We start from the raw sequence: 72089 nt of genomic DNA, 5'->3' as shown, positions 1-72089 counted from the left end.
AGGGTTGCATCCCATGCGCTGATTACTACTCTTCATCCGTTTTGCCCTATAGTCCCAGACATTTCTACGGAATTCAGCTCGAGTGATTTAGTGGGCCAATCGCAGGATGCTTGTGTGTTCGTCCAAACAAGAAGTTATGAATGCTCTGCTGTGACTGTTGTCATCTCGGAATACGGAGTGTCCATAGCGTACTTCTCACAAAATTGTAGTAGTAGATATGTAGAAAGAATAAAGAAATAAATGTCCTGGTTCACAGTCACGGTAAGCTGAATCATTGGCAAAGTCATGGTACATTAAATACCTCCAAAACATCAAAGTACCATTCACTGCCTGAACTAAATCCTTCAAACATATTGAATTAAATCCCTAATTGTGCCATCGGTGTTTTCCATTGCGTAATTTAAAAGAAGTAAAACAGAGATTCGTTGGGCCACACTACACGTTCAGTATCAACTTGACCCACTGGAGACGGCAGAACAAGACAGTTTGAAGAAGTACCCCGCTTCAAATCTCCACTGCTCAATGACGGGCAGGTATCCTGATCTAATGTGCTACAGCACACTGTAAATAGGGCACTAACATTGTGGCATTTCTCTTCGAATGCGAGCGGTAAATTGCACATAAATTACGCTATTTCCAGTTGAATGCAATCCCACATCACTCTAAAATCAAGCAATTTATCTTCGGATGCGTGATGGAACGCAAATAAAGCAAACGAAAACGTGCTGTGAAGCACTCTCTGCACGATAACTGGAAACCAGTGTTAAGTGCTAAAATTATTGCTAACTCAGACGCAGAGCCTTTTTCCATTTGTGATGTGACGTCATCCCCTCTGGCACTACGAGTGCTAAGTTTTTCACAGCACTAACACGAGACATGCGCCACAGAGCACGTAAGAGCGTGTAGTTACATAAGCTATAGCAACACTCCTTTTGCCACCGTGCGACGTGACTCGACACAGCGATAAATCGAGACGCTTCGCGTCAAAGTCAGTGGCACCAGGGGGCATCGACAGCTGCTTTTGCGCGCGTACGGGACAGCAGCACTTCGAGGCTGCGGAAATTATTGTAAGAACGTTGTCAGTGACTGACGTCATCCAGTTAGCACGTTGCTGGTTTGGTAAACTTTCCTCCAGGAGTTGTTCTTACGAAACACTGACGTTTTCCGAAACTGTTTGGTGTTAGTCTGCCTCCGCTAAGAATGTTGTTGTGAACAATCTATTGTGTACTGCAAATTATGCGCTGACGACATTAAAGGACTTCGAAACATCACAATATTTAACGTTATGGGTTGCAGTAATGTGTGTGCACCACTTAATACTAAAACTAATAAAATTCCTTTATTGCACCATATTGTAGAAATTTTAATGGCCAACACATTATTTGTGGACTACACTGATAGACAAAAACACCTATTATCATCTCAGCTTTCGAAGAATTTTATATGATAGCGAAAAGGCTGAAGGACGGGTTTGAAGATATCGATACAAAAGTGATCATCGAAGGAACTGATTCAGGTTACAGAAAAGTAAAAGAACCGTTCCTGAAATTAAAAGCAAGGGTGGTAACACTAAGTATGCGATGTGGTATCCATTGTTAAAGACGAAGAGTGGATAGGTGGAGTGAGTACACTGAGAGTCTAAATGAGGGAGAGGACTTGCCTCACGACGTGATAGAAGCAACAATTCGAATTTTTATCGAAGATGTAGAAGCTCCAGTATTAGAGTCAGAATTTACAAGAGCTCTGGAAAACATGTGATGATATAATGCAGAAGGGATAGATGACCTTCTATCGGAATCGGGGTAGATGACCACAGTTAAGATGACGATCAGTTAGACTTTTGGAAGGGAAAGGCACTAGTGAGGCAATTCTGCGGTGGTCTCACGGTTCTAGACGCGCAGTCCGGAACCGTGCGACTGCTACGGTCGCAGGTTCGAATCCTGCCTCGGGCATGGATGTGTGTGATGTCCTTAGGTTAGTTAGGTTTAAGTAGTTCTAAGTTCTAGGGGACTAATGACCACCGCAGTTGAGTCCCATAGTGCTCAGAGCCATTTGAACCATTTGAGGCAATTCTGACTTTTCGCTTGCCATTCGAAGCAAGACTGAAGAAAAATCAAGAGTTGGTATACAATATTTGAAATTACAGAATTACAGAACTAATGAACGAAAAGAACAGTCTAATGTGTACAGAATATGGAATGAAAAAAAGGCAGGAAAAAGATGAAAGTGATGAGATGTAGCAGAAATAAAATTAGCGAGAAAATTAACGTCAAAACTGGTGATCACGAAACAGAAGAAAATATGGAATTCTATTACCCTAGAAGTGAAAAAAACCCAGGATTGACGAAGTAAGGAGGACATAAGAAGCAGACTAGAATAATCAACGAGGGCAATCATGTCCAATAGTAACAGACTGTTATCAAACATAATCTCAGGGGGAAATTTCGGAGAACGTACGTCTGGAGAGAGGTATTGTATCGTAGTGAAACGTCGATTGTGGAAAACCGGAACAGAAGAGAATGAAGCGTCTGAGATGTGCTGCTACACCAAAATGTTCAAAATTATGTGGACTGAGAAGAAAAGGAATGAGAAGGTTCTTCGCAGAATAGGCGAAGAAAGGAACGTATGGTAAACACTGACAAGATGAAGGGGTGGATGATACGACCCGTGTTAAGGCACAAGGGAACAGACTCCGTGGTACTATAGCGAGTTATAAGAGAATGAAAACTGGAGGGGAAGACAGAGATTAGAATACATCTAACAACTAAGTGATATTCTGAGATGAAGAGGTTGGTCCAGGAGAGGAATTTGTGCCGGGCCGCATCAAACTTGTTAGAACACTCACGACAGGGAAAAAAAATTCAACAAAAAGGAAAAATAAAACGGTGGCTCGTCTTATGTTTGGAAATCAAAGTTAGCAGCCAATAATTACAAACCGTGTTTCACAGCTTTCTCCATTCCATCTTTTTAAAAATTTTACAACAGGTTAATTCACGCCGGCAGCTCTGTCATCTATAACATCACCTAATAATGGAAGCAAGGCTAAAGAAAAATCAAGACACGTTCATAGGATTTGTCGACCTGGAAAAAGCGTTCGACAATATAAAATGGTGCAAGCTGTTCGAGTTTATGAAAAAAGTAGGGAAAAGCTATAGTGAGGGACGGGTCACATACAATGTGTACAACAACCAAGAGGGAATAATAAGAGTGGACGATCAAGAACGAAGTGCTCGTATTAAGAAGGATGTAAGACAAGGCTGTAGCCTTTCGGCCCTACTCTTCAATCTGTACATCGAGGAAGCAATGATGGAAATAAAAGATAGGTTCAGGAGTGGAATGAAAATACGAGGTGAAAGGATATCAATGATACGATTCGCTGATGACATTGCTATCCTGAGTGAAAGTGAAGAAGAATTAAATGATCTGCTGAACGGAATGAACAGTCTAATGAGTACATAGTATGGTTTGAGAGTAAATCGGAGAAAGACGAAGGTAATGAGAAGTAGTAGAAATGAGAACAGCGAGAAACTTAACATCAGAATTGATGGTCACAAAGTCAATGAAGTTAAGGAATTCTGCTACCTAGGCAGTAAAATAACCAATGACGGACAGAGCAAGGAGCACATCAAAAGCAGACTCGCTATGGCAAAAAAGGCATTTCTGGCCAAGAGAAATCTACTAATATCAAATACCGGCCTTAATTTGAGGAAGAAATTTATGAGGATATACGTCTGGAGTACAGCATTGTATAGTAGTGAAACAAGGACTGTGGAAAACCGGAACAGAAGAGAATCGAAGCATTTGAGATGTGGTGCTATAGGCGAATGTTGAAAATTAGGTGGACTGGTAAGGTAAGGAATTAGGAAGTTCTACGCAGAAACGGAGAGGAAAGGAATATGTGGAAAACACTGATAAGCAGAAGGGACAGGATGAAAGGACATCTGCTAAGACATGAGGGAATGACTTCCATGGTACTAGAGGGAGCTTTAGAGGGCAAAAACTGTAGAGGAAGACAGAGATTGGAATACGTCAAGCAAATAATTGAGGACGTAGGTTGCAAGTGCTACTCTGAGATGAAGAGGTTAGCACAGGAAAGGAATTCGTGGCGGGCCGCATCAAACCAGTCAGTAGACTGACGACAACAAAAAACTGTATCTTTATTACTGAGAGAGGCAACATAGTGGGTAGCACACTAAACTCATACTTAGGAGGAGGACCGTTCAGTTATCTCATTTGCTTTTCATCCTGTCTTTTATGACCATACTGCCGACAGGACGTGAACCCCTTATCATTTGTTTTCTCTTTGACTAACCACTTTAGACGGAACGCTACAGCCCACTCCTTTCAGGCACGTTTTCTTTTTTAAGGTGCTTGAGTGTATTACTGACAGGACTCGTATGCATAAGTTTCTTGAATCACTTAGGCAGTAAATTTCAGTTACAAGGAATAATCAAAGAAAGAAAGTGTCCTTAAATTTAAGTTCGTAATATTGTGAAGTTGGGTGAGGTCGGTTTGGTGGATGGAGCCGAAGGTGTGGTGGATGGCTTATGAGAGGAAGGGTGGGGGGGGGGGGGGTGAGGGGAAGGGTGTTGTGCTGGCTGGTGACCTCCGCTGAAAACGTCTTCAGAGGAGGAACATCTGTAAGTGTTTCTTACTTTTATCTGGAGTATGACGAGTTACGCGATGGTCTTTAGCAACTGATGCTGTCAGATGAATTACCTCATCAGCTTGCGATGGGTGTGCTCATGCTGCCGACTGCACCTGCGGAGTTCAGCGCCATGTTCTTCCTCACACCGTTATCTTGGCAGTCTGCGGCTTTGTCCGATGGCACGTAAATCCCCGAGACAATAATTCTTACTTCACTTCCACTCCACTGCTTCATTATTCTTGCGACTGACGTTGGTAATCAATGTCGTGAGAAATTATCTTACAGGTATGCCTGAGTACGGAACTGTGTTTGTAAATTTATACTGCGACGTTGAAACTTTCGTTTGAGGTAGAAAGAAGCATCTACGTTTGCAGATTTCTTACTGATTATTCAATTTTCGGTTTATTTCATTTTTTATTATCGTAAATAAATTTCCTGTGGGTCGACACTAAGGATAAACTGGAACAGGATAAAGGTGCTTTCAATTAAAAGAAACGGTTAACTGAAGTTTTATTTATCCAAAATCTGGGTACTGGAGGATGTAGCAGTCATCTTGCATGACAGATCTAGACATCTCGCCAATGAACGGATCTGCAATGCAGGTATATCTCTCCATGCTTCTTCACATTGCTTACGGTGTTAAATTCTCAAAAAAGTGCATTTGTTCGATCTATGAATCGATCAACACCGGTAACATTTCCAGTAGCAAAGCGTGACTGATGCCTCAACGTACTCGTTCCACATAGATTCTAAGGAACAAACAATAAAAGAGACACCACACAAACGAAATAACTTGGCACACAGTGTCATATACACATAAACCCACAGAGTTTTGAGCATGATAATGAAACAAAGTCTTGTGCTAGCAAATAAAACTGTAAATACGATGCAAACGTATTTAACAACCTCTACTCTAAAGAGTACCAAATTCTAGAAATGAAACATCTGTCAACTTGAAGGTCAAAGCTTCAATGCAGTGTATGATTGAATGACGAACAGGAATTTTAACACAAGATATAAAGCACACATCAGATGTTCGAACTGTGGCAGTAATTTCTCCATATCTGTGGGACATTTAAAGAAAGACATGAAAACCATTACAATAAATAATCCCAATAAATACGCCATACATATAGTACAGACCAAGCAACTGATCAATGACCACACTCCGATAAGCAGCAACTCACTAAAAAAACCTACCCAGAAAGCTGGCACATACACACACTCATCCTTTGATCTCAGGCAGCTCAATATACTACTGAAAAACAATGCCTCCGAATTTCTTATATGAAAACTCTTTAGGATTATTACATAAAAGAAACGTTTTTTAGCACACTACATCTTCATTTTCGTGTCTACATATTTGCAGCCCTCTGACGGTAGAGGGCTCCGAATTGTAGCCTGTATCATGGCTGTCTGTAAAGTAACTATGTCGGTGCGTGAGAAACGCAGTACTGTTATCGAGTTTCGAGTTCGAAGAGCTCTTCCACATATGGAACACACTCTCCTACAGGGCAACACCACACAATACACTAGCGGTGCGACATATTCAACAACCCAACTCCTTGTGTACGATGTCATTGATCATACTCCATACAATCCCAGCTTGGGCCCATATGATTATCGTCTGTTTCAAAACCTTAAACACCTTCGATAAGTTCACATTCACTGTGATGAAGCAGTGCAATTAGAATTGAAACTGTTGTCCGGTCAATAAAAAATATTCAGCAGTGATCTCTTCAACAAAATGGTCCCACGTTCAGAAATAAATAATCAGACATGAAGAATAACGATGTGGAATGTTAATAACGTTTGTTTTATTTATATAAATTTAAGATATTTGACATAAATACGCTCGTACATCTCACCGTTGGCAAAAGTCTATAATATGAGTGACATAGTGGAAGACGGTGTGTGCGGTTTGTTTCCTGCGCTGATGAATACAGTCAGTGGTCTTGAAATGATGTAAATACTGATGTAATGTTGTTCATCACACGGTACTCAGTCCCCAGAATATCATGGGGACTCAGTACAGCGTGATGAACAACATTACATCAGTATTTACGTGATCTGAAGATCAATAACTATAGTCATCAGTATTTTTTAGGGGTTTGGTAGGCTACCTACAAGCTCATCTGTCAAGGGCGAGCCATTGATCATTATTTTTGCCTTGCCAGCAGGCCAGGTGTGGAACTGTGGACGCAAGACATTTAGTCTATACTGATACCCATAGTCCTCTTAGTGGTACAGGTACGATTATGCAGGAAACATGAGGTAGTTAATTACATCACATATTCGCGGGAAGACGCAGAGAAAGAAACAACCAACACGTGTAGTGGGTAAACACTAAGGGACGAATGATCACAATATCTGCTCTTATACTACTAGCACCTTGGACATATTAGGCCACTGCTGATGTCCTCGGAAACTAAGGCGACACGCGTCTGATGAAACAAATATTGCCAATATTCAGTTGTAGGCAGAGCGTCCTTACCAAAATATCATTGGTTTAACACTAATAGCTTAGGTGCAAACGATTAACAATATTAAATGTCTTACTTAAGCTTTTCAAAACTCTATCCGTTGTGATGAACTGACATGCCAAGTCCTGTTCTATCACTGTCCGATTTACAACATGACAAAGGTAGTGAGGAAGAGCTCGGAGGGGAAGCACATTCAAATAAAAGGACTGAATTATATTCACTAAGGTCAGGAATGAATTTTGAATTTAAAGAGAAACAGCTGCCAAAAGGCATTCAATTAAAACAAAATGTGCTTGGAGGACAGTCAAAAGCTTTTGAAATATTAAAAGTTTTGACTGATTTCGTTGTCTATGCGCTGGGATACGTAGTTGCCGCATTAGAGGCCCAACACTGCTAAGTCTGCAGTATACGATAAGAATACTCACATTAATCGAATGGTCGATGGTTTCTATCACTCAGCAGTTGCGAATCATGAATGTAACATGTAAATTTATAAATGAAAGATTGCAATTAAATAAAATCTGCAGGTACTATCTTAACGACTTTAAATGATGAGTACGATAGTAGAAGTACTTTTGAAAATGCTGTATGTTTCTACTAAACACTTATTGGTGTCGATGATCCGGTTCAAATGGCTCTGGGCACTATGGGACTCAACATCTCTGGGCATCAGTCCCCTAGAACTTGGAACTACTTAAACCTAACTAACCTAAGGACATCACACACATCCATGCCCGGGGCAGGATTCGAACCTGCGACAGCAGTGTTCACACTGTTCTAGACCGATGCGCCTAGAACCGCACGGCCACACCAGCCGGCGTCGATGATCCAGAAATTAAATAAAATAAAAGTTGAATAACAGGGAAACTATAGACTCCTACTGCACGTAATTAGTTATGAAGAACAGCATAGCTCACTTCTAAACGCACACTACGTCTTCACTGTAGAAACCTCGGAAGTCTCACAAGTCCGCACTCTGAAGTATTTCTATCTCTCGCGACCACGCGTGATCAGATCCACATTCCAAGCCTCTCTCGCGACCGTGCGCCCGCCGAGCCGTCGCGTCCCCTTCTCTCTGTGTAGACGTCTCCTTCATTGACACAAAGCACCGTCCTTGTCACAGCAGAATTCCCAGCCACGCGGCCGGTGGACCACGTGCTGGGGCTGCCCCTCCTGCAACGGCCCATGTCCGGCAGCACGCGGCCGGTGGACCACGTGCTAGGGCTGCCCCTCCTGCAACGGCCCATGTCCGGCACCACGCGGCCGGCCTGCCGAACCCCCGCTACCCGAACGGCCCGAGCGGTGGCCGCCAACTCTGAATATTTTCAGGGCGCCATAACTCACCCGTTACTTCACACCACGAATTTGAATAGTGGTTTTCTTGCTACTCCCCCAATGATTTTACAAACTCTGATGGAATGCTATCTATCCCTTCTGCCTTATTTGATCGTAAGTCCTCCAAAGCTCTGTTAAATTCTAATTCTAATGCTGGATCTCCTATCTCATCTCAGTTGACTCCTGTTTCGAGGGTTTCGTAATTTTACGATTCTGGAGCTTAACCAACCTTAACATTAGGTCCCCTCAACTGAAATTGACAGGGAGGTTAAAAAACTAGGTCAGCTAATGTTGAATTATCAACGCAATAGTTTACAAATGTTTCGGACTGCAACATCTGAAAAATCGTTACAAAAACGTGTCTCTAGGTTGTCAAGAGTTTGTGCAGCTTTACTGAGGGCAAAGAGTGGATACTTGGAAGACGCTAAAATGTAAACCATATTGTTCTGTTCTTTGTAACAGAGAAAGATAATATTTATTTTGTTAGTCTAGTTAGTTTGTTCGGTGTAGTTGTACACTAAAATAAAGTGTGTAATTTTTATAATGGGTGATCGGGAACTTTGGCCGTTAGTGTACTATACAGGCTGATTCCGTGATGATGCTACAAACTCTCAAGGATGATGGAGAAGGAATATGTATCAATTTCTGGTAAGGGCTCTGGTCAGCAACCGACTGAGTGGACGTCTTCTATATACCTCTGGTAGTGGAATGGATGTACCGGTACCATTGTTGCTTAGGTAACTTTCGGAGGTTGTAATGTGGTCCAACATAACGAGTAAAAATCGTCTCTAAAATGCGTATCTTAAGAGCTATGAGCATTTGTTCAGTAGAAGATATGTTTTTCAATCGAAGTTGAGCATGTGCTCTTAGCTATTAAGGTATGAAGCTTAGAACCTATGTTCACTCGATGTTTTTCCTTGTTTTGGTTCATATTACCAACTCTGAATGTTGGCTACCCTACAATCTGAGAAACAACCATAGCGGTGCTCTGTCAGAGGTATCAAAACGATGTTCGCTGACAGCTTCGAACTCGATCGTTTCTGGACCAGTGGCCGTTACACCCAACTGATACAATTACACTTCTCCATCACCTCTAGAAGTATTTAACATCTTCTTGGAGTCACCCTGAATATTCCCTTCACAGTTCACTTTTCCTTTTCCTTGGGAAATACATCCCACTCATCAGCGTTCTTCATATTCATAGAGGTATATTTTCTTTTCTCCCAAGCTTTCGTAATGTTTTCCTATAGGTGACGTCTATTTCTCTTCTAGTAATGTTTGCCTTTACAGCTTTGTATGTCTCATATGGCAATTCCTGCTTTGACATTTTTCACTTCCTGTCGATTTCATTTTTCAGACGTCTGTATTCCTGCATGCTTCAGTTCCTGTTATTTTATCCTTTCGTATTATTCTTTTCATCTATTAAAATTGATATATTTTCTGTTGACCAGTGATTTCTATTGGACTGATTCTATTTCATCCTCTGCTGCCCTAACTATTTCATCTCTGTACAGTACCTGCCAGTCTTGTCCTGTATTCCTTTTCCCTGTGTCAGTCAACACTTGTTTAAAGCTTCGTTTGAAAATCTCCACAGTCAGCCGTTTTTTTTATTCAATTTATTCACCTCACCTATTTTTCTGGAATTTCTTCAATTTTAATTTTGCTATTGATAGTAATTAAATTATAGTGAGAATAGGCAAATGCTTTTCGATATGATATGAAGTTTAAAATCTGTTTTCGAAATCTGTGTCTTATCATCATGTATTTTATTTGAAGCCTTCATCTCCACGTCTCTTCCACGTACACCGCCTTCATTCATAATCCTTAGGCCAAGGATTAAACTATGTTCCGAGCAAGACTCTAATAGGCTGTTTAACTGTCTATCCCAATTCCCTAGTCCACGTTCTCCTATACTTCCTGCATCTCTCCTTTCTCCTAATGTCAAATTCCAAGCTACCCTCAAAAGTGCATTTTCGTCTGGTTCAACAATCTGAGTAATTTCATCTCAACATACATTCTTTAGCCCAACAATGGCGGGGAGAGCGCTGCGTTCCATGTTGCACCGAATGACGTCTTTGGCAGAGGATGATGTCATTGAGCGAGGGTGACATCACTGGCAGAGGATCACATGTTGGACGATCGGCTCCGATGGACCTGTCTAGAACCAGATTGCGGAACTTTATATTTTCTCTTAATTTCTGCCCAGCTGGTGTACTGTCATGGTTGGGAGTGGCTTCGTTTCTACCTTGACTAGCATAGTACATTGATGTGCAAAAATTAAAGAAAAATTTAAGAAGTAACGTGGCCCAATGGAACGTGGACTATACATAGGAAGAACTGCAGCAGTGTGGTACAGAACTGAAATAAATATATAGTAAGAAGGACAGAAGGGACACTTCTATTCAAAGACAGAAATTATCTTAAATAGACTCAGCTTCTAGCAGTAATTATTAAAGAACAAATCCCAAAACTCAACAAAATCAAACTAAAACAGAGATATAATGGCCTCTTGGCAATGCAAGGGGCGGGACACAGTTCTTAACGTGGTGTGTGAACACCACGGGCCAGAATGCATGCTCTGTAGTCTTCTTCCATTGTGGTCACAAGTTTGATATGTAGTTCTTGTGGTAGGGCGTTTCATACCTGCACTAGCACTTTTGACAAATGCCAGATGGTGGTGGTGCATCTGCACGAACTGTAATACTGTACATATCCCAATGCATCCCACGCTTCTCCATGGGATCTGAGTCACGGGAACAGGCAGGCCAGTCCATTCGCAGTATATATTCTCCCATTCCTAGACCCCTTCTACCTGCACAGTTCGATGTGGCAGTGCACTGCATCCTTAGTTATAAAGTCAGAGCCAGATGTACCCTGAAACGACATATGTAGGGAATGTGTGCAGTGTTGCAATAACATTGACCAGTGAATGTACCCTGTTTAAACAATTAGAGGTCAGTACGTCCTTGCAAGATTATGTCTCACCACACCATAACACTTGTATCCCCAAAACGATCATTATCGACAACGTTCCTGGGTGTAAGTGTTCCCACATCTCACCATACGATGATCGATGTAACCTCCCTATGCGTATCTTTTCAGGGGTACATTCGGCCCTGACATGAACTTAGTGGATCACAATGTGTGACAGCTTCCATGTGTGCAAGTGGAGAAAGTCTTGAAACTTCAGAACATTCGGTGAATGATCTAATCTGCCCGTCCCCCCTACTTAAAAACCCATCGAGCATGAATGCAATGACATAATGCAGCACATCCACATTCAGCAAAGACCATCCAGCGGCTGTCAACCGTGCTGGTGGAGGAATGGAACGCCCTATGATAAGAACTCCTTACAGACTTGTGGCCAGCAAGGGAGCACGTTACAGAGCGAGCATTACCGTCAGTGGTGATCAGGCACCCACGTCCCACCTTTTGTAATGTGCAAGGAACCCTCATAAACCGCGTAGACTTCAGTGTATAGCTGGCGCAGGATACGGTGGACGGAGACTTCATTCGTTTGTTGAGAAGGGGAGGCCGACAAGAGTTTGCCTCCTTTCGGACGGTCGACGATGACGAAACCGGCGCGCACGCTCTGCAATCTTTCTCAAACGATTTTACAGAAACTATTCAGTAAAACTGTTTTTTCTTTAATTGTAGCCAGGTTCATTATGATGTGCCCATCATTTCGTTAATGGTCGCACTTACTGGGATATTTACGTGTCAGTAAGACATTTTGGAAAATTTGAAAATGTTTGCAATGAAAAACAGAGGTCGCTATGATTTTGTGTTAGTGAATATTACATAATATGTTGTTGCGTATGAAATTTACCTAAGATACTGAGTTTTATTTAGACTTTGTTGAAGGTCTCTATCTGTCACCGATGTCGAGGAAATTTAACTGATTTAGCCCACTCATTTGCGATCGCACCGCACCAGCGACAAAGCCGAGGTGAAAGACGCACGACATTCCTCATATTTCATAAACGTAGAGATGTCGAAATGAGATTTTTGCAAATGACAGCACATGATGAAGAGAGTATTTTGCTATATGGTTATTACGCAAAACTTCATTAGCTACTGTGTTACTCCACAAACTACAGATTTTTCCCATGAAATAATGTAAGTTTTAAAGGTCATCGTCAGCTGGTGAAACGAGAAATGCTATGGCTTTGGGAACAACATAAGTGAAGTCATTATACTTTTATTTCGTACCGAGGGTGTCCTTTTTCATAAAATTCTGACCTTAATTTTCCTTAATAAACTTAATAAGTCACAGTTTCAGATTTATCTCTCAACTGCATCTGCACAACACGTTAGTGAGGTGAGACTCTGTAAAGTCCGCTGAGTTTTTGCAAGTTTTAACATGGCAACGATAGACATGTGTAGGTTTTACTCGTGGCTCTTCAGTGAAGAAAGAAAAAGTGCAAGTTATATGGGTAACCCTACATGTTTTTAGTAAAGACGTGTTCGTATCACAAATATATGCTGAATGTAAACAACCATGATATATTCAGGAATTATGTTAATTTCTTTTGGGAAAGCAACTTTTTAGAGAATGTGATTTGATTACAAAATCTCAAGGTGCTTACTCTGATGAAAGTAATTTGAATGTCATATTCTAAAGAATGCAACTGACTCAACATTTTTTACAAAAATGGACCCCAGTATTTTGGCCACAGATTAGCAGTTCTGTGTGGGATGAATTCGGTGACCCTAGATCAGAAAATAAATCACGAAGGATATATATTGAATATTGGAATTTCTTAGTTGCTAGAAGAGCCTTCTGAATGGCGCTCTACCTGGAAATTTACTCCATTGTTCATTCTTTGTAGTGCGCTTGGGAGAAACAAGAGAGAGATGAAATGACTTTCCGACGGCCTAGATTTCTGCAACGAATCTGCCACGTAAATTCAAAACACCGAATACCGCTACAGGCTGAGATATAACTTTTGAAAACAAGCCCTGGGCTGCACGAAGTAAATTCTCTGCGATGAATGTCCTTCTCAAGTGTTAGTACAGCAAGGAGCGCAACAGCGTGTCTGTGAGCATTCGAAGGGGAAAGGAAAATTTTACGAAAATTAAAGCACTGAAGGAAACTCGGTAGTCATAATAACTTAGTTGGCAAGAGCAGTCCTGAAGAAAAGTATCGTGCCGACTTCGAGTCCTGTCAGTATTAATCTTCCCCAACATTTCGAAACAGAGCACACTGAACTGCCATCATCGATTCATCATCCAAGAGACCGACACTCTTCCTACATACATCGGGTAAACTTCCATGAACCGTGTTAAAAACTAAGCGGCTATTTTTCACTGTTACCGATATATTCGTCTCGAGAGAAACAGCCACCATATTGATACTGAAAATAATTGTCATTTGTTGTTCACTCTCAGTTGCACATTTATCATTTTATGACATGTTTCAATAACTATGGATCATCTTCAGATTAAGTAGTTGCCTCGGCAGCCCGTCTCGTCTTTCCGGAAGTTTATTTCAGAGCAGTCTCAACATACACGATGCTGACGACGTTACTACTTAGATATGAAGATGGTCTACAGTGATCGAAACGTGTCATAAAATTAAAAATGTGCTGCTGAGATTGAACAATAAATGAAAATTATTTCAGTGGCTGTTGTTATAAACTTTATTGATCAAGTGACTGATATAGCGATCTTGCGTTAATTTCATTTTGCAGGAGCATCAGCCCTTTACGGCCCACCAGTGTGGTCTATACAAGCAGCGGCTGACGCCTGTAGTAGACATGTGACCCACCTGGCTGTTCTATGACCCCTTCATGCTTCAACGCCTTCAAGTTGTCACCGACCCTCTGCCCTGCTGATCATTAACAACATTCTGTGCCTTGATAGGATGGCCCTGTCAGCATGCTATCCTACTTTATTTCATTCATCTAAGAAGTAACAATGCTGGAAGATTGATTCGAAACTCGAAGAGTTTCGACACATGGGTGTGCATCCTTAGTACTACTAAAGTTGCTACAGTAAGGTACAAAGTTCCCCAGTGTCAATACTTTCGAAAAGAGAGCTGATGAAGGAGGGTAACTCTTGAAAGGAAACGGTAAGTGCTGTTTCTGATCTACTGTGTTAAGGTACATGGTTTAAGCAAACAGTAAAAGAGTTACTGTCTCAAAAGTCGATTTAAGTTTATTGTCTATTCTAAATGATTTTGTGCAATACGTATTTCTTACTCGGCACAAGACGGCTACTCAATTCTCGAAGATATTGCAGGTGACGCCTTATTAATGTCGACAGTTGACTCACGCGCTGTCGCTCGAATTCCTTATCTTTAGACTACTACACTACTTGTGCTCTATAAAGACACTTCGAGCTTTTTTGGGACTTAAAACGATTGGAAATTCTCTAACACATTAATACGGAAATAAAACAACACGTCGCTTTCGACTTATTCATTTGTGTAGTGACTGGACACCTATCAAGGCCACGGTATCATTGGAAGCTATTGTAGATATCTCTCGCGATCGTTTTCTGTTAGGAGAGGCACTGGCATCACGCTTGCCGCACTACGATAGCACGTACATCACCAACTTACAATCTGCTGATTCTTCTGTGCTGTTTACTGTCACCCTCCCGCTCCCTCCCCACCCGTTTACAAAACTTTGTTGCACACATTTGCAAGAACTACAGCCCTTTAACTAATTATGACACCGATATAGTGAATTTAAGAAAGGTTTTACTCCGACTGTTTCGGATATTTGAGAGGCGACACATCTGTCATTGTTTGTGGTCCGCACTCCCTACATATACACATTGTCGGCGCCGAACATTTGCCATGTCACAGAGCATTCGGCTGTCAGCTGTTTTTTCGACGGCCCCTGGCTTGTCTCATTATTTTTCTTCAGTATAATCTGTAGTTTATTGCTATTACTTTGATTCGTCTAAACCCTCTATATTTTCTGTAAAAATCTGCTTTCATATATAAATTTCCCTAATCGTCGCTTCGACGAAATACGAGGACATCCGACCGACGCCACAACAAAGATGCCGTATGTGCTGCCACCTTGAGCAGCCATTCGTTAACAACACAAAATTCAGAAAAGTTTCATTACATCGAAAAATATGGAGCATGACCATTACTAGAAATTTCACATGTGAGAAATCAGAAACGTACATTTCACTGAAATCCTACAGGAGAAGGCATTCTCAGCGAAGTAGCTTTGTAATTACGAAACGTTTCATAACTTCCGCCGGTAATGGTGATAACAGCAGCTTCATCAGATAACGCCTAGCACAATGTTCGAATACATCGCTGATGTATATAAAGTGTCGGAATATCACAAACCTTATCTCAGTGGAACCCTTGTGATTTGCAGGACGCTGGGGAACTCTCCGCAACAGTGAAACAGGATAACAACGCACCAGCTATGCATGTTCCAATCGCCGCTACGCTAGCAATCGTCGGGTCCATAACGCTCTGCAAGGTAATTATTGCTGACAATATATTCAGCGCAGCCTCTCTGAGCTGTTGCCGTTCCTTTTCAATAGTGATTCTCCAAGGGTTTTGTAACAGTGACCTTACACAGTATTCTAGCTTTTCTTTCACTGCAGTTCACACATCATCCGTAAGAGCCTCTTAAGAAATTCATTCATTCTGCATGGTGTAGAGACAATTTCTCACGTATTAAAACTACGTCGTGGAAATGGACAAATCTACATCTACATATATCCTCCGCAAGCCACCCTACGGTGTATGGTGGAGGGTGCTTTGTGTACAAACGTCATTTCCCCATTATCCTGTTCCAGTGAGGCCTCTCTGATGGCCCAAATCCCTCTAATTTTATCTTCACGTTCTTTTCACAAGATATGTGCAGGAGCACGCAGTATATTGGTTGGTTCTTCTACAAACATACTCTCTCAGAAATTTTACAGTAGATTATACTGTGACGCAGAATGCCTGTGATTCACCGCCTGCCACTGCAGCTGTTTGGCCATCACCGTGACGTTTCCGCGCTTATTAAATCAACCTGAAACAAAACGTGCTGTTCATCTGTCGTCATCTCTATTTACTCTATTACTCATGTCTAGTACGGTCCGCCCCAACAGCTGAATGGTCAGCATGACGGATTGCCGTCGTAAAGACTGCCGTCCTAAGGGGCCCAGGTTCCAGTCCCGGCAGGGTCAGGGATTTTCTCCGCTCAGGGACTGGGTGTTGTGTCGTCTTCATCAACATTTCATCCCCATCCTGCGCGCAGGTCGTCCAATGCGGCGTCGAATGTAATAAGACCTGCACCAAGGCGGCCAGTACTGTCCTGTAAGGGGCTTCCCAGCCAATGACGCAAAACGCTCATTTCCATTTCCATGTCTAGTACGGATCCCAGACTGACGAGCAATATTCAAGTATTGATCGAATGAATGTCATGTAAGCTACTTCCTTTGTTGATGAGGTACACTTTCTGAGAACTTTCCCAATGAATCTCCAGCATCTGACTTAACCGCGATTAATTTCAAATGGTCATTGCACTTCAGATCTCTCTGTACGCACGTTCACAGACATTTTATGGAAGCAACAGCTTCCAGTGATTGTATCTATCTTGTAGTCATACAATAGAGGGTCCTTTTGTCCATGTGTTCGCATTGATTTACAAGTGTATTTGTTGAGGGTTGGTTGCAAATACAAAGACAGAACTACTATATGAATACATAAATGCAGAACAATTACATCAAGCAAAAATCTAGGTAAATCTGCTGTAATCTCTCTCATATACTGAACAATCCAAAAATAGTATAGAGCAATAAGTGGGCCTTAATATAGCACACGCACCGGTGTCGAATGAAAGATTAGTTCTGAGTACCAACGGGTTCGAGTATGGCATTAGAAAATATTCAGATTACTCATTTGGTAAGAGCATCATCCGTCTGAGGCAAGCCGCACGTAACGCACCTTCACGTATAGTATTACAACTTTGCCAGAAGCGCAAAAATGTCAGCAACAGATCGTTCCCTACAGTCTTTATACGTCTCTTTCAAGTATTAATAAGTGACGTTCAGCTGAAAGTATCCTCCCAGCAGAACATTTACAGGCAAGTAACTGGACTGTTTCTCTTATATCATTCAATTTATGTTTAAAAGAGATACTATTTTCCGCGTCTTTACTAAACGTCATTGTTCATTAGCACTATCACTAATTTATCTTCTATACTCTACTCTATTTAGATGGCGGAAATAGTAAAGCAGAAATACCGAATACACCCTTTAGCAGCATGTAATGGCGCAAGATAGTGTTTTTCATAGTTACCATCGAATGGGTCAAGCAACTCATATTCTACTTTTCGGAATAGTGGCATCTGTTGCTTGTTTAGAGTCTCTGGAGAAATTTCTTCTTCTTATTCTATATGGCTTGGCTGTATCTGTTCTCAAGTAAATGTGCTTCCATGACTCAGATAATTGTTGCTGTTACCTACATTAAAATACTACAGAACGGTGCATTATTTTGAGATAAAAACAATTTTATGTAACTGGAGTGTTTCTTCACATAATTTAAACGATCGACGTCTGTATATGGCTAATCAAATTTAAGTCTTTTTGGCATCTCATGCTCGAAATTTAAATGATGCCGTTTTATCTCGACAATTGTTGTAATTCTTCATACACCCAGTGATTTATATGTAAGGTATTTAATATTACACAGCTAACGGGTTGCAAATAACTGTTGGTACACTGACCTATGTTTCCACTCCTCTAAGGTTGTCTCCTGCATAATGAATTTTTAAGAGACCCTGCAAAATAATACAGAGAAAAATACTTTTGACAAAATTATTAACCAAGATGACAATTGTCATAGCATGCAAAGGTTACTAATGTAAAGTTACACTGCGAGAAAGCAATGGGCCAACATTCGAGCTGATATTCTCAAGTCAAAAATTGAAATTAAACACTTTGAAGCCTTTGGCATGTATCCCTTGCTGGGAACAACATCAGACTGATCAGTCTAGTTGCTTACATTGTTGCTACGAACCCAATACAAGCGGCGCCCCCTATTGGGTGCTGACAGTGGAATATGCCCACCTGAGACATTATAACATATATAATTGAACTAAACAACAATTGACAGAGAAACCAGGTGCCAAGGAAAAGAGCTTAATATACTTTTGAAATTATAAAAAAGTAGAGCAAATAAAGTACACAGTCATCTATGAGGCTATAAAGGAATTATCGTTATGTAAAGCACAGGATATTACAGAATATTCATACAAATAGCTGCACAATCCGAAAAATATGTAGGTGAAGGCATCTTTAGTAGTACTCATCTATGAGATTCGAAGACTAAGATGCTTCGGAACTAGATGCAGGAAAACAGAGTAAAAAATAAAAGAATCGAAATTCCGCGAGTAGTGCAATAAAGTTATTAAGAAAAGAAATTATGTAATTGTACTAGTTCATAGACGATGAGACCATCGTCCTTAGAAATATGATAGATAACCTCCCACTCTTCGAATCTGTCGAGCTTATGATCCATTTCTTCCCTACGTCAAACGCAAATTTCTTCAACGCTTTTCGATTTGTGGCCGAAAATTAAAAGATAATGAGCAAAATAGGAATTCTTTACATTAGCGCCTCTTTTTCCCATTACATGTTCCTTGTATCTGACCCTGAAAGATCTTCCGATTCGTCCAATATAATAAATGAGACTGAAAGATCTTCAAGTTTGTCCTATATAACAAATGGCACATGTATCGCAAGTGATGTTATAAACCCCAGAACCCTTAGAAGATAGTGATTCACCATTAACAGAGATATTTTCTTTCATTTTAAAAACAATTATAGTATTTTTAGTTACAGTTTTTGTAGGTAATACCCCAGTTACATATTAGACACCCTTTTCTAAATATATTTCAGGGACATTGATCAGAACTATATGAACATTCCTACCAGTTACAAGATTAAATTTATTACAATATCATAACTAGACCTATTCTATTTTGTAGTTTATCCTATTGAAGCAATGCTCAGAATGAAGATAATGGAAGTCAATGGAACTGAAGATATGATGCTGCAGTAGATGTTTACATAAAATGAGAAAGAGAACTAGAAATTCATATATGTAGAGATCGAGCAATTTTTTATATGAACACAGGTTGTAATCAAACAGAAACACACATCGTCAGTTGGCTTGCGGAGTATGGATGTAGAAGTAGATCTGTTATATTCCTAAACAGTTGCAGCATTAGAAGCTAAGAGTGATGCATCATCAAAATAATAAATCTAAGAAACATTTACAATACTACTGCCTGAATTATTATTTACACAGTGCACATTCATCAAAACAGCCGAAAGTGATAACAACTGTTATTGAAAAAATATTGGTGATCTGCATTTAAAGATGTTAGTAAACATAATATGTCATGCACGTTGTAAAGCGATAAATGAATGTAAATAATGAACTCTTAAACGAAACAAGAGTGTGTCAAAGCCTACTTCTGATAGGGAAATCACTACCATATTATCTCTTTAATAACTTTCCTATTGCATTAACTTTATATAATGAAATAAACTTGTTGAATTTAAATAATTGAACAACATTTATACAAGTAAGAAAGAAAAATTCTATACTAAAGACATAAAACTTTATTCTCAGTGTCTGAACCTCCTAAGAACAATTTGAATGTTCCACAAAATTTTAGGTATACTACTCTTAGCGTTACTATTAATCTAATTACTGTTCCAGTTAACGCAACTGTAAAATAAATTATTTATAATAAATTATACTTATATAATGAAACCAAAGTACTTTGGGATCAAATTCATATAAGACAATAATTTTACATTCATTTAAATTTTACCCTTGTGATTGGTCCTTGACAAACAAAGGGCATCAACATTGTGGTGCAACAGAAATTTCAGAGTTAAACAGAGATGGTCGACCTGGCAGGTGGAATGAATGTCCTAAGGACGACTATGTGGTACGAGATTTTGTTTTCAGTTATGACTGAAGAAGAAGATATAAGAGACTTTTTATTGAAATAAGAATTTGAAAGTGGTTTGGAATCAAACTATATTGAGAAGACTAAAGCATGTTTGTCTGCTAGTGAGTAATGCATGTTTGTTTGTTTCGCAGATTTATTAAAAATTTGGAGCTGCTATTAAATAGCAACATTGCTAAATATTTTCGAGATCCTTGATCTAATGCCCCACTAGCATTCTGTTTGATGGTATTTGATACGTAACAGCATCTAAAATGGAAAACCAAAGAGCAGTATGCAGCAATAGCCAGACCAGTGAGAGCAGAGGAGGCGAGCCAACAGAGAATGCTATGGACACACAACTGGGCATTGTGGGAAGTGCTAATTCGTCAAGGTCCATGTCAGTGCAGCGAAACAGGAACAAAACGTGCTTCAGGTCAATAGTTCAGACTGTTGCTGATGCTGTCACTTCAGCAGTGTTGTGAAAAAGGTACCGAAGACACTGTAGGTGTATGTGATCCTTGTCTGTGCCCTGACCAAATAATTGAAGGGAACTGTGGATATGGCATGATTGCTCAAACGTAACAGAATAATGTTACGAGATGGATCACTATCAGATATCTTACACTGGTCGGAATTCCAGAGCACGGCAAGGTGAACTTCGAAAGTACGGTGATAAATCTTGCCTGGGAGAAGCTAGGGGTGCAGTGACAGAAAATGACGATAAAAATGAAAAAGCGGTGTAAACGAGGCAGTGCTCTACGAAACCTAGAGCTATAATAGTGAAATTTGTATCATATATGGAATGACGTTAAGAGAGGAGAATAAACTTGTTGAGTTAGCTCTGCCAATAGCTGGGAGTCTCCAGATGTGAATTAGATAACCCGTAATGGCACGATAATAGCGAAGAAAGCAGTTAAAAAATACAGTTTTCGTAGCAAATGAACTGAAAACCTAACAAGTAGAACCTAAAAACACGTCATTTCATGCAGCGACTATTTATATGTTTGTATGATATTATTTCCGTGCAATATATATGTGATTTACCCATTTCATACTGAACTACTTTACTTTTCCCCTGTACGGATTTAAATTTACCATGTTTTATTTAGAACCTTGTTACCAAATAATTGGTGTTACTTACAATTAGAGCTATTGACATTAAATCATCCGCTGTCATTTTTTATCCTGCATTTGGTACTGTTGTGAAAGAATTGTTTTTGGTCTACTCAGTAAATTTGACTTCCGACTACCTCTTCTATTCGTGTGACAGCTGTATAACCCAGCTGGCCTCGATCGCATAACTATCCTTCCTACTTTCTCCCAGTTTCCATACGCCTTCTGCACGTACTTAATGCTTTGACTCCGATGTGCTGCCTGGGCTTTTGGACATGTCTGAAACAACAAAAACCATGCATTTACATACCTGATTCGTCTTGATGAGCTATGATCCTGACACCGTCAGTACGAATGTACAATCACATTCGACCTCCTGCAGGAATCTCAAAGTAGCGAGCAAAGTGGACATAGATGGGCACTTTAGATAGGTGGTGGGAGGTGTGAATTTGGGTCAGCCGAGGACCATACCGAAGTAGTTTGCGTAATAGCAATAGAAACTGTGTCCAGATGGCGCACTGGTTAGCGCAATTGGCTTGTAAACAAGAGATCCTAGGTTTGAATCCCGGTCTAGCGCACATTTCCACTCGTCACACTGACTAAGGCATTCTCCTACATTAACTCACAAAGAATATAAACCGGACGTTGATAGTAAGAACTGCGTGTGCTGTATAAATGCAAAGTAAATATGTAGTTGACATAACTGCATCGATCAAGAAGTCACATTACTGGCAATTCTGTTAAAAAAAACTGTCATGCGTGTCACATCAGCATTACTGGACCCGTTAGGTCTCGGTCCTAATGACAGAGTTTTGTGGTGACCCAATACAACAGGTATTTTCAATCAGTCCTTCACAACTGGTTTCCCTGTTGCCTGGGAAGAAACATCTGTCAAACGACTACTACAGTATGTCCCGGACACAGCTCGCAGCCCTCTAACACCCCTTTTCATCCTCCACCCATGTGATAGGTCTTAGAATATGTAGTCTACCAGCAGATTACAAATTAATTAACAACAAACAATTTATTTGACAGATACCAATCAAACTAAGTGAAAACATGCTTGAAAACGGTAACTGTTTCCCGACACGCGTCGTGTGAAATACGAATAAAAGAAAATTGTGATTGGTAGTGGAAAAGTTATTTATAAACAAACCCATTGCTTTCACATTCAAAATAATCCATTTATAATTGACAAAATCACAAAACGTTTTGACAACTTTTGAAAATGAGTAATGTAAATAACGCATGCATATCCAAATATTCAAAAAGAACGTTAATGTCTCAAACGGTGACGTAAGGTCACTTTATTTTGATATGAATAAGAAGAGAAAAATGAATAGTGATCAAGTTTTGTTTTTAGATATCATCTGACGGCTGACGTATGGTACTACAGAATTACAAGACAAAATACATGTACCACTCAGTTCATAAAAGAGAAACTGGAGTCACCTTTCTCTCCATGCATCGTGTGGGACGAAAATGCTCGATAAATCTTATTCAGGACCAACTTTACCCCAGTATTATTCAGCTTTTCAGATTTGGATCAACCAGTCTAGCTCCTCCTATTCTCAGTCCAGTTGCAGCTCAAGAGTATCTCAAGTACTAGATGAACAACACATACTGGTAGGTTATCAAATCACTTTATACTCACTTCGAGCAGATGTCAGCGTAAGAATTCCTCCTTTCCAGTGAACTTCACTACTCATCTCTTGTTTGTTCCCTTTTCACTATGCAACTCGTCCCTGTCGGTGGGAGACACCATCAGCTAGGGAGCCAAGCCTATCGTCGAGTGCATTATTAAACCTCCTCGTCTTCACAGCTTTCGCCAATGTAATACATTATCTTATCCACTACTTCATTGTAAGCGACTGACAGTTCCCAAAGTGAACTAAGTAATGCATTTCAAACGATGTACGGTTCGTGATGGTATAACTACACTAAGGACAGATTCCTACCCACCACATGTAGGGGGCGTAGAGTCGCATATAGGTACAATGAAAAAAGGTGTTGAATATTTAAGCTTTTGGAAAAATTCCATGTTTCAAAATAGGAAACATCACACATTTACACATTTACCCAAGCACAACTCACATACACATGACCACTATATCCAGGAACTAATACATAAATGCTGCTGCATATCATGAACAGTAATCTGGCTGGGGCGAGGCTTTGGTATTAAGGCGGAAGGGGAGGGGAGGGACAGCAGAGTAGGACTGGGGACACTGCTAGTGCTGCCTGACGGAATGTGGAGGTTTTGGGGACAGGATAGGTCTGCTAAGTGCAGTGGCTGTGGTGAGGGTGCAGGGACGATTAAGGGGCTCAAGTTGAGAGGGGAAAGTACTAAGTGGGCGTGTAGGTGGGATACAAAGTATGTGTATCACTGGCGAAAGTTCGACCAGTCATGAAGGTAAGCAGCTTGTCAGTAGCTATGCACACATAGAATGCAGCACAATGATGGCAGCTGAGATGGATTGCTGCTTTCATAGGTGGCCCTGAATCTGATGAATTAGTGTAGAAGATGCCTGTGATAGGATTGGAGTATGTGGTATTGGTAAAATGTATAGAACAATTCTCGAATCTAGGTCTACTGTAGGGATACGAGACATGGAGCAAGGGGTTGATTGGAGGGTTAGCGTTCAGGCGCATGAGGATATTGTGTAGTTTAAGTGGGTGGGGGAATACAACTGTAGAAGGGTGGGGAGGATAATGGGGACGATATTATTCATTTCAGTGCATTATGAGGGGTATTCGAACCCTGGCAAAGAATGTGATTCATTTGCTAAAGTACTGGTGGACCTGAGTCAAGAGAGGAGTGGCTGGTCATAGGGTATGTGGGGTGGGGTGGGGGGAAGGTAGGTGATGTGGGGCAAGTCGCCTGTTCATGGACAAGTTGGGGAGTGCAATTTCGATCTGTTTAAGAGCCAGTGAAACACATGGCATATTTGAAGCATGACTGCTCGTCACTACAGATTCTTTTACTATAGATGTCGAGGTTGTATGGAAGGAACTTCTTAGTACTGGATGGGTGACAGCTGTTGAAGTGAAAGTGTAGATGGTGACAAATTTCTGTGCTGTTGATGGAGGTACCGATCTATCCATCGTTGTGGTGGAGGTAAACATAGAGGTGGTTTGTTTGGCAGAGGACGACCACATAAATTAAATGGGGAAAATACGTTTAGGTCTGAAGGAATGTGCATAGATTGGCCCCACCCTTAGTTCAGACCACGAAGACGTCCTCAATTTATCTAGATTCTGAGGGTTTAGAAAGGATTGTCCTAGATGATCCTCGAATCGACTGGCATAGGATGAGATGGCAATTCCTGTACTGCACATTTGTTTGTAGATGATGCCTTCAAAAGAGAATTAAATGAGGATGAGGATGTAGTTGATCATGCAGTCTGTTGGGAGTTGGGAAAAGTAATGTTCAGCAGCAGTACGGCCATGGTATAAGAAGATGCAGAGGGAGTGACTTCAACAGTGAAGAGCAGGGTGCTGGCCGGTAAACGAACAGGAAGTGTGAAGAGTCGATGAATGATATGGTAGTGACTTTGATATACAATGGTAGGTTGCGTGTAATGAGCTGAAGGTATTGTTATCTCAGAGTGGAGCTTCTGTCAGTGGTGGCACAGCAGTTAGCCACAATGGGGCATCCTTAGTAGATGTATGTATGAACTTTAGGAACAATGTTGGAGTGCACTGAGTGGTGGTGGCGAGAAGAGAGGTAGTCTGGGTGGAGGAGAGGGGAGGGAGGAATGGAGGGAGGAAGGTTCTTAAATTAACTTAAGGATTTAAGATCGTGCTGAATTTATGGATTGAGTTCACTTTGGCAGGGCTTTTAGGTGAACGCACCAGACAGCTGGTTGAGTCCCTCTACCACGTAAGCCCTGAGCGCAGGACACTCTGCAGCTCGTATCCACTGGTGGACGCAGAGTTAACAGGCAGCATTATGAGGTCGGCATCCCAACATTTAGAAGACGATTACCAACAGATTTAAAGTATTTTATGAAGTGCATGTCACACAGACGTCTCTTTATCCTATATTGTCACTACCGGTTTCGTATACCAGCCACCATCACAGTATAAAATATCATATCTTACTTACATTATGTCATATCGTATCCACATAGCGATTTTATTTACATAAGCCCTTGAGAGGTGCTGAGCATCTGTAGAAGAAAGAAGTGTCCGTACTCAGGATGTCGTGCATGATATATGAAAATATAACTATTGATGGGTCACCTCTTGATTGTGAATACCTGTTTGTTCTTTTAATGTCCAAATTTTCTGATGAGTTTGTGGTAATATCGTGGCCATATGAATATGACATGGCATTGTAAATAATAGTCTATACGAACGTTTTGCTATATTGTTTATTAGCTAACACCGATGGTGATGGCTGCGTGTCATGGACTTCATAAAATGCTTTTATAAGGCAATTTGTTCAAAATGTTACAGATATTTCACGTAAAAAGGGAACCGAAAATTTGTTGTATTACTCGAAAACTTTGTCGACAGTAATATCTGGGAAATATTCATAATTATGGGTATTTTCACAAACGCTAAAATCGCCACAATGGTGTTAAAACAGTTTATATGAAGTATGATAAATAGTGTAAAGAAACGCAGCGCAATGTCACGCCTTAACTATTTTTAATCGTCATAGACTTTACTCCTACGCGTGATTTTAATAACGCTTTAGCACTTGTACAAGAAATACCTTAAAAGTCTTCTAGAGAACGAATAGTAAGCTACCTGATAAGGTTGATGATAATATAGACATGTCGTGTCCCTGATTCTTTATTTGTTAAAGTAAAAGTTGTCTGCTATTGAAACCTTTTATGTAATGTATCCATATGCACATCGATAAACACTAGTGTGTCTCACAGAGCCTTAGTCAAACTGCTATATGGTAGAAGAACTTTACCTTTGGATGGAACTGAAACCCATGTTATGAGCAAATAGCTAAAATTGTGAGGTCATCAGAGAGGCTGGGTTAGCAAAGACCACATGGACTGTATACGAATAGACGCACTCTGTTCTTGCTGCAGCTTCGCCGTGTCAGCTTCTTTATTGTAGACGATTTGTCTTGGGAAAAGGAAATGGGCATTTTGGAGCTACATCGTCCATTAATACAGTAAGATGGTTCCTGCCTTGCACTGCTTTTGCGTATTTACGTTACGTTTACATTCAAAGGGCTTGCTGTTTTATTTCACATGGGTAATGTTACATGTTTGTCAGAGTTCACGTTTTTTATGAACAGGTGGAAATATCTAATTTCTATTGAGTTATCCGAGCCGGCTGATCTGATTGTGAGCGTTAATATGAATATGAGATTATTGTGTTGTCTTTTGAAAAAGTTTCGTCATGCAGAGTCGCGTGCTCCGTTGGATGGTACTTGTACGTAAGACACGAGATTTTGTATTCATTTTCTGCCCGGTACACGTAAATGTATTCAGGATTCGTATAATTTCATATTGTGACGAAGTTATTTCTACCCCATTGATCTTCACTCAAATCCTCACATTTGTTCACTTCAGAACTACTTTCTCGAACATATTACGTTCCTGTTCCAGTATCTTCAAAACAGAGAGAGACATGAAAAATGAATTGCCGTTAAGACGAAATTTTCAGCTATATACCCTATGATATGTAAGCAACACTATGCACTGGAGACAAAAATAATTACGAGAAGTAAAACGAACATTTCTCACTGAGCATAAGACCTAAGACTTCTCCTACTTACTACAGATCACTTCGATAGTATTCTGAATGTGAAAAATTGAGAGATAAAGTGTGCTTCTGGTTAAGAATAACGTGAGAGTGCATGTAAATTATCCGGAAATAAATACTCACTTGACAAAAAATGTGAAGTCAGCTGTAGTAGACACATGACCTACGGCCAATATGTAGATTTTTCACAGCACAGGGTAGCTAACTGAAGAAAGCAAAGTGACTGCAATTATGTGAGTGCCGAGTTCTTATTTTAAGCGGAATTAATTAAATTTATGTGATACACCAGACGCACTAATCTGTACGCCTAATTTTTGCGGCACGTAAACAACGCAAATCCGTGGATGAAATTTTCACTCTGTAGTGGAGTGAGCGCTGATATGAAACTTCCTGCCAGATTAAAACTGTGTGCCGAACCGAGACTGGAACTCTTCACCTTCGCCCTTCGTGAGAAAGTGCTCTACCACCTTTAATTCTTTCTTTCCTTTTTTCTCCAAATGATAAACAATTACGATTAAATAAGAGACCCTCCAGTTTAAGATTAATGATGTGCAATTAGCGTCAATAACAAATAAAACATAAGTATAACTAAAAACACGTTCTTGTGGAAACAAACAAAATTGCATCCGCCAGCAGCAAACTTGTGGGTAGATGCACTCAGAATCCCAAGTCACTCTGCCGTGTTACACTCACGTCTTCTCTAAGAATATTCCAATTTTCCGATACACTGATCGGAGTCCTGGTATTACACTCTCACATTGAAAGCACCTACTCACATTCTGAACACCTCAGATGTAGGTGGGGTGGGGGTGAAGATGGAACTATCCAAAAAGTTAGAATAGTATTGAAGGTATTGTAGATTATGGATGAGAAAGGTAAAACGACCTTGTAGGACGGTTAAAAATCCAAGGACACTCTTATCTCCTTCATGGAAGAAGGAAGATATTGATACGTCTTTCATCTAGTTCACCTCTTTAGTCTTCATATGTTTTAAATAAGTTTCATCTGCAGAAGATGCACACTTCAGTGGACGTTCATCAGTTGGGTAAAGCGACAAATCTGTGCTGGTAATGGCATGTAGATGAAGATCTGTCATGTATTTCCCATAACACTAGGTGCCAGGTCTCACTAGCGTTCCTGTCAAGGAAGACTAGTGCACAGAACGCCAGACCACGGGCCATGTGCCCGTAGGAATCGGCTTTCCACCACATTCCGAGTATCATATCTTATCATTGTGCCTTGCAGTGTATTCACAAATGTCACGTCTCGTAGGATTCCTGGTACAAGGCAAGTCGGTATGTACGTAACTGTATTCAGTGAAAGAAAGGTGGTGGCATGTGAGATGGGGGCAGAAACATGTGCTACTGCAACGGGCACCACTTGGGAGAGAAGGGCCAATTCATCAATCAGGCTGCCCCTTAACCTGGTTCGGTGAAGGGCCCATGTGGGCAATTGCTGACGGTACGCCACATTTTAACGTCCTCTCCGAATTTTAACACACTGCGCATTGATCTTGGCCTGCCATGTACTCTGGATGAAATTTTAGCGGATGACCCGGGAGCAGCTGCTCGCGTTCTTCGTTTTATCCACTTGATTAGCCTGTCTAAGGACGTTTGATCATGCTGTTTTCTTTTAATCCCTTGCCTGTAAATGTGCCTTTTATAGTGTTGTCCTTTTTAGTTGCTGTTTTAACATTGTGCCTTGCAATGCATTCAAAATTTAGTCAGGGTGCTAATGACCACTGCAGTTGTGCGCCCTAAAACCACAAAAAAAGATATGTGATTTAACCATCATAATTACGTAAACTGCAGCCGCTCTTCCATGGACATTAACAAGACCAAGGGCATTGTCTCGAGGAGGAAGAATTGGCCTGTCTAGCGATTCTGATGATAAGACCCAGACTTACAAAGTAGCCAAACGCCACCTGCGGTTTGTGTGCTTTTGCCTTTAACCTAATGAGCTACCCAAGCATGATTCACGACCAGTCCTCACGGTTTTACTTCCTCCAGTAACTTCAAAGAAGCTTTACTCCGAATTGCAATACTAGCACTGCCAGAGGAAAGGATACGACAGAGACATAGTTTATCCACAGTCTGTATATGTTTCCAAATAAAAGAGAACTTGACCACGAAAGGCAAAGGTCCAGAATTCAAGTTTCGCTCTGGCACACAGTTTTAATTTGCCAGGAAGATTCATATCAGCTCTCTCTTCATTACAGAGTGAAAATTTCATTCGCGAATCACCGTCATTCTGTAGCTAAGCAACGTCTCCGCAGGATCATTTCTTCCATGAGTTCTAGTGTTGCTACTTTCGCACAAGAGTTCCTGTGTGGTTTGGACGTTAGGAGACGATGTTCTGGCTTAGGTAAAGGTGTGAGGAAGGGTCGTGAGTCGTGATTGAGTAGCTCAGCCGGCAGAGCACTTGCCCGTGAAAGGCAAAGTTCCCGCGTTTGAGTCCCGGTCTGGCACACAGTTCCAATCTGCAGGAAGATCAATTCTGGAAACACCACCAGGCTGTGGCTAAGCCCGATCTCCGCAATATCATTTCTTCCAGGAGTGCTTGTAAGTTTGGCAGGAGATAGGGTACTGGTGGAAGTAAAATTGTGAGGACGGGTCATGAGTGCGTACTCGAGTATCTCAGTCGGTAGAGCACTTGCCCGAGAAAATCAAAGATCTCAACTTAGAGTAACTGCCAGGCACGCAGATTTAATTTCCAGAAAGATTCAACCAAAATTCGCGTTGTGTAAAGTGTGTTGAGTGATTTAATTCTATTTTTAAGCGTATATCTGTGTTGTTATTCAGACAACTGTGGCTTTTGCTGTAGGGTACGAGTACATTATGAGTTGGAAAGTCACGGTGGTCTAGAGTGGGGATCTGAAGTGGGAATTCAGCGAGGCTCTTTCAAAAAACTGAAACTCAGTAGAAAACAGTGAATAATCGCTGAAGAGTGGGGAAGGATTTGTGTTCTTCAGGCTGAATTAGACCACGTGAAATCTGAACGGGACAGCCGCGGTGGTCTCCCGGTCGCGCAGTCCGGAACCGTGCGACTGCTACGGTCGCAGGTTCGAATCCTGCCTCGGGCATGGATGTGTGTGATGTTCTTAGGTTAGTTAGGTTTAAGTAGTTCTAAGTTCTAGGGGACTGATGACCACAGCAGTTGAGTCCCATAGTGCTCAGAGCCATTTGAACCATTTTTTGAATCTGAACGAGATGGATTCAAGGTGGAAGAAGATCATGGAAACTATGTACAGGTTACAAGTAATGGGTATAGATGAAAGAGGAAGACCCCTTTAACTTTATCATTTACATCTGAGCTTACAGTATGGAAGAGACTTGACTTGCTACCTGAAGTAGGCTAGTAGCAGAAAAGCCTCATTCAGTTGAAGGTCACAATAGGGTTTAGCACATTTGTACCAAAGAAACCTACGATAAGTAGTTACCAAAGGAGCATAGGAGTAAAAGATTTCTTGCTTCTAGAATGCCGGCCGGCGTGGCCGTGCGGTTGTAGGCGCTTCAGTCTGGAACCGCGTAACCGCTACGGTCGCAGGTTCGAATCCTGCCTCGGGCATGGATGTGTGTGATGTCCTTAGGTTAGTTAGGTTTAAGTAGTTGTAAGTTCTAGGGGACTGATGACCACAGATGTTAAGTCCCATAGTGCTCAGAGCCATTTGAACCATTTTTGCTGCTAGGCTGTTGTTAGTGTAACGGTATAGGCCATATGGTACACTACAAATTAGAAACAGGGCACCTGGTCACAAGTAGTGTGATGCCAGGTGCTAGCCGGCCGCTGTGACAGAGCGGTTCTAGGCGCGTCAGTCCGAAACCGCGGTGCTGCTACGATCGCAGGTTCGAATCCTACCTCGGGCATGGGTGTGTGGGATGTCCTTAGGTTAGTTAGATTTAAGTGGTTCTAAGTCTAGAGGACTGATGACCTCAGATGTTAAGTCTCATAGTGCTTAGAGCCACATGAACCATTTTTGAACCTTTTTTTTTAACCAAGTCCACCCCTTAGCCAGGTAACAGAGGACATAGGGACAATGTGCAAGGATTTTGACAAAGTGGGTCACGTTACTGTGGTAGGTGGAGTTTAGAACAATCTGGCTAAGAAGAGAAATGAGGGCATTAGGGGTATTCTAGGTGAAATAGGAACAGCAATGACACACACAAATGTTTTTTGGAGGTCCTGCAGTGCCATCACTGGCCCTGGTTAAAATTGCTGTGAACTGTGTGAACACTGAGTTTAAGAGGCTGCTGCTGACTGAAACGAAATCTCATACGAGTGCAGTGCACGTTGCTGTAATTGGGAGACGGAAATACGCTAGACGTGACATCCATCTGAATGGCAGAAGGTTTGGTTGAGTTTCTTGCAGATAATACACTGGGTGGCGGCGGGGACCACACACATAATAACATTCCTGTGCTTACTGGTGTCAGAGAGGCCCCTGTTTCAGGTCAGAATCAGGATTCAGGCACCCTGTTTTGAAATAATTGTAAATAACAGGAGAGTCTCACAAAATGCTTAATAATGCACAGAAAATTGGGGTTAGATTATTTCATCAGAACATCGAAAGACTGAGTAAGAAGACAGAAGAGCTTCTTGCTATTTTGAAAATTTAGACAGCTATGAAAATGTAAACATCCTGTACCTGTCTGGGCACGACATAGCCACAGGGATAGATAAGTTACACAAAGTAACATTACATTATACCTTCTCAATCAGGCAGAAGTGATATGGGAAAATGAGGAGCTATTCTATATATTAAGACTGAAGACAAGCAAAAACTTGTAGACAAATAGGTTTTGTAATGATCATCACACATGAGTGGGTGCTTGTCAGTTAATATTGAAAAATGGTTGAGTTTGAATTGTAACTGGATATACACTCCTGGAAATGGAAAAAAGAACACATTGACACCGGTGTGTCAGACCCACCATACTTGCTCCGGACACTGCGAGAGGGCTGTACAAGCAATGATCACACGCACGGCACAGCGGACACACCAGGAACCGCGGTGTTAGCCGTCGAATGGCGCTAGCTGCGCAGCATTTGTGCACCGCCGCCGTCAGTGTCAGCCAGTTTGCCGTGGCATACGGAGCTCCATCGCAGTCTTTAACACTGGTAGCATGCCGCGACAGCGTGGACGTGAACCGTATGTGCAGTTGACGGACTTTGAGCGAGGGCGTATAATGGGCATGCGGGAGGCCGGGTGGACGTACCGCCGAATTGCTCAACACGTGGGGCGTGAGGTCTCCACAGTACATCGATGTTGTCGCCAGTGGTCGGCGGAAGGTGCACATGCCCGTCGACCTGGGACCGGACCGCAGCGACGTACGGATGCACGCCAAGACCGTAGGATCCTACGCAGTGCCGTAGGGGACCGCACCGCCACTTCCCAGCAAATTAGGGACACTGTTGCTCCTGGGGTATCGGCGAGGACTATTCGCAACCGTCTCCATGAAGCTGGGCTACGGTCCGGCACACCGTTAGGCCGTCTTCCGCTCACGCCCCAACATCGTGCAGCCCGCCTCCAGTGGTGTCGCGACAGGCGTGAATGGAGGGACGAATGGAGACGTGTCGTCTTCAGCGATGAGATTCGCTTCTGCCTTGGTGCCAATGATGGTGGTATGCGTGTTTGGCGCCGTGCAGGTGAGAGCCACAATCAGGACTGCATACGACCGAGGCACACAGGGCCAACACCCGGCATCATGGTGTGGGGAGCGATCTCCTACACTGGCCGTACACCTCTGGTGATCGTCGAGGGGACACTGAATAGTGCACGGTACATCCAAACCGTCATCGAACCCATCGTTCTACCATTCCCAGACCGGCAAGGGAACTTGCTGTTCCAACAGGACAATGCACGTCCGCATGTATCCCGTGCCACCCAACGTGCTCTAGAAGGTGTAAGTCAACTACCCTGACCAGCAAGATCTCCGGATCAGTCCCCCATTGAGCATGTTTGGGACTGGATGAAGCGTCGTCTCACGCGGTCTGCACGTCCAGCACGAACGGTGGTCCAACAAAGGCGCCAGGTGGAAATGGCAAGGCAAGCCGTTCCACAGGACTACATCCAGCACCTCTACGATCGTCTCCATGGGAGAATAGCAGCCTGCATTGCTGCGAGAGGTGGATATACATTGTACTAGTGCCGACATTTTGCATGCTCTGTTGCCTGTGTCTATGTGCCTGTGGTTCTGTCAGTGTGATCATGTGATTTATCTGCCCCCAGGAATGTGTCAATAAAGTTTCCCCTTCCTGGGACAATGAATTCACGGTGTTCTTATTTCAATTTCCAGGAGTGTAGATCCATACTTGGAAATTTTGAATTGTTTCTGAGAAATCTGGATTCCTTTCTCGCTATCAGTCAGCAGCAAGTAGCTAATAGTCTGCCAATATTTAGATTTTCTAAATGTTTCTGATAGGAAAAATGATGTAGAAACCTTATTTTGATTCTACAATTTCATCTCAGTAATTAACTATTCAACATGGGTGAATAAAGACTGTAGGACCCTAATTGGTAATATTTTCTTTGGTTAACCTCAAACGCAAAGCATGCTGTCCCTGATCATGACCCACAGTTATTTAGGATAAATACGATAGTGCCTTACAGTACTGATACTCCTCGGTGGAATTCAGAATAAGCTGTGACTCCACAAAAATGCTTTTTGAGAATAGTTTATAAGAAATGATCTGGGATGAAGTTTATAATGAACCAAATGCTAACATAATGTTTAATCTATTCCATGATAAATTCGTATTATTATCTGAAAATAGCTTACTACATAAGCTAATCAGAGAGGCCATCAAACAGCCACGTAAAAACTGTGGGACGCTAGAGACATACTTGTGCGAAGGAAATGGCGGAGTATCTGTTGGTGAGAACAAGTAGCGGCATAATACAAAAACTACTCAGGTATACTAAGAAAAGTCATTAAAAATTGAGGAACATGCACGCAGTATAAGAAGTCAGTAATTTCAGCATCAAACGTTAGGTTTTACCGAATGTCGTGAAACGAGAACTAGGAAAATCAGACACGGAGCAGCATAACGATGCTACTGAATTAAATAGAAGGGCTATAAATGATAAATAACAATAATATATTTAGTAATTATTTTTTTAAATATAATACGAAGTATAGTGACAAGCAGTTCAAGAGAAAAATCGCAGCAGTATGTTGAAAAAGCAAGTCTCGTCAAGCTTAGTGAAATGAACGACTCATAAACTTCTCCTTCTGAAATTTAGAGAATTATATATTCTGTCAAAAATAAAACTTCATCTGGATTTGATTGTACTTCCAACAGAATGCTAAAGATTTCTTCCTGTATGAAAGCCCTACTTCACGTGAAAAATGAAATTCATCACCGACTCAAGACATTTTCCACACCGACTGAAATATGTTGTTGTTAAACTCCTTTTTAAGAAATATAATTGGAGTGATGTCAATGGCTGCCGATCTGTTACACTACTGACATCATTTTTAAGAATGGGATGTGTTATAGAATAGCATATCACCGGTGAATAGTAATATCATCAGCAAATCTGACTTTGGATTAGAATATTGGCTCTACTCAGAATGCCATTTACATTTCACTAATCAAATTTTACAAGCATTTAATAATAAAACAGCGCTGTTTGGTATTTTATGCTACCTATATAAGGCACTTTACTGCGTGAATCATATTATCTCTTAGATAAACTGAAGTTTGATGGGATTAATGGTATAGCCTATCATTGGATAATGCCACACTCAACCAAAAGAATGTAGGAAGCTCTAGTTAGCGATTCAGCTCATACTGTCAAGAGATATTATTCTGACTAGGACCAACCATATGTGGTGTTACCCGCAGATCAGTCTAGGTCCGCTATTGTTGATCACACATCTCCATCTGATATACAATAACTAGGATTAGATCTTTTTTTGCAGATGACGCTAGTAACCAATACAATTATATATACAGCAACAAAAGGAATGATGAACAGTATTCTTAAAAGTATCATTGATCGGTCGTCAGGAAATGGTCTTATCCTCAGTTTTAAAAAGACGCTACACATTCAGCTCCGCACATGTAGGGGTACTACACGAATGATATGTCCGTACTGACGAGAATTTAAACTGAGAAAAGAACATTTTGGAATTCCTTAAACAGCTTATTTTTTGCACATTCACACTTGGAATCACTGCATGTCTTGAAGAGAGACAAATCAGTAAGTCGACATTTTTGCATATTTTACTTCAGTAAAGATATATGTAACAACGTCCTGGAGTAGCTCATTATTAGGAAACTTAGTCTACACCACTCAACATGTGGTGCTCTCCCAAGATCATCTTGTAGACATCTCTTTCAGGATTTAGGTATTCTGACTACTAATATGCAGTATATTTATTACATCAGGAACTTTGCTGTACATAATTCAGTGCATTTATAAAGAATCGACGATGTACATAACACCAGAAGATAAAATTACATTCATTACGTCAGTGTAACGTAGTCCTTAGCACAAAAATTGGTGCATAATGCTGTATTCAAAATTTTTGATCACTTACCTATATATATAAAATGCCTGACAGATAGCAAATTCAAATAAACTGAAAATGTTCTCCCTTGACAACTCCTCCTTTTACCAAGAAGAATTTCTACTAATGTGACGTGTAAAAGGTGGTGGGTGAGAGCCCTGTAATTGATCAGTGCCTTACAAAATAGTTCACGGTTGCAGGGACTGAGTCTCGGGCTTTCGGAGCACCTGATGATGACAGCGTCATCGTTTGACGGAACATTGAGCCCGTTGGACACTAGTTTGTCGACAGTTACGCTGGGAGACTGACGTTTATGCAGTACCACGGCTTTTTATGAAAATGATTTGGTTATCTGATCCATGCCATACCAAATTAATACAGATTTACTATGGTTTACTAAAATCATCCCTTCCAAAAGCTTGGTGTTCTGTGAAATTGATCACAGTGATTTATTTTCAGAATCCTTTTCGAAGTTATACAGCAATACGTTTGCAACGACGTAGATATCAACAGTATGTTAAGCCTTAACCTTTCACTGTTTCTTTACAGGGTTAGAGCACGGTTACAGAAATCTGGGACTTGTAAGGGTGCTGAGTAAATAATATTTCGAGTCGGAACGCATGTCTGGAAACGTACCGTTCCTTGCTACATCCATTTGAAAACGTATTGGTAACCAACCACTTTTACAAGTAATTTATTAAGCGTGACCCAGTACACTACTTGTTTTACAATCATGCTCGTTAAAAATCAAAGAAAGATAACTCGTTGACGGCTCGATTCAAAGCGATTTAGTACGGTTTCTTGCAGTTCAGAAGTGCGGCGTCTCCCTGGAGCACCACAGTCACGCCTGCTCACAGTAAAGGTACTTCTTTCTTGAAGCCGTTGCGTAATTACAACGAGAAGGATATGCAATGGAGTCGGACGTTGTGGATAACGATCTTGATAAAGGCGACGACCAGCTGTTTCATTACCGTGAGCTTCGCCGTACGGAAGGATCGTGTCGGTATAGTCTGCAAACGTGTACTCAACAACGTTGCCCTGACACTCACAGACACGAGACTGGAGCTCGAACCAGGTGGTAGAGGTAGCATAGACGTCAAATGACATCAGCCGATCCGACAGAAGCAGCACTCCTCCCTCCCTCCTACCCTGTGCCACCATTACAACCTAGTTGCATGTCTATCTAGCAGACAAGTTTACAACCGGCTGCAGTACGTAAACGGTACGTTTCAGGACATGGATTCCAGTTTATAATATTGCCTACTCAGTAACCTCTACAAGTCCTAGAAATTTGTAAGAGCATACTGTATAACAGATGGTCATGAAATATTTTTTGCTATTCCCTGCCCATTTCTCGGGGGTACAACTAACTGACTGTCTACGTTCAAATGTTCAAATGTGTGTGAAATCCTACGGGACTTAACTGCTAAGGTCATCAGTCCCTCAGCTTACAAACTACTTAACCTAAATTATCCTAAAGACAAACACACACATCCATGTCGAGGGAGGACTCGAACCTCCGCCGGGACCAGCCGCACAGTTCATGACTGCAGCGCCTAAGACCGATCGGCTAATCCAGCGCTGCCGTTGTCTACAGTTTGTGCCAACTTCATAATTGAAGATACCACACAGCTTCTTTTGTTTGCATCTGCACGTTAATTGTGGGTCAAATGGTCTATTACCCTAGATGTAAAGAAGAAAAGGGGAAAGACTGAGCAGCTGAATGTGTTTTTGGTGGCCACAGTATGTTATCCATATTTCATTTTAACATTTCATCAGGTTATTGGTACTTGTCGGAGTCCCACACGGATGTTTGATACATTTGAGTGCCATATTTCAATGTATCTGTTCTGTCCTCTACTTATCCGATCTGTTGAATGTATGAATGAGAGTGTGCAATGATTTCAGTGTGTAGATCCGTGGGAGCGTAGTAGTCTGCCAGTGTGTCAGAACCGCCAACTGTAGGAAACACTTACCAGGTAGTAAAGTGGTTTCTGTTTGCCTTGGACGAACCTTTTTTACTACAATAGGGGTTCCCCTTGCCACTTCCGTAACTACGGGGAGCGATTTTGGTTGGAGAGCGAAGGCACGTGGAGGGTTCCGTGGGACGTGAGACCTACTGGCGGTAATTGTACCTTTTCGATGAGAAGTTAATGTGGTGTTTTATGTAAGTTTTTCAAAGTTAGTCAGAGTAAATGATTCCTTTCATCGTTCATAGTTTATTATTATGTGTGGCAAATTTTACGACTGTTAAATGCGTTAAAATCCAGGGTTGGTGTAGGCTATTGTCCAGTTGAACTGTTAATCAAACACGTGTAGCCGTGTTGAGTTTATTGTGATTCAGTTAATTTTGTTTAGTATCCCTTTCGCGAGAGCATATATATTGCGTATGATTTCTGTGATTTTATGACTAAATCTTGTGCAATACGTCTCACTTGATAGCTTTCTTTGTGCACACTTTTGTTTGTGAGGACCACGTGGTCGTGATCTAAGGAGGACGTTTATGGTGCCAGGGCCATAGTGATCCTGCACTGTAGAAAATGTGAATTAATTATGATTCTTAATTAGGCTTAATTTTTACAGCAATACATTTCAAATAGAAATTTTATTAATTTATCCCGCATGTTGAAATCAATGGAACAGTCCTTCTTGCTGCCCACGTTTGCTATGGTGAAGGTTTTTAGTTCTTTTCCTTCCTGTTAGTCCCTCAGGTGTATGTGAATATAAGTGTTCGTAATTAAACCATCCTTTGAACATTCCTCTTCCATAGGTCATAGACCTTGCAGGGGACTCGAAGTAGTCATCATATTACTCACTATATTCGTTCATGTAACGAATTCATATTTTGGTAACGGAGATTTTTTATTTCATTTCCATACCCATGTGACACTCACTCTTGTTGCAGGGAGAAGATGTGCTGGTGACCGTTCAGCAGGGAACACTACGAGGAACCACAGCCACGAGCGTCTACAACACCTCTTACACGGCCTTTTTGGGTATCCCGTATGCCGTGCCGCCAACCGGGAAGCTGCGTTTCCTGGTGAGTTTTCAACTGTTAGTGAGTAAAGTTGGACAGCTGTCAGAAAGTGACTGGGCGCATAGTTTCTGAACTGCACTTGCTTCAGTCCACCGAGGAATCTTAACAAAAGTAACAACATAAAAGAAGAAAGCGTCGAAGAGTATATAAAATGTAGCAAAACCAGTATAATAGGGAGTAACAAACAGCGTTTCGGATAAATAACTCGTGTTGGAGTGTAGAAATAATTTGTAATTTATAAATGGGATGTCAGTTTGGCATAAAACAAGTAATATAAATGCGAACAATGATTATTACATGCTGTAAGATAAGATTCTTTTAAAGCCGACATGTGAGGCACCAATAGCGCCATTATTCTTGAGAAGAAACTTTCAGCTTGACGAGGATCTGAAGGATGCAGCAACTCGCCTTCCTGAAAGCCACCGAAGCATCTTATGTAACACTGACCTGCTGTTCTGCATGCGATTCGTAATTTATATAGCGTTCCAGGTAACTGAAGGTAAAGGAAAGAAAGAACAGATTCGGGTTTGACGCCTCGTCAGCGTCGACGTCTTTAGTGAGAGCACAAACTAGGATTTATTTAAGGATGAGGAAGGAACTCAGCCGTGCAGTTTCAAAGGAATCAACCCGGCATTTGTGCGGAGCAATGTAGGAAATCATGGAATGGCGGAGGATACCTCTTATCACAACTAGTTAATTTGTCTCCTGTTCCACTCGCAAATGGAGCACTAATTTCTCTTTATCTTCGTTTCATGCTCCTAACGTGAAGCGTCCATTGGTAGCAATACAATCTCTCTGCAGTCATCTTCAAATGCCCGTTGTTTAATTTTTCTCAGAATTATTTCACGAAATGAATGTCGTCTTCCCCCAGGGATTTCCATTTGAGTTCACAAAGGATGTCCATAATACTCCATGTTGATCAAACTACCGGTGCAGATCAAGCCTCATGCCTTTGAATTAGTTCGATGTCTGCCTTTAATCTGACCTGGTGGTGATCCAAACTACTCGAGCATTTCTCTAGAACGGATTGCACTTATTGTTCTATATACATTATCTCTCACACACAAGTTACACTTTCCTAAAATTATCCCAATACTAAAATTCTCGCTTTCCCCACTACCGACATGACTGTGTCAAGCAGCAATCTACCAATATTGCAATCGAAAATTGCAGGTTTGTTTTTCATACTCATCCACGTTAACTTACATTTTTCTGCATTTAGAATAAGTTTCCATTCATTACATTCGCTAGAAGTGATAACTTCTTGTACACTGCAACATAATCAACAAATATTCGTAGGTTCCTGCTCACCTGTCCCTCGGATTATTTATGTATTTAGAGAACCGAAGGTTTCTTAGTTGTTAGGTCCCTTGTACCACCGTTGGTCTTTTATTCTTCTGTAATTTCCCTTTTCCAAGGTCTCCGTTTGTCTTCAGCTGAACTGCCTGCATTGAAATTCATTATCGGAGTTTCTACCCCATTACATCTACATCTACATTATACTCCACGAGCCACGTAACGGTGTGTCGCGAAGGGTACTTAAGGTACCACTGTGATCCCTCCAACCCTGTTCCACTTGCGAATAGTGCGTGGGAAGAATGATTGTTGGTAATCCTCTGTATTGGCTCTAATTTTTCGAATCTTCTCCTCGTGGCCATGTACCGAAATTTCAATAGTAAATCAGAAAACCTCAAATGCGTCTCATCCTTCTTCAGTCAGTATCCTTTAACAAGCGGTACTAATTCTGTAAGACCTGTTCTATTTCAGGTATGTGAGGACAAATGTTCTGTTAGAATAATGTGATGATCTGTCTCAGTTTCGATATGCAGTTAATCACGGCTCTAAAACAGAATTCTTCTTACCTGCACAGAAACAGGGTGCACACCATACGTTCTACGTTGTCCTAGCAGTCACTTCCTGCGTGTCATGAAGACTAACCTGTTGAGGTGGGCACTACATTTTCCGCCCAGTAGCGAAAGTCGAGAACTCGCGTCCGACATCTTCGCAGAATCGTCGGAGACTGACACTTTCTCCACTCGGCTCGGAACCAGATGAACACGATCGACTGTGGATGCGGTGCGACAGTGAATTGAGGTGGCACGCCATGTGCGTTGGTAGCTGTTTCCATCAATTTAGCCAACCGCCGAAAGGAACCGAGCGTAGACTCGGAACCGAAGCGGCAGGTGCCATTCGTCCCGTGTCACGACTTGCAATCGGTTGTGCCAAGTGCTCTCAATAGCGGCCAGAGTAGATTCCTCCACATTTCGGATGAGATCTCCAGTCAAGCATACCGAGTGCTCAGTAGCCTTCTTTCACGGTCTGCCTGGTATTTCCCAGATGCTATGTTCGCCACGCTTGTTTCCTATTTTTCGGTTGCCTGCTCTGATGGTTTCCTGGTACGTTAAGCGTGAACTGCCACATCGTAAAAAAATTTGATAATTAACTAACGTGACCTTTGACTTAGACGCAGAAAAGCCAGATATTGCATTTAAACTCTCTTTTGGTATCTTTGCCAAGATGCATATATTTTAAAATTATTTACTTGTCTAAGATAAAAACTTGTAAAATATTTGATTATAAATGATTATGTTTTCATCGTGGCTGCTGTAAGGAGAGAACAGTTTAGGTACAGGATGAATGGGCGGTCGGAGGTCCTCGTTTCTCGGAGTCTCAGAGAACGCCAGGCAGAGTCGAAGAAAACAGCTACAACACGCGATGAAGACTCCGTCTCTCTTGGCAGCTAAAGTACTCCCAGATTTTCTGGAAACACTTTCAGAAGGGGGAGGTTGAACAACAGTTGCAGTGTGGTATCTTCTGACTAATAAACTGGTCGCTTAGGGAACGTCTTGAACACACAAGCTAACGGCGATATACTGCGCGTCGTTTGGACCGTGGCAGTAGAAGATTCGCCTAGTATTGTTAATTTCCGAAGAAATCACTATGCGCTGTGTTGCTAAACACACTAACAGTTTTATGAAGTTCCAGGGATCCAACATAGAATACTCGTAGCCATTCATTATCTCCAACAATTACAAAAAAAGGCCAGATGATTTTTTTACACCAAAGATCGTTGTTGCAGCAAAGAGCGTTGTCGTCTCAATTGCGGTAGTGCATCATCGCTGGTACTCGCAGCCGGAATATCGCAATAATATTACATTAGGTAAGAACAAAACCATGGACCTTTCGTTGATGAGGAGACTTGCGTGCCTCAGCGCTGCAGATACCCGTACCGAAGGTGCTACCACAAAGCAGGGGTATCTGTTGAGAGGCCAGACAAATGTGTGGTTCCTGAAGAGAGGCAGCAGCCTTTTCAGCAGTTGCAAGGGCAACAGTCTGGATGATTGAGTGATCTCTGGCCTTGTAACACTAACCAAAACGGCCTTGCTATGCTGGGACTGCGAACAGATGAAAGCAAGGGGAAGCTACGGCCATAATTTTTCCCGAGAACATGCAGCTTTCCTGTATGGTTGAATGATGATGGCGTCCTCTTGGGTAAAATATTCCGGACGTAAAATAGTCCCCCATTTGGACCTCCGGGAGGGGACTACTCAAGAGGATGTCGTTATCAAGAGAAAGAAAACTGACGTTCTACGGATTAGAGCGTGGAATGTCAGATCCCTTAATCGGGCAGGTAGATTAGAAAATTTAAAAAGGGAAATGGATGGGTTAATGTTAGATATAGTGGGAGTTAGTAAAGTTCGGTGGCAGGAGGAACAAGGCTTCCAGTAAGGTGACTACAGGGTCATAAACACCAAATCAAATAGGGGTAATGCAGGAGTTGGTTTAATAATGAATAGGAAAATAGCAATGCGGGTAAACTACTACACACAACATAGTGAACGCATTATTGTGGCAAAGATAGATACAAAGCTCACGCCTACTACAGTAGTACAAGTTTATATGCCAACTAGTTCATCAGGTGATGAAGAAATTGAAGCAATGTGAAATAATTCACATAGTGAAGGGTGACGAAAATTTAATAGTCATTGGCGACTGAAATTGGGTAGTACGAAAAGGGAGAGAAGGAAATGTAGTAGGTGAATATGGATTGGTGCTAAGAAATGAAAGAGGAAGCCGCCTGGTAGAATTTTGCACGGAGCAAAAGTTAATCATAGCTTACACTTGGTTCAAGAATCATAAAGGAAGGTTGTATACATGGAAGAATCCTGGAGATACTAAAAGGTATCAGATAGATTATATTATGGGAAGACAGAGATTTAGGAACCAGGTTTAAAATTGTAAGACGTTTCCAGGAGCAGATGTGGACTCTGACCACAAACTATTGGCTATGATCTGTAGATTGAAACTGAAGAAACTGCAAAAAGGTCGGAATTTAAGGAGATGGGACCTGGATAAACTGCCTAAACCAGAGGTCGTACAGAGTTACAGGGAGAGCATCAGGGAACAATTAACAGGAATGGGGGAAAGAAGTACAGTAGAAGAAGAATGGATAGCTCTGAGGGATGAAGTAGTGAAGGCAGCAGAGGATCAAGCAGGTAAAAATACGAGGGCTAGTAGAAATCCTTGGGTAACAGAAGATATATTGAATTTAATTGATGAAAGGAGAAAATATAAAAATGCAGTAAATGAAGCAGGCAAAAGAGAATACAAACGTCTCAAACATTAGATCGACAGGAATTGCTAAGCAGGATGGCTAGAGGACAAATGTAAGGATGTAGAAGCGAGTATCACTAGGGGTAAGATAGATACTGCCTACAGGAAAATTAAAGAGACCTTTGCAGATAAGAGAACCACTTGCATGAACATCAAGAGCTCAGATGGAAACCCAGTTCTAAGCAAAGAAGGGAAATCAGAAAGGTGGAAGGAGTATATAGCGGGTCTATACAAGGGCGATGTTCTTGAGGACAATATTATGGAAATGGAAGAGGATGTAGATGAAGATGAAATGGGAGATACGATACTGCGTGAAGAGTTTGACAGAGCACTGAAACACCTGAGACGAAACAAGGCCCCCTGGACTAGACAACATTCCATTAGAACTACTGACGGCCTTGGGAGAGCCAATCCTGACAAAACTCTACCATCTGGTGAGCAAGATGTATGAAACAGGCGAAATACCCTCAGACTTCAAGAAGAATATAATAATTCCAATCCCAAAGAAAGCAGGTGTTGACAGATGTGAAAATTACCGAACTATCAGTGTAATAAGTCAAAGCTGCAAAATACTCACGCGAATTCTTTACAGACGAATGGAAAAACTAGTAGAAGCCGACCTTGGGGAAGATCAGTTTGGATTCCGCAGAAATGTTGGAACACGTGAGGCAAAACACCCTACGACCTATCTTAGAAGCTAGATTAAGGAAGGGCAAACCTACGTTTCTAGCATTTGTAGCCTTAGAGAAAGCTTTTGACAATGTTGACTGGAATACTCTCTTTCAAATTCTGAAGATGTCAGGGGTAAAATACAGGGAGCGAAAGGCTATTTAAAATTTTTACAGAAACCAGATGGCAGTTATAAAAGTCGAGGTACATGAAAGGGAAGCAGTGGTTGGGAAGGGGGTGAGACAGGTTTGTAGTCTCTCCCCGATGTTATTCAAACTGTATATTGAGCAAGCAGTGAAGGAAACAATAGAAAAATTCGGAGTAGGTATTAAAATCCATGTAGAAGAAATAAAAACTTTGAGGTTCGCCCATGATATTGTAATTCTGTCAGAGACAGCAGAGGACCTGGAAGAGCAGTTGAACAGAATGGATTGTGTCTTGAAAGGAGGATATAAGAGCAACATCAACAAAAGCAAAACGAGGGTAATGGAATGTAGTAAAATCGGGTGATGCTGAGGGAATCATATTAGGAAATAAGACACTTAATGTAGTAAAGCAGATTTGCTATTTGGGGAGCAAAATAACTGATGATGGTCGAAGTAGAGAGGATGTAAAATGTAGACTGGCAATGGCAAGGAAAGCGTTTCTGAAGAAGAGAAATTTGTTAACATCGAGTATAGATTTAAGTGTCAGCAAATCATTTTTGAAAGTCTTTGTATGGAGTGTAGCCATGTATGGAAGTGAAACGTGGACAATAAATAGTTTGGACAAGAAGAGAATAGAAGTTTTTTGAAATGTGGTGCTACCGAAGAATGCTGAAGATTAGATGGGTAGATCACATAACTAATGAGGAAGTATTGAATAGGATTGGAGAGAAGAAAAGTTTGTGGCACAACTTGACTAGAAGAAGGGAGTGGTTGGTATGACATGTTCTGAGGCATCATGGGATCACCAATTTAGCATTGGAGGGCAGCATGGAGAGTGAAAATAGTAGAGGGAGACCAAGAGATGAATACACTAAGCGGATTCAGGAGGATGTGAGTTGCAGTAGGTACTGGGAGATGAAGAAGCTTGCTCGGGATAGAGTAGCATGGAGAGCTGCATCAAACCAGTCTCAGGACTGAAGACCACAACAATAACAATGATGTGTGAAGTACGCTAGCCCCCATCCTATACAGAACGGCGGAATATCTGTTTTGAAAAACCCATCCGCGCCAGGCGCTCGGGCACAACTCACGATCTTCCTCACGTGGCACCATGGAGTGGGCGACCCATTTACCAGAATGCACTGAAGCCCTCCTGTCGTCGCAAAAAGAAATCAAGAAGAAAGTGACCCCCTGCCGTTCCCTCTCAACACAATGGGCCACGACCAACCATCCTGCTCTGCGGGGCCAGACCAGCACACGGCCCTTAACAGCAACACTGGAACCAGATTGCACTGAAGGCCTCCCGTCCTCCCAAAAATAAACCACAAACAAATCGACCCCCCTCCCCCCGATGCAAAGGGGCAAAGGTCATCACCCTAGTGGAAGGGCTTAGTCGAATATTGTTGCAAAGATTGAATTGAACGCCTTCCTCCATGACCATCGAGTGGGTGTTTTACTGGTCACTTAAACACACTACAAACCGGCAGGCGATTTCCGCCTTTGCTACTTGGTGTGTTACCACCTCGACCACCATGGTGGAGGCACGGCACTGTTCTTCAACAAAACTCTTGTCCATACCCAAAATACTCTCCAGCCAATGGAACAGATAGTGGCCACAGTGGTTACTGTCTTCACACCCTTGCTGCCATTACCTTTGCAGCAGCGTATTTGAGCCTAAACAAGCCCCTGCTGGAAGTGGACCTCTGCACATAGGAGTCCTTTGACAGGCTCGTCATTGCGGTAGATCAATGCCAAGCACCCAAATTGGCATTCTCAGGCCTGTAACACCAAAGACGGGCTCCTTCTTGACCTAGAGGATATTTTAGCACTGTCGGTCTATGGCCCCCACGAACCTACCCATATCCTAGTCCATCCCAGCCACCTGTTCTGGATGTGGTCTTCAAACACATCACTGCTCAGGTTTCATTAGAAATTGTCCACGAACTGGCCTCTGGCTATAAGCCAGTACTCCTCCACTTAACCGAAGCTGCCCTTTCCTTTGATCGTTCCACTGTGATCCTCACCAATTAGGACAAATTTGCCAGGTTACTTAATACCACCACTCAATACGACCTTGACTTTACAATAATAGACAATATAGTCTGTGCCATGGATTACCTTACCGCCAAAATTCAGAAAGCAGTGAAACTCTCCACTTCCACTACACCTTGGGATTTCACCCCACTGGACCTTTTGCCTCCCCTGTTACAGGAGCTGAAGGTGCAAAAGAACAGCTACCTCCGGTGGTGGAAGCAGTTTCTCGATCCTCGGGACAAAAGCCAAATGAGACGTCTTAATCGCAAATTCTGCCACAGGCTCGCCAACTGGAAGTCCGAACAATGGGAGGACAGGACGTCCCCATCAACAACAGGCCCATCAGCCTCCGAAATATTACGGCAAAGGTCCTCTGACGGCAGCTGGGACGATCCATCCTGAACAGTTTGGATTCACTTTGCACCTCTCTGCTGAACATCAGGTCCTACGTATCACTAAAGAAGTCAGCAAAGGCTTCAACACCGCCAAGTTGACAGAAGCCCTTTTTCTGGACTTGCAGAACGCCTATGACAAGATCTGGCAAAACAACTTAGTACACAAGATGCTGACACAGACCTCTACACAGGATATTTATGTCAAGATTGTGGATGACTTCTTCTGCAGTAGGACTTTCCTAGTGGCTCAATGGGGAATGCGTTCTGGCATTCGCCAATTCTCGGCACGCACTCCATAAGAATTAGTGTTATCTCCCATCATTTTTAATATCTGTGTGAATGATACGCCAGTCATCCCTGAGTGCCACCTAGCACAATATGCTGACAACGCTTCGCTATATACCACTGGCCGCATTACTGACGCCATCACCGCCCACCTCCAACGACAGATGGATGCCATCATCATCTGGTGCTGAACAAGCAAAATAGCTCTAAATGCCGCCAAAGCTACAGAAGTCTATTTCACTAAACGGCGCCCAGTTCTCCACCTCAATATTTCGATTGCAGGTATGCAGGTGCCATATTCCCTGACCACGACCTATCTCAGGGTCGAGATGGGCCACAAGTTTCTCTTTCACTCTCATGCGGAGTATGTCGCCAAGAAGTGGCAAAAGCTGACCAGACCATTGTACCCACTCTTCTGCAGTAGGGAACTTAACATGCATACCACATCTACCATACATTTATCCTGCTTGCCCTCACGTATGGCTCTGCTGCGTGGGACACCAGGATGCGCCTGTAGAACAAGTTTATCAGGTGGAGCCTGCAAGCCATGCCACTCACGAGAATTGTCACTCTCCACGAGGAAGCGGGTATTGTGCCCCTCAAGACAACCATACTCAACAACACTCAGCAATTCTATGAGAAAGTGGATGACCTGCAGTACATTTTTTATGGGTTACGCCACGTTGGGACCACACTTCCACGCTGCTCGCATCGACATCCGGTTGCCCCTAACCATCCTAGTGGAATCGGATTCCGACTATGGCTAACGTAGGCCTGGCACTCCCACCACAGATGCGTCCTTTGACGAGACTAACCCCCCATTCTAAGTCCAATACTTTCCCACCATACCTGCCCGTGTTGGGCTAAATTTTCCTGTAGAATTACGTCTACCGTGGGCTCCAAGTTTTGTTTCTATAGCGTGTTGAAGAGTGATTTTGTAAGGGTTATTTTGTCTTGTAAAATCATGTAAGTGCGTTGTAGGGGAAGTGCTTAATAATGTGCAGCCTGTTTATGTAGCCCTGAAGAACGACTACAAAGGTCTGTGCAGCATTTTCGAAGGTAGCTTTGGAGATACTTCCTTTTCATATTTGCCGTGCTGACATCCCTAAAATAGCTCCAGCTATAAATAATCGCAGATAAAATCTGTAGTTTAGACAAGGCACAGACTTTAATAAGGGGGCCATCTGAATTATATCCAAGGCTGGTCTTGCTGCCCATTTTAATGCCACCCTGAATAAACATTTTTTGGTTAGGTATATTAATCTTCGGTTTTCGTTGAGTGTGTGTCCTAGTCGACGTCTTACCGCCCTGCGAGTTTTGAGAGTGGACACAGTAAATTTCTAAGCACCATTCTCTCGGAAAAAGCATTTTCAATGTTTTTCTCGCTCTCGGTAGTCTGTTGCGTGTTTGTAAACTTGATTCAGGTGCCAAGCCATGGTCAAAGTGTTTTAAACATTCATTGTAGATGGCACATGGTTCATGTGCCAAGCACTGCTTCCCTCTGTAGTTCGAAATGTCATGCTTCAGGGCCTCCTACACTTAGCCTAGGATGGTTTGAAGAGATTTCTCACACGTTTTGGGTGAGTGAGACAGCGTTCTGAGACGCGTAGAAATTTCACAGATGTAGAGAGACAGAGAACGGTAATCAAGGCTCTTGTTCCGCACGTTCTACACAATACTGTTGAGTCAGATAAAGCTATCCATCCATTCTATGTAATTCCATTGCTAACAAGTACCTTATTTGCTTTTTAAAGACACTGCTGCAACATTGTTGTCATTGCAGGCATCACCAAATGCTGTATGATCAAACTGTCTAATATTCATTCATCACAAACGGCTATTAAAAATTCTTACTCTGTCACAGAAGAATGGAAACAAACTTCTGTATTCAAATGAGAAGTGATCCGGAAGACTGGCCATGTTTATAAGCTGCAAAACAGAAAGACGTATTCACGATGTTGTCATTTGTTCCTGAACAGCATAGAGAGTTTCACAGTAAACTTTGTAACATCTGATCTCAAGAATGATATACACCAGTGGTCGACAGGCCTTTTTGCTCGAAGAGCCAAAACTGACATTGTAGGACGGTACGTTGGGCCTTATATGTACCGATTTTGTTTTTAATTGGCAATTTACGTAAACTGGTATCTTATGAGTCCTCAGTAGACTAGCTACAGTTAGGGCGCTCTGGTTGGTACAGGAGAGGAATTCGTGATGGGGAAGCATCCAAGCAGTCAGAAGCCTGATATTGCAAAATTTATTGCGAGCAGAGTTAGTAGCAAAGAAGTAATAAACTTAAGCGCCATGCATGATGTGGCAGTTTTCAATGCATCTCATTGGTTATGACATCATGTCCTCTGAAATGTTTCTTACTGTGATATAATTTTGCAAATTCATTTAGCGATATATGTTCATACCATATGCAAAATATTTCCCGAATGCAGTAATAAATTATAACGTCATGTCTCATGTGGTACTTCTACTGCATAAACAGCGGAAAAGTAGTAAGCGTTTATTTATTGGCTTTCATCATTTTGTAGGGGTTAGAAAGTAGACTCCTCATGAAAAAGGCCCAAAGGTACTGACCGGCCGCCGTGTCATCCTCAGCCCCTAGGCGTTACTGGATGCGGATATGGAGGGGTATGTGGTCAGCACACCGCTCTCCCGGCCGTATGTCAGTTCCTGAGACCGGAGCCGCTATCTCTCAATTAAGTAGCTCCTTAGTTTGCCTCACAAGGGCTGAGTGCACCCCGGTTTCCAAAAGCGCTCGGCAGACTGGATAATCACCAACCCAAGTGCTAGCCCAGCCCGACAGCGCTTAACGCGGGTGATCTGACGGAAACCAGTGTTGGTTCAAATGGCTCTAAGCACTATGCGACTCAACTTTTCAGGTTATCAGTCGCCTAGAACTCAGAATTAATTAAACCCCACTAACCTAAAGACATCACACATATTCATGCCCGAGGCAGGATTCGAACCTGCGATCGCACCGGTCGCTCGGCTCCAGACTGTAGCGCCCAGAAACGCACGGCCACTCCGGCCGGCCGAAACCGGTGTTGCCACTGCTGCATGGCCGTTGGCATTCTGTTGGGTTTAGCATGGATAATAGTTACAAAGCTTTGAAATTATGTGTTAAGTCTGCTGCAAGTCGCTAAGTGCTTTCACTCTCAAATACTGGGTGTATAAAGTCGGTAACTCACGCGTCACGGGCTCACTTCCTTTTCACCATCCTCTCCTCCCTCCCTTCTGCAATGCTTTTCCTTGATAGGTCGCCAGATATTCCACCCACAGTGATTGTTGTTTGGCAGTAAGAGATACAGTGATCAACCAGAATATTATGACTACCTACGTCGTAGCCGGTGTGTCCACCTTTAGCACGGATAACAGCGGTGACATGTCGTCACTTGGAAGCAATGAGGCCTTTCTAGGTTGGAGGAGGGAGTTGGCACCATATCTGCACACAAGTCACGTACTTCCCTTAAATTTCAGAGGGGGCGATGAGCTCTGATACCACGTTCAGGCGTGTCCCAAATGTGCTGGATCGTATTCAAGTTTGGCAAGTTGGAGGTTCAGTACTGCCTTCCTCCAACCACTTCGTCAGACTACTGGCATTGTAACATGGTGCGTTATTTTGCTGAAAAAATACCACTGTCGGTGGGAAACATGATCGGCAAGAAGGGGTATACATTGTCTGCAACTTGTGTACGACTTTCCTCGGACGTCATGGCGTCTTGCACGACTTCCAGGGGAATCACGGATGCCCACGTGAATGTTCCCCAGAGCTCAACGGAGCCTCCGCCAGCTTTTCTCCGCACCACAGTGCTGCTGTGAAGAAGCTGTCCGTCTGAAATGCGACGGATTCGCGCCCTCCTATCGGTATGATGAAGCATGTATTGGGATTCATCAGGCCATCCTACAATCTGCCACTCTGACACGGTTCAGTGCCAATGGTCACGTGCTCATTTCAGTCGTAGTTGCCGATGTCGTGGCGTTAACATTGTCACCTTTATTGGTAGTCGGCTGCGGAGTCCCACCGTTAGGAGTGTTCGGTGCACTACGTGTTCACACACACTTTTATTCTCCGCATCATTAACGTCTGATGTTAGTTCCGCCACAGTTCGCCACGTGTCCCGTTTTACTAGCCTGTCCAATCTACGACGTCTAAGATCTGTGATGAAGAATGGCCGCCCAACACCACGACAACGGGACGTGGTTTCACCTTGTTTTCGCCACGTGTTGAAGATACTCACCACAGCACTCCTCGAACACCGGATAAGTCGTGCAGTCTCCAAAATGTCGAGCATCCGGATGATCACAATCTGTCTTCAGACAAACTGAGCCTGATCGCGTGTCTTCCCCATTTTACACACAGACAGCACGTTCACTGATAGTGCATGCACCTTGATTGTGACTAATAAGAGTCATTCGTGACCAGGTGACGCTGCTATCGCCTGGACGGTTTAATATCGAAAGCAGATCGGTGGCCATTGTGTTGTGGCTGGTCATTGTGTGTGTATTAAGGTTGCTTGATATCGGTTCAGTGGTTTAGGAGGAGATGTGGAACACATATATATACACACCTAAATACATATGTATCAATACATCCATTTTTATAATATGTATGCATACACTTGTTGAAAGACTTACTTAATTGTTCGTTTCTGCCAATCTTATTTACCATTATTTTCTTATGTTGTCACTGGTTACAGGAACTGATTTCCGAATTTTAGAACACAGCTGAAGATATATAACTACCACAGTGTGGGTACCAATTTTTCTTCTTGTTTAGTTCTGTGTCGATTCCAGTTATATGACGTATCTTCTGTTATATAGCGAAGCAATCTGTAAAGCAATGATTTCGACATTTAAAGTCAATTGAACACTTTACTGTCGTCCGCTATTAGATCGTCAAACAGTGTAACAAAGTTCATTGGTCAGTCGAGCAATGTATATCAAATGTTTTCTTTTTGCTGCACTTTCGGCTTATCTTTTTAATAGAAGAGTGAGCAGAAGTAGTTCTACATACACTCCTGGAAATGGAAAAAAGAACACACTGACACCGGTGTGTCAGACCCACCATACTTGCTCCGGACACTGCAATAGGGCTGTACAAGCAATGATCACACGCACGGCACAGCGGACACACCAGGAACCGCGGTGTTGCCCGTCGAATGGGTCTAGCTGCTCAGCATTTGTGCACCGCCGCCGTCAGTGTGAGCCAGTTTGCCGTGGCATACGGAGCTCCATCGCAGTCTTTAACACTGGTAGCATGCCGCGACAGCGTGGACGTGAACCGTATGTGCAGTTGACGGACTTTGAGAGAGGGCGTATAGTGGGCATGCGGGAGGCCGGGTGGACGTACCGCCGAATTGCTCAACACGTGGGGCGCGAGGTCTCCACAGTACATCGATGTTGTCGCCAGTGGTCGGCGGAAGGTGCACGTGCCCGTCGACCTGGCACCGGACCGCAGCGACGCACGGATGCACGCCAAGACTGTAGGATCCTACGCAGTGCCGTAGGGGACCGCACCGCCACTTCCCAGCAAATTAGGGACACTGTTGCTCCTGGGGTATCGGTGAGGACCATTCGCAACCGTCTCCATGAAGCTGGGCTACGGTCCCGCACACCGTTAGGCCGTCTTCCGCTCACGCCCCAACATCGTGCAGCCCGCCTCCAGTGGTGTCGCGACAGGCGTGAATGGAGGGACGAATGGAGACGTGTCGTCTTCAGCGATGAGAGTCGCTTCTGCCTTGGTGCCAATGATGGTCGTATGCGTGTTTGGCGCCGTGCAGGTGAGCGCCACAATCAGGACTGCATACGACCGAGGCACACAGGGCCAACACCCGGCATCACGGTGTGGGGAGCGATCTCCTACATTGGCCGTACACCTCTGGTGATCGTCGAGGGGACACTGAATAGTGCACGGTACATCCAAACCGTCATCGAACCCATCGTTCTACCATTCCTAGACCGGCAAGGGAACTTGCTGTTCCAACAGGACAATGCACGTCCGCATGTATCCCGTGCCACCCAACGTGCTCTAGAAGGTGTAAGTCAACTACCCTGGGCAGCAAGATCTCCGGATCTGTCCCCCATTGAGCATGTTTGGGACTGGATGAAGCGTCGTCTCACGCGGTCTGCACGTCCAGCACGAACGCTGGTCCAACTGAGGCGCCAGGTGGAAATGGCATGGCAAGCCGTTCCCCAGGTCTACATCCAGCATCTCTACGATCGTCTCCATGGGAGAATAGCAGCCTGCATTGCTGCGAAAGGTGGATATACACTGTACTACTGCCGACATTCTGCATGCTCTGTTGCCTTTGTCTATGTGCCTGTGGTTCTGTCAGTGTGATCATGTGATGTATCTGACCCCAGGAATGTGTCAATAAAGTTTCCCCTTCGTGGGACAATGAATTCACGGTGTTCTTATTTCAATTTCCAGGAGTGTACAATGTCTTTCTCTCAAATCACTATTTCTCGATGAGATTTGAGTGGCATCAATAGTGGTGCTTCTAGAGGCGCTTGGCTAACAGCGGCCTATGGGCCCCAGTCCTTGGGATCTGGACATGCAACAACGTCGTGGTGCTTCATTATTTACTTCCAGACAAATCAATGACTCACTGCTCATGATACAAATGTAGCTTGCAGCGCCGCTACTGCGTAAATATCCCCGCTCTATGCGTCGTTCGATTCGTGGCCGGTTGTAGCAATGCTGGTAACACATTCTGTCCTCGTAATTAATGCAAATACGCCTGCTATCATTCTGGAAGTTCAATGATGATTGACTGTAACGAGAACGCTTCTCACTCGCTCCTGTATATAGCAGTAATTGATGAGTACTGGTTAGCCATCCACCAGTTATTGCAACTACAAACCATTCTGAGATTCGAGATAATTGTCGATATTATTACGGCCGCAAAAGAAAATACAATGAAACAAAGAAATAAGCCAGAAGATAATAATTGTTCTGAGAGTATTGTATGAAGAGTGGTAGTACAAGCAACGAAACCTATGAACTGGAGCGAAGATACAAACAATTGTTAATCCATATAGAGGTAAAGCCCTGATTGAATCTATTATGATAATTTATTAGTAAGCGTTCCGTGCGATCATGAGCGTTTCATTTCGAAGCTAACCACAGAATTCGTTCCTGTAGCACTTCAGTGCAAAGATAACCCAAACACAAGGCGAATAATACTAGCATTTGAACCCCAAATGTTTGACACTGAGACACAACCACGATATCAAAGCTCGAGTGGCAGTTGCAAAGTGCTGTGCCACTTTGAGAGGAAGGGACAGTGGGCATGAACGAAGGGTGTTCGATAAGTGATGCTACAAAATTTTTGTTTCGACCGATTTCCGTTGAAAAAATGCGGAATATTCCCACCTCAGCTCCTATGGTTTCACAAAGTTCAGATTGGGGGCGGCGCTATATGTGGTCTTCAAAATGGCGTCTGTAACGGACGCGCGTTTCAACCAGAGAGATCTCTTTTAGTTAGTTTTGGCAGAAAACCAGAGCATCACATTCATAGGCGCCTGCTGAATGTCTACGGGCGGTTGACAGTGGGCGAAAGCAGCTATTGGGTGAGGCGTCTGTCATCATCGCAACTAAGTCATGCAAACCAGTCCAGTCTGCCGTGTGCCGGCCAGCTGCACACAACTGTGATTCCTGCTGTGTGGAACATTCGGAAACCGTCATTCGATGAGGTCGACGGATCACCAACAAACACCTCACTACTCAACTGGACGTCTCTGTGGTAGAGCTCACACGTTTGTCCACCAATTGTGGTATTCAAAGGAGTGTGCCTGCTGGGTTCGTCGTCGCCGAGGAGATGACCATAGAGAGGATGAAGGTCCATCTGTGAGGAACTGGTACCGCTTTATGATCGTGACGATTTTTTATCGAACATCGTCACAGGTCATGATAAATGGGTTCCTCACTTCGAACCAGAAACAAAACGGTAATCGATGGAATGGTACCACAACATTTATCGTCTGAAGAGAAAGTTCAAAGACACGCCTACAGCAGGTAAAGTTATGCCGACGGTCTCCTGGGACTCTAAACGAATTTTGTTTGATGTCATACTGCAACGATCAGCTTTGAAGTATATTGCGCTACCTCGCAAATTGAAGAAATGACTTCAGAATTTTCAGCGCCCCAAAAACGCAAACAAAGTACTCCTTCTCCATGACAATGCAAACCTCACAAAAGTCTGCGCACTCGAGAGTATCTCACAAAACTTCATTGAACTCTTTCCCCACATTCACCCTACAGCCCAGATCTAACACTACCGTTTTCCATCTATTTGGTGCAATGGAGGATGCACTCCGTGGAAAGCAGTACGTGGATGATTGGGAGGTTATTGATGCAGCAGCACGTTGGCTCCGACTTAGACTAGTAGGGGGGGGGGGCGGGGGGGGGGGGGGGGGGGTACCATGCAAGCTTGCAGGCCCTCCCAGTAATGTTGCGTTTTATTGTAGATTATGCCGAAAAATAGAATTTTGTAGCCAAAAATGTGGGGAATTTTGTTGTGTGTTGCAGTACGGAATAAAACCAACCTGCTTTCAGAAAAAAAGTGTTTGCATTACTTGTTAAACGGCCCTCGTATGTTTCCCTGTGATCATGTTTAGCATATACGAAGCAAAAATCAAAGCAATAGTAATAATAATAATATCAACAACAAAAGTATCTCTCTTTGGAAAAGACATCTGTTTCTTATGGTAGCGTTTTGTTAAAATACTAGGGATAAATTTATTTACCATAGCGTTTCTGTTTTCCGTATGTTACAAAGTCCATTCTTTTCTATATTAGACAAATTTAATTTCTGAAAACTTCCTGGTAGATTCAAACTGTGTGCCTGACGGAGACTCGAACTCGAGACCTTTGCCTTTTGCGGGCAAGTGCTCTACCAGCTGAGCTACCCTAGCACGACTCACGACTCGTCCTCACAGCCTCAATTCTGCCAGTAGCTCGTCTCCTACTTTCCAAACTTCGGAGAAGCTCTTCTGCGAAGACTACAGAGTGAAAATCTCATTCTGCAAATTTTATTTAATTATTAAACTTTATGGACGGATGCCTACCTGACGCACAATTGTCTAGGGGGAAAATTGAGCAAAATGCATGTGTGCCACCTATCTGCGAAACGAGTATACTTTGTTTTGTGTGCTCTTGTTTTTCATCTGCTTTGTGTATCATATTAACTAAGGTGGAATTAGGTGCCCACTTCAGCATTTGCAGAATAGCCTAATAACCGCCACAGTCAGGTTGGCGAATGTACGAACATATTTTCGTTAATGCGCTACGCTGATAGATCCTGGTAGAACGCAATTCCTTGTCTCGTGAGCTAGCGCTCGGTGCCTTATTTTTTTCGATCATGATATTTATTCAATTAACTCGCTTTCGGGGCCTAGCTACGCAGCCATCTCAATCGTGACATGTTAGTTTTGAGGATACGAACGTAAGGGAAACACAACAGCCAGTCTATGAAGGGAGAGAATCTGCTACCTGGTGGGGAATCGACTCCGGGATTCTTTGGTTACCAATACGCTGTGCTGACTGCACAGCTACTAAAGCGGTCTACGAGCAGGTATCGTATTTAAAATAGCAAATCAGATGTAAAGGGAAATGTCTGTTGACAGAAAACTAAATATTATGAATTTTGCGCTACTGGCCATTAAAATTGCTACACCAAGAAGAAATGCAGGTGATAAACGGGTATCCATTGGACAAATATATTATACTAGAACTGACATGTGATTACATTATCACGCAGTTTGAGTCCATAGATCCTGAGAAACCAGTACATAGAACAACCACCTCTGGCCGTAATAACGGCCATGATACGCCTGGGCATTGAGTCAAACAGAGCTTGGATGGCGTGTACAGGTACCGTTGCCCATGCAGCTTCAACACGATATCACAGTTCATCAAGAGTAGTGACTGGCGTATTGTGACGAGCCAGCTGCTTGGCCACCTTCGACCAGACGTTTTCAATTGGTGAGAGATCTGGAGAATGTGCTGGCCAGGGCAGCAGTCGAACTTTTTCTGAATCCAGAAAGGCCCGTACAGGACATGCTGAAATGTAGGGTTTCGCAGGGATCGAATGAAGGGTAAAGCCACTGGTCGTAACACATCTGAAATGTAACGTCCGCGGTTCAAAGTGCCATCAATGTGAACAAGAGGTGACCAAGACGTGTAACCAATGGCACCCCATACCATCACGCCGGGTGGTACGCCAGTATGGTGATGACGAATACACGCTTCCAATGTGCGTTTGCCGCGATGTCGCCAAACACGGATGCGACCATTATAAAGCTCTAAACAGAACCTGGATTCATCCGAAAAAATGACGTTTTGCCATTCGTGCACCCGGGTTCGTCGTTGAGTACACCATCGCAGAAATTCCAACGGCCAGTAGTATATATTACAAAGATTATACGTGTTTCACATCATTTTGGGCTCTATATGAGTTCTGTAAGTCTTCCAGCATGAAAGAGAAAACAAATCACGATTCTAAATACAATAAAAGGTGCCGAAAGTAATGTGTGGTGATATTATAAAGTACATAGAACATTATTGTGTACGAACTCATTGTATCGCTTTTCTAACATTGGTGACGTGTGATCCCAGAAAATAAGTGTGCGATGAAATGAGTTATCAGAAATCAGTCACGTTTTGGCATCCTTTTCATATTTTATTTTAGTGTGGCGATAGTAAATCTTCTATTCTGTGAAAATAAATTGATTGAATTCATCAGTGAGAGAAGATATGTCTCCTGGGAGATTAGTCATAGTGACAATTTTCTCTAATGTTTCATAAATGTCATTGTGATGAACCTCTGCTAAATCTGAAATTACCCTAGGAATACCTTACAGGCTCCTCAGCCGGCAGGAAACTGGGAAGGAGTACGCAACGCCACCCAGTACGGCAGCGACTGCGTCCAACAGGACGGCAGCGGCTCCGAGGACTGCCTCTACCTCAACGTGTACGTGCCGGGCGTTCCACAGAAGGGCGGCAAGCTACCTGTGATGTTCTACATTTACGGTGGCGCATTCAGAACTGGTAGTGGTTCCGACCAGGAATACGGCCCCGATTTCCTCGTGTCCTACAGTGTCATACTCGTCACGGTTAATTACCGGCTGGGGCAGCTATGTAAGTGTTGCTTTCCGATATTCTGGTCTAGAGGCAGTGAGAAGGTATTGGGCCCCAGGTTCGATACCAGCCACTGCTTAATTTTGGAATGTGTGTATTGTTCGACGAATAGATCCGGAATAAGGAGACACAACCACTCAGCCCATGGTTTTACCAAAGAGGATGAAGTAGTGGATAGAACTTAAACGTAAAACTGCCCTAAGGCCATAATAATCGGCATTCATCATCAGCCTTATTTTTTGACATAGTCAGAACCTTCTAATGAAGCTGTCGATTCAGAAAACTTGTAGATAATCAAGATCGTCAGAAGGCTATCTATCTTGAAAGGGCACGTGTTGTGTACAGAGGTTTGCGTAATGATCGACTCACTATATTTATGTACTGCAATAAGCAATACATTTAAACAATCACTTTTTCGAAACCCCGACATTGCCTCCCATTGCGACGCAGAAGTTTGAAATTTGGCTCAAAAATGCCTGCCACCTTCCACTGTAATGGAACAAAACTACGCCGCCCTGGGACGTCATCCTCGAAGTCAAGGACGCTTCAAACAGCAAGGTGTCGCCACTTGCAAAGAACGGCCAAGGCTCAGAAGATCACGTCTTGTGTGAGGTGGGTTAATGGTGTCACACTGGTACCAAATTTAAGTGGTCTCACGATAGTGCCAAATGGCGGTACAATTCTGCCACGCCTAATCGTGGCCGTGTCAAGGCCGTCACAGGCCCTCTTACCCGCATTTCATCCCTTCTACTTATGCCTTCTAAACGCGCCTGTGGTTGTTAATAAGTGAATACTGTGTTTGCATTGTGTGCACAATTCCACTTAGCGCGCATTACGTAGTTTGAACGTGACCTATAAGGAAACGTGCTACTACTCACCAAGGGTTTGGACTTCAGAAGAATAGCTGCCGTCCATGTTCCTAAAATATTCCAATGAGATAGGAACGGGACCTCTATCTTAGAGTAGACAAAATCTATTCACTGTAGTTGTATTTATTGGAACCACTTATGCACATGTTAGGTCATTACAATTCTCAACAGCAATCGCAGGCATCGCCTGTTCACACAAGGGGATTCTGGCCTAAAATTTTTCAAATAACATAAAATATAAAAGGTCAATAACATAAATATTAATATAATATAATATAAAATTCAGGGTAGTCAATTATTTTAACTGAGAGAAAGACTCTCTGGTTGAAGACTATCAGAATGTCTCACTGAACAATGTTACAGGCTCTGACAAATTTTATTCCCCACAAATGCTAATCAAACGTGGCCATCGAGCGCACGAAGGAGATAGGTTACGTTAATTTCGGGAAATTCTACAAGCAGGACAGGTCTTCCTACTTCGAGCTTCGTATCTCTGGAGTAAAAACTGTCTTGTGGCACGACATTTACATTTAATGGCGTGCTACGTTCTTTACCTTGTGTTGCACGGCGTCGTCGGCTTGGCTGCAGCCATGTGTCGTCGGATCCGTAAATCGATCAAAATCCTATACTGAGCCTGTGTGATTCTATATCACCAAACTTGCCCCACGTTTTCATGAAGCGAAAAACGTTTTAATCCTAGTCTTCTTTTAATGGCTAAGCACACGCCAAGGCTGGCGCTATTCGCTATTCTCGCAGGACTTTAACTATATTAGGTCTCTTCGTTCTCTTCTCTGGACATTTACTAAAAGACTTAAGCCAGATCTTGAGTGAATTTTGGAGCCAGGAGAACGAAGGGTTCACACCAGACTATCTCCTTTTCCTGTCGTCATGTCAGAGAGAAGCCCTCTGACCACGCTCGACGACCACTCAAGGGAAAATGTCTGTCGCGCTGGGCAGTTACGCATCTCCTCAGCCTAGTTTCCCTTCTCTACTGTGGATGGAGCAGCCAATGGCAGTCGCACTTTGTAGTAGCCACGGCAGCTCATTTAGCAAATGGCTTAGTAAGTACAGTGTCGTATAATCGGCTGGCTTTCAAGTGAACAGTATTAACACTCCATCATCCACAAGCGGTAAGCTACGTCCTCACGCGGCGCTCACTCTATATTCTGTTCTTCCCCCATTTCCCTGCCTTGCCTGTCACCTGCACTTGACCTTGACTAGCCTGCGGCTCTGCAAGCCATTGTGCCAAAGCGTGGCTAACTAAAGCAGGCTTCCTTTCCAGTGATAATTCCATACTGTTTCTACTTAAACGTACAAATTTACGTAAGGAAGTTATTCTCGTCACTCTCGATGCCACATATATTAAATCTCAAACGCGACGAATATACAACCAAAAACCTGTCCCATGTTGCAAAACCAGTGCCTAGCAAACACTAAAAACGACTCTTAAAACTGAGGCATGTAAGGTGTCCAAAATCACGACGCCTTACATCCTTTGCGACTGAAGTCAGAACCACAACACCCAACGTTAAAATCACGCGATTTTCTGATGGGTAGCCGAGGAAAGCATTTCTGAGACACCCGACCAGAATCGACACGGAAGGGCCCTAGCAGGTGGCCTGAAGGGCGTCAATGAACGAACAAGTTCCCTTAGGTCGTTGATTCCAACACATCTCGTTATATAACGACAGATCGGAATGCTATCAGCAACAGGGCGACGTTCTTGACAACCTTTGAAGCGGCTGACAGCCCCGGACATTTTAATACCTCCACAGGAACATTGTGAGGATGCATCCCTATTGGCTATGGAGGGCAGTGCATAAGCAATTGTTGCTCTGGTGTGCGTGCTCAACCACTGGGGGCAGTTCAAACCCATCCGATGGAATTTGAACGTGACCCGAAACACGAAAGGGTGCTTACGCTACTTCATCTTTCTTGTTTCACGCCCTCCTGTGGCGAGATCACAGGTGAGGGTGGAGGGGGCAGGTGGGGGAGAGGTGTCATTGACACATGCGTGAATAAAACAGGGAATGTCCTTCTAAAACCTTGTAGTTCGGCAACATCCTCGGTGGCACCCGTCAACATTTATTGAGAATTTAAAAACTGAACTTGTACACGGAAAACCTGTGAGGTAGTCTTAGTCACCTGCATGACTGCAGTTGCTTCTCTAAAGGCACATTTTAAAAATTCTCATTTAAGCTGGGCGATTGTCACCAAGAAAGTTTCAACGGGACACTCCCGTTTTATTCATGCATATGCCAGTGCCTCGCCGCTATACCCCCACCCAGTAATCACACCACAGGATGCCGCGAAACAGGGTGGCTGAAAATGCATAAACACATTTTGCTGGTTCAAATGTCGTCTAATGGTTTTGAACGGTCCCTAATCGTCCAACCCGTACACTGCAGCAAAGGGGTACGATCACTCTCAATGGGTATTCACACCCACAGAATCCTCAGGCGAGATTGATATGTCATAGACAACGACTATCTCCCCGATCGAGAGTAAAATGTGTTGCATCTGAATAGGCCAATTTCGACTCAATTTACGTGTAGACGCGGTATTGGTATGCAAATTCCAGCCAATGAACGGCAGTCAACATGGGTTGTTGAACTAAGTGCCTGGTGCTAAGGCCGATTCGCAGCAACGTTCGCTTCACCAGCGTTGGGAGTCATTGTTGGTAGACACTTGGTTTACTTGGGCATTCAGATGCCAAAAAGTTCCGCCTCCATTCGCCCCTACACATTTCTGCAGTCGTCGTTCACGTGTATCTGTGGACCGTGTTGCGCCACAGTTGCCTCGGCGTTGGTTTTGGGTAGCGCCATTTTGACACGCACAGTGTACTTTAATCACCGGAGCATGTTAACAGTTTACACACTTACACATTTCGGAAATGCTTCCACCCTTGGCGCGAAGGTTAACGATCATGTCATTTTGGATGTCATACAAATCGCTCCAGTTCTGCTTTACGACAACGAGTGTACTGTTTTCGACATTCTCCCCCCTCCCACCACCTCCCAGTGCTTGTGATGCCACCTGTCGTCTGTGAATTGTTAATGCATAGGCAATGGTCCTTTTAACTTGGGTGGATCGTGTATATTTTAAAATATAGTTTATCTCTTGGTATACGTCGCATTAATTTTGCTTTGTAATTTTTGTGTGGTTAATTAAGATATTTTCATCTTACACCTGTAGATGCTTTTCGAACACATCATGAAAACTGAATACATATAATTGCGATCAGTATAGTTCCATATGTCATTAAGTACCTATATGCCATAGTAGCTTGCCTCGTTTATTAGTCACTTTCTTATGTCCGAGTTGCCGTGCTTAATTCCAGGTTTTCTGAGCACGGGAGACGCTGTCGCCCCTGGCAACGCGGGCCTCAAGGACCAGAGGCTGGCGTTGACCTGGGTACAGAGAAACATTGCGCGCTTTGGCGGCGACCCGCAGCGAGTCACCGTATTCGGACATAGCGCCGGTGCGCTGTCTTCCTGTTACCACTTCATCTCGCCACAGTCCTCAGGTGAGCAAAACTTCTGACCGATTTCCTCCATTTGTACTAAAGTTTGCCTTACAGATTCGCTGGGAGAATTTCTGTAGTTATCATGAACAATTTTATATCGTACTTCTAAATGCCGATTACAGAGCTGTGTACACAAGACACTACTATAAATGATACATTGGTTTCAAAAGCTCTAAATATTACTAAGTATTACATGTAGAAATACGATTGATGCAGGAATAGAGGTGTAATCTCGCCACATTCCTATTTTGAACTCTAAAAGCGGCCTATATGCGCCCCTTTAATAACATGATACACGTCCAATCGGTTGTCAAATTCGTTCCATACCTTACGTAGCAACATCCTGTCAATGGTCACCACAGTGGTGTTGACACTTTCTCTGAGCTGTTCCAATGTTCTTGGAAGTGGGGGTACAAAAACACGGTCCGCAATGTACCTCCAAAGGAAAAATTCGAAAGGCATCAGGTCAGGAAACCTACAGGGCCAAGAGAACGGAGCCACATTGTGTTCACCACTAATATCAACGCAATGATGCTGCAGCCATAATCTTTCGATTTTAATGAATACGCGAACTGCAGATACTACCGTTTAAAATATAACCGCCGTCGGAAAATCTTCCACACAGTTTGGTTCGGTAATCAAAGTTCGTAGATTGCGGGGACGGTTGATATGTTTTTGGAGTGTGTTCGAAACGTCCCCTTGCCCACCCAACAATTGGATCAAGCACATTTAGTCGATAGGTACTTTTCTGTTCACAGCAGCAACCATTGTCCCTAAATTGTCGAGACCAACACACAGTTCTCTGTTTACATGGAGGTCCTTTTCCATAATTCGTTCTGAATGCACGCTACACTACTGTAACACATAAATATCTCACACGTTCCAACACACGTAAATTCTTTTCTGCCTTTTGTCGGTTTATTTCTAGGCACTACTCTCGTAATGCCATCTGGTGGGCGCAATGGAAACAACATGTTAATACGCTTCTATCCTTGGATCAATCATATTTGAACATGTAATAGTCTGTAACATATAGATCTCTGAAATTCATTTGCCCTGTACTATACATTACTAAACATTGAATACCGAATTACGGCGTTACTGTGTCGGTAAAACGATGTTGGGAGACAACATAAGCGAAATGTGCATGCAGACGTCATTTTAAATCGATTTATTTAGTACAGCGTTCTCATTACCTTTTTATGTATGTTTGGTGTAAAGTATTCGAGTCGTAGCTAGCACAGCGAACACATGCGGAAGACATTACTCGATATCGGATAAGTGACAGAAAGTAATCACAGTCAATGAGTGACGGATTGGGAGTTGATTGTCGCCTGTAGGATCATCTCACTATTCTTGGAGTAGTAGTAGAGGATGGAAACAGCCTGTGGCAGTACAGGAAAGATACACACCATGTGACTACCTTGTGGTAGAATACCTGCTTTATGTAACCAAAGATGTCCAACCAGCACAGTACATGGTTTAGTAAGTCGAGAACGAGTCTCCTGATGATTTTCATAGGACTGCAAAGGCTAACCAGTTTGTACAGAGACCCCTAGGATGGATTCTACTAATGGTTTAGCGTTGGATTACTTTCAACCTACAGAGCCCTCAGATATTTTCATGGAATTGGAGTGTTAATGCATTTGGGGATAGCGAACCACGCTGATCGCACGTGTCCAGCTAGACAATGGTCTGTGACGTGGACGCTGTCAGTTGCGTTGTAACAAAAATAAATGTGCCTGTATTGAAGTTCACAACCACCTGTGGTCGCTATCTTGTATCAAGTTGCATGCACACCTCCTGTACTCGTGAAGCGGATTCAACTACGGAAAGTGCTGCATTGCACGCACTCAGTCTCTATACACTTCTGGGGTTCTTCTTAAGGATCGTGCTAAAGACTTGTTTACGAGTGTGAAGTTAACGAGACGAAAATTCCTTGGCTGCAAAATTACAGGCCAGCTTATTATCAGATTTTTTTGACGTAATGTTTGACTTAAATTAGGTACGATCAGGTGCCGACATGACAGAAGCTCATCTCATACTTCATCGAATCCGTTGCCCACGGCGGAGTAGTGTCACGTTCATGGATGTGTCACTGTTTATCCCACAGACTGATGGTTTCCAGCTATCTGTTCATCTGCATGTGACAAGTGACATGCCCATCGGTGTAGTGGAGAGGAACCATACTGCCTATGGCAGTGAGGTTTCCTGAGGAGGAACCAAGTTAGAAGGGAGAAACAACGCCACACTTGTACCGGCCTGGTAATGCGACGGATGCTATACATTGGGATTCTTTTGGGTCGCCGATCTTCTGACTGGTTTGATGCGGATTTCCGGAATTCCTCTCCTTTATCACTCTTTTCCTCTCGGAGTAGGACGTGCACCCCAGAAGCTCAACTATTTGCTGTGTATGTCCCAGTCTTTATACACTCCTGGAAATTGAAATAAGAACACCGTGAATTCATTGTCCCAGGAAGGGGAAACTTTATTGACACATTCCTGGGGTCAGATACATCACATGATCACACTGACAGAACCACAGGCACATAGACACAGTCAACAGAGCATGTACAATGTCGGCACTAGTACAGTGTATATCCACCTTTCGCAGCACTGCAGGCTGCTATTCTCCCATGGAGACGATCGTAGAGATGTTGGATGTAGTCCTGTGGAACGGCTTGCCATGCCATTTCCACCAGGCGCCTCAGTTGGACCAGCGTTCGTGCTGGACGTGCAGACCGCGTGAGACGACGCTTCATCCAGTCCCAAACATGCTCAATAGGGGACAGATCCGGAGATCTTGCTGCCCAGGGTAGTTGACTTACACCTTCTAGAGCACGTTTGGTGGCACGGGATACATGCGAACGTGCATTGTCCTGTTAGAACAACAAGTTCCCTTGCCAGTCTAGGAATGGTAGAACGATGGGTTCGATGACGGTTTGGATGTACCGTGCACTATTCTAGTGTCCCCTCGGCGATCACCAGAGGTGTACGGCCAGTGTACGAGATCGCTCCCCCCACCATGATGCCGGGTGTTGGCCCTGTGTGCCTCGGTCGTATGCAGTCCTGATTGTGGCACTCACCTGCACGGCGCCAAACACGCATACGACCATCATTGGCACCAAGGCAGAAGCGACTCTCGTCGCTGAAGACGACACGTCTCCATTCGTCCCTCCATTCACGCCTGTCGCGACACAACTGGAGGCGGGCGGCACAATGTCGGGGCGTGAGTGGAAGACGGCCTAACGGTGTGCGGGACCGTAGCCCAGCTTCATGGAGACGGTTGCGAATGGTCCTCATCTAAACCCCAGGAGCAACAGTGTCCCTAATTTGCTGGGAAGTGGCGGTGCGGTCCCCTACGGCACTGCGTAGGATCCTACGGTCTTGGCGTGCATCTGTGTGTCGCTGCGGTCCGGTCCCACGTCGACGGGCACGTGCACCTTCCGCCGACCACTGGCTACAACATCGATGTACTGTGGAGACCTCACGCCCCGCGTGTTGAGCAATTCGGCGGTACGTCCACCCGGCCTCCCGCATGCCCACTATACGCCTTCGCTCAAAGTCCGTCAACTGCACGTATTGTTCACGTCCACGCTGTCGCGGCATGCTACCAGGGTTAAAGACTGCGATGGAGCTCCGTATGCCACGGCAAACTGGCTGACACTGACGGCGGCGGTGCACAAATTCTGTTCAGCTAGCGCCATTCGACGGCCAACACCGCGGTTCCTGGTGTGTCCGCTGTGCCGTGCGTGTGATCATTGCTTGTACAGCCCTCTCGCAGTGTCCGGAGCAAGTATGGTGGGTCTGACACACCGGTGTCAATGTGTTCTTTTTTCCATTTCCAGGAGTGTATTTCCATACTGATTCCCCCCCCCCCTCCCCTGCAGCTCCCTATAGAACCATGGAAAAGATTACTTGATGTTAAACATATGTTCAAAGATCCTGTGCCTCCCTCTTGTCAGTATTTATCATATGTTCCATTACTTGCCGATTATGACAACAACATTATTTCTTCTCAATCTATCAAACTTCCAACATCATTCTACCGCACTACATCTCAAACGCATTTTTCTCTTCCTTTCGTGATTCCACAGAGTACACGATCCACTTCCATACAGTTCTGTTCTTCAGACCTAGAATGTTAGAAATGACTTCCTCTTATTAGGAAGGTAGTTCCCACTACTAGATATATTTTGACCAATAATGCCCTCTTGGAATGCGCTAGGTTGTTTTTAACTCCTCTTTCTGTCGTCCGCTATGTGTCACTTTGTTCCCAAGGTAGCAGAATTCCCTGACTTGGCCTACTTCCTGGTTACCAATACTGACGTTAAGTTTCTCGTTAATCTCGTTTCTGCTACACGAGATTACTTTGTCCACAATCCCTGTTCTCTACTAATTAGACTGTTCTTTCGATTCAGCCGGTCGTGCAGTTCCTCTTTAAGTTCACTGAGGTTAACAATGTCATTAACGAATCTTATCACTAGTACCCTTTCACTGTGAATTCTAATCCCACTCTGTAATTTTCTTTAATTTTCATCATTGCTTTTTCGATGTATAGAGTCAACACTGCGGGTGAATGACTACATCCCTCGCAAACACGAAAGCCTCGCTCCATTTTACATCGCCGAACCCTTTTTGTAGACTGACAAATTCTATGCACATGTCCTGATTTTCAGTAAGTCTTGCTTCCGTTATCGACCATAATGTCAATGGTGCTTCTATGGTGCTCTTCTTTTCTGACAGCCAAACTCTTCGTCATGTAACATATTCTGTACTTTGTTTTTCATTCTTTTGTATGTTATTCTTGTCAGCAACTTGGATGCAGAGCTGTTCAGCTGATTGTGCGATAGTTCTCGCTGTCATCTGCCCTTGCTCTCTTGAGATTGTGTAGACGATATTTTCGCAAAAGTGTAGTGGTTTGTCTCTAGACTCAAAGATTCTACTCGCCATTCAAACAATCACTTAGTTACTTCTTTTACCAATGATTTCAGAAATTTGGAAGGATTATTATCTATCCCTTCTGTCTTATTTGACAGCAAGCCTTCCATGTTTTATAGAATTGTGACTCTAATACTGCATTCTCTGCATCTTCCATATCGCCTGTCATTTCTTCCTCAATCACGTGATCAGACAAGTCCTCCAAATCATAAAGGCGATCAGTGTACTTTCTCCACTTACCCACTCCCCTGCGTTTAACACTGGAGTTTCCATGGTACTCTTAATATTGATGATCTTGCTTTTAATTTTACTGAAGGTTGATTTGACTTTTCTTTACGCCTAATCTGTTGTTCCGAAGATTATTTCGCCTTGGCTTCCCTCCTATTCCTATTTATTTCACCCCTGAGAGACCTATTTCAGCATGCCTCAATTTCTCAGATATTCTTATACCTTCTTCTTTCGTCGGTCAGCTGAAGTATTGCATCTGCTGCCAGCTGTTTCTTCACAGTTACCTTTCTTGTGCCTATGTTTGGCTGTCGAACTTCTGTGAATGCCCTTTTACAGATGTCCATTCCTCTTCAACTAAACTACCTATTGTGATATTTATTGTTGCAGATTCTGTAGCCTCAGGGAACTACAGACACATCTATCACTCCTCAATACTTCACTATTCCTCTGGACTATTCTCTTGAAATTTAGGTTACTCTTCTTCTGTACTGAATTACGATCGGAGTTCATATGTATCCAGGGTACGTCTTACAATCAAATACCAGTTTTCGGAAACTCTGTCTGACGATGATATTATCCAGCTGGAATCTTTCGCTCGCCCGCTTGTGACTTTTAAATAGTTTATCCGGTGCTTTTGAGATTTATACAATATTCAGTTAGTATCTTTTGTATTTATTCCTACAAATAAGACCATTTTCTCACGTAACTCTTTCTTCAGTTCCGTCCTTTAGTACTAGGTTCCAATCCCCCATGGTTTTTAGATATTCTCCTACTACATCTTAAATTTTCTTGGTCCCTTCATCTTCTCCTAGCGATGTCATCACGAATCGTTGAACTATTTTTGTTGGTGTTGGTTTTCTGTCGACCCAGATATGAACAACTCTGTCACTGAGCTGTCCGAATTAACTTAGTTCCAGTTTTATTTCCTATTCGTAACGAATCCTACTCAGGTCCTGATGCTGTTGGTATTACACTATATTCGTCTGACCAGTAATCATTAACTGAATTTTAAAGCAGAGCCCAGTGCATCTATCCCCTCTCTGATTTCTACTGTGGAACCCACATCATCCCTTCATATCGTTTTCTATTCCATTCTAAAATATAGCTTCCATTCTCCCATGAATATCAGATTTTGATATCCGCTTACAGACTGTATTACAGTTTCGAAGTCCTCATATATCTTTTCTTTATCTTCTGCTTGCGACGTTCGTATTTATGTCTCAGTTATTGCTGTAGCCACCTGTTTGATGCGAATAAGCCTATCGCTGAGTACAGTAGCTCTGTTCTGCCTCCTTATTCATGACGAAACCTGTTTCCGTTATACCACTTTCTGCTGCTGTTGTGTTACTCTACACTTGTCTGACCAGACATTCTTGTCGTGTTTCTATTTCACGTCTTTCATCCACATTATAACCAGACACACCCTTTGCATTTATTTAAAGTTTTCTGGCTTCCATACCGTATTCAAGCCTCCGACGTTTTACGATCAGACTCGTATAATCATATACTTTCGTATGTTATTCTCTCCTGGCCACCTTCACTTTGGGAGTCCCCCACAGAAAATACGAATGCCAGTGCCAGTGGAGAGATGATGATGATACTTCCTCATGTGAATACACATTATTTGTCTTGAATTCGGTAGTTTTTAGTGTCTTCTTCATGCTCAGGCCTTTGATCACTGCTAATTCTTCCACCTTTTAAGGGCAGTTGATTACAACAAGGGCAAGAACGTTGCCATAAACTTGTCTGCTCCTTCACCGTCTTTGACAAGACCGTTGGCTGAAGAAGAGTGACTCGTTATACGGGATGTATTCGATCGCCGTTGCTGATAATTTTTATTCAGAATTTCAACAGAAACTCGGATTTATTCCAGGACCCAGTATGTTTCTAATTAAAGACGCTTTTCTTTCTTTCCATTTGTTTCTTCGTTGGTTTCTCATCTGCGTTTCTGTGTATATGTCGCATGACATCTTTGAAAGTCCATGAGAACTTCAATCAGTTCATTTACTACAGATAGCGGGCTGCGGGCTGAACGAATACACTGCACTACCGTGTCAGCACCACTAACCTACGGCGACCGCTCCATCGTGGATACATTCCGAAATAAGTGCTCATTGTAGTGAAAATTACGTGGGTTCCAAAAGGTAGGTAAAATGAGAGACTTCTCCTCCAACAGAATGTGATACTGTGTCACTACAATGAGGTGGCTCCATGTGCGGATGCAGCGTGATATAAAATGTTGTTTCGCACTATGACAGCCTCGTTCGCTTCATTTTCTGCTACGTCTCGTTGAATTACGACATATCATATTACCCAGAAGAATGACACCCCCTTTCCCTGCACTTGTAGATCAAACGTGTAGTCGTCGATTAATTGGGTGTGTCTTTTCTCCGGTTATAAGTGAAGGCCAGCTTGTAGGGACCCCAGCAAATGAGGAATCTCGTCACATCAAGAGCCATTAAGCTCGGATATAAATCAGCATCCTATACTGTGAATGTATACCTTGCGATCAAAAGTATCTGGTTAACTGGCTGAAAATGACTTACAAGTTCGTGGCGCCCTCCATCAATAATGCTGGAATTCAGTATGGTGTTGGCCCACACTTAGCCTTGATGACAGCTTGCTCTCTCGCAGGCATACGTTCAGTCATGTGCAGGAAGGTTTCTTGAGGGATGGCACCCCATTATTCACGGATTGCTGCGCTGAGGAATCATTGTCGGTCGGTGAGTCCTGGTACGTAGTCGGCGTTCCAAAACATCCCACGGGTGCTCTGTAGGATTCAGTTCAGGACTCTGTGGAGGGCAGTTAATTACAGGGATTTTTTTGTGGTGTAATCACTCTCCCACAGGCCGTGCATTATGAATGGGTGCTCGATCGTGTTGAAAGATGCAATCGCCGTCTCAGAATTGTCTTTCAACAGTCGGAAGCGAGAAGGTGCTTAAAATATCAGAGTAGGCCTGTGCTGTGATAGAGCCATGCAAAACAACTTGGAGTGCAAGCCCCTTCCATGAAATACACAACCACACCTTAACACCAGCGCCTCCGAATTTTACTGTTGCCACTATAAACGCTGGCAGATGCCGTTCACTGGGCATTCGCCATACCCACAACCTGCCATCGAATCGTGACATTGTGTACCATAAATCAACTCTCCAAACAACGTTTTTCCACTGTTCAATTTTTCAATGTTTACGCTTCTTACACCAAACGCTGCGTCGTTAGGCATTTACCGGCGTGACATGTGGCTTATGAGCAGTTGCCCGACAGTGAAATCCAAGTTCTCTCACCTCCCACCTAACTTTCATAGTATTTGCAATGGATCCTGATGCAGTTTGGAATTCCTGTGTGATGGTCTAGATGGATGTCTGCCTTTTACACATTATGGCCCTCTTCAAATGTAGGCGGTCTCTGTCAGTCATCAGACGAGGTCAGCTTGAACGTCTTTGTGCTGTACGTGTCCTTTCGCAATTCCACTTCACTATCACATCGGGAACAGTGGACCTAGGTATGTTTAACAGTGTGGAAATCTCGTGTACAGCCGTATAACACAAGGGACACCCAATCACTTAACCACGTTCTCAGTCCGCGAGTGTCACGGAGCACCCCATTCTGCTCTCTCACGATGTCTAATGACTACTGAGGTCGCTAGTATGGAGTACCTGTCAGTACGTGACAGCACAATGGACCTAATATGAAAAATGTATGTTTTGGGAGTGTCCGGATGCTGTTGATCACATAATGTATTAGCTAATCGCGTCTTAAGAGCATATTCAGGAATAATCGCAGTACAGTCGATGGAATTCCACAGTGTAGAACCTGTAACAGGAGAAACACGGGTTCCTGAAGTTAAGATTGCTGGTTTTTCTACTTCTAGCTTACAACAGTTAAAGAACAGTTACCATTTGTTGCAGTCCGCCCCATTAGCTGAATGATCACCGCGTCTCACCGCAATACAGCGGGTGTGGGTTCGATTCCCGGCCAGATTGGAGATTTCCTCCACTCGGGGACTTGGGTGTTGAGCTGTTCTGATCATTATTTCATCATGACTGACACGCAGTTCGCCAAATTTGACTTCTAATGAAAAGACTTACAACTCGGCAGCAGAACATCACCGGCTGGGGACTTCCAGCAATCAATGCCATACGATCTTTTCGTTCCACCGTTTGTTACAACAGTAAGTAGCAGCAGCTTAACGATCATCTGATATTGACGATGACTGTATCCCTTGTTCCGTCCCCTTCTTAAAAGAAATCAGAACTGTAGAAAGGTTAACGCTTTATCCTGCCAACCTTTAGTACATTTCAATCGATATTAAAACAATCTTCTTTTCGAATGAATATGGTCGTTAAGGAAAATTCTTCAGAATTAAAATCTGAAAAAACTTACGGGACCAATATAAAACGACAAGTTCAAAATAAGTTTTGAA

At 43.0% G+C, this 72089-nt stretch overlaps 1 protein-coding gene across 1 annotated transcript; it reads left to right on the top strand.

Moving 5' to 3' along the window:
* Positions 1-23922: 23922 nt before the first annotated feature.
* On the top strand, positions 23923-62511 carry LOC126355467 (cholinesterase-like). Its single transcript, XM_050005782.1, has 4 exons — positions 23923-23928; positions 38673-38807; positions 57823-58099; positions 62309-62511. Exons 1-4 carry the CDS (start codon positions 23923-23925, stop codon positions 62509-62511), a joined length of 621 nt encoding a protein of 206 aa, XP_049861739.1.
* Positions 62512-72089: the final 9578 nt, after the last annotated feature.

Source organism: Schistocerca gregaria, chromosome 3 (assembly GCF_023897955.1).
Source record: "Schistocerca gregaria isolate iqSchGreg1 chromosome 3, iqSchGreg1.2, whole genome shotgun sequence".
NCBI classification, from domain to species: Eukaryota; Metazoa; Arthropoda; class Insecta; order Orthoptera; family Acrididae; genus Schistocerca; species Schistocerca gregaria.
The sequence above is the reverse complement of the archived record's forward strand: the minus strand, read 5'-3'. Positions and strand labels throughout refer to the sequence as shown.

Bases quoted from the DNA above. Each gene is read 5' to 3' on its own strand.
- LOC126355467 (XM_050005782.1), top strand. The intron at 38,808-57,822 runs GTGAGTTTTCAA...AATACCTTACAG, and splicing joins CCGGGAAGCTGCGTTTCCTG to GCTCCTCAGCCGGCAGGAAA. The intron at 58,100-62,308 runs GTAAGTGTTGCT...GCTTAATTCCAG, and splicing joins TTACCGGCTGGGGCAGCTAT to GTTTTCTGAGCACGGGAGAC.